Source organism: Lytechinus variegatus, chromosome 3, assembly GCF_018143015.1.
Source record: "Lytechinus variegatus isolate NC3 chromosome 3, Lvar_3.0, whole genome shotgun sequence".
Lineage (NCBI taxonomy): Eukaryota > Metazoa > Echinodermata > Echinoidea > Temnopleuroida > Toxopneustidae > Lytechinus > Lytechinus variegatus.
Window position 1 is genome coordinate 61,885,378 of NC_054742.1, and position 72,089 is coordinate 61,957,466.

Below are 72,089 nucleotides of genomic sequence, written 5' to 3' on the forward strand. Positions count from 1 at the left end.
TGCCATCAACCGAATATGAAGAGGGGGAGAGGGGGAATGGCGTATGGAGCTATATTTAAAGTCAAGTCCACCCCACAAAAATGTTGATTTTAATAAAAAGAGAAAAGTCCAACTAGCAAAATGCTGAAAATTTCATCAAAATCGGATGTAAAATAAGAAAGTTATGACAATTTAAACTTTTCCTTATTTTTCAAAAAACAGTGGTATGCACAACTCAAATGGTAAATTCGATGATGTCCCTCACTCACTATTTCCTTTGTTTTTTATTGTTTTAATTATACAATATTTCATTTTGTATAGTTTGACAATCAGGACCAACATGACTGAATCATATAGTATTAAACAATGCTCATTCCACATGTTTAAGGGAGGAATTAATCGTTGACAATGAGGAGAAAAATAGGATATTCCTTATTTTATGTATTAAAATACAAAAGAAATAGTGAGTGGATGATGTCATCAGTCTCCTCATTTGAATACCCACCAGGATGTGCATATAACTGTTTTGTGAAATTAAGCAAAACTTTAAAATGTCATAACTTTCTTATTTTACATCCGATTTTGATGAAATTTTCAGTGCTATGCTTATTGGATTTTTCTTGTTTTATTCAAATCAACTTTTTTGTTGCGGTGGACTTGTTTTTTAAGTTACGGATGAGCGAAACAGTAATAATAAAAATTGCATGATATTTTATCCCTATACCCTTTCTCTCCATTTGTTTTTTTTTTCTTGGTCGTGAGACATGGGAGGTACTAGTGCCCCCAGCCGGCCTCCCGGAAATCTATATGACATGGTCATGGCAATGGCCATGGCAATTATACGGTCGCCGAACATCGAAAATTTATCCTGCTTTTAAATCCTGATATATTATGCAATAACTGTGAAGTAAGCACCAATAACACGCGGATGTCGCACCTTATACCTGTGAAGTGAATATAGGTGGATTTCGAGAACGGATTGTGGATATAACGACTGATTCTGTTGGATTCCCATCTAACTCCGGAACAGCCTTATATGGTATTTGAGCCAGACCTTAGTCCCATCTGTACTTTTCTTGGAGAAGACTCGCCATAGCAAAACCAACTATATCGACATTGTACAGGTACTGATTCTTGTTTATATATTGCTTCTTTTTTCGCTTGTCATACGACGGTCAATTTATGAGATTTATTTGCTGCATATACTGGCCCATATATATGCTTTCTAATTAAGAACCTATATGTGTATTTAACTTTCCAAAAAGTGAGTATGACTTGGTTATTTAAGCTCGTAATAGAACATGTTGAAGCTGAACGAAAGCGACGCTCTATGAAAGTACATTGACTTACCACGCCTATAACTCGTGTATCATCTTACTAAGAACTAGCAGGGCCCTGGGAACGATTTTTTACCGGGGGCTAAAAAATTCACCCATATTTCCCCGCTCGGGCACTAGCTCAAAGTTGATGTTTGTTTGTTTCTGTGAAGGGGTATTCGTAACATTCACTTCTTAGCTATATCTCATAATCCCTGTATTTAACTAGTGCGAGCGCTAAGCGCGAGCTTTTTTTTGAGGGGGGGGGTGGGCAATTACATGTATTTTGTCCTAAAATTGAACACTCTGGGCAACGTTTTTGATCCTGAACTATGTACCTCATTGAAAAGGGACCTGTTAACGTTAAGGATTGTTTAACGTGTAGTTAGCCATGAAGACGATGCATATTTCAACAATTAAATAAAGCAAGCGCGAAGCGCGAGCTGGAAATTGTTGACATTCCGACCTAACAGTTAACATTATCAAGAATCTTTTGTAATCATGAACAGGATAGTTATATCATAAAACAATGCGAGCGCGAAGCGCGAGTGGAAAACAAAATTGGGATTCAGACCTAAAACTCGATACTCACTCTATATTCCTGTTTTGTAAATCATGAAAAGGGTGAGTAATTGGGTATCCAACATCATTAATGTAAGCGCAAAGCGCGAGCAGAAAATCTTTGATATTCTAATCTAAAACTGGATAATTTACATAGGCGGATCCAGGGTGGGGGGCCGAGGAGCCGCCCCCCTATAAGCGGAGCAAAAAAAGGGGAACGAAAAAAAAGAAAAGAAGGGAAAAAGAGAGAAGAAAACGAAAGAGAAACATAAGAGGAGGAAAACGAACGAATAAAATAAGATGAGGGGAAGACTTGGAAAATTAGGCCTAATAAAAAAAATATTTCATGTCATTATAAAAATGTCAGGTGATGTACATATCTTGCTCAATATGGAGCTTAAAATGTCAAATTTTGAAGTCAAAGACATTTAAGCACGGAAATCGAACTTTCATTATTTTTATGGTCTGAATATTAAAATTTTCTGGTCGCGCTGTGCTCTCGCAAAATTTGATTTGTCAGGTACCTATTATTTTCCTGTATTCCATAAAGTTCTCAAAATATCCCTCTTCGGTCACATTGCGCCAATATGTTATTATGTTTGATGTGTAGCCACAGATCAGTGTGTGTAGCGTGAAATGTCGCCCTCTGCGACAGATGTTGTCATATCGGCCCTTACGATGGCCGCGCACGTTAAATGAGGTTTGCCCTAAAGTTGGTGTAATAAAATTGCTATTACTGTAACTGGTTTCCCATCTCCCTTATTTCCTTAATGTCGTGGTGACAGCTGGGATTCGAACCTTGCCTGCTCCGCACACTGATGGGATTCATGCTATCCGAGCAACCAGTTGGTCGGCAAAAATGTGTCGTGATAGGTGTAACAATTTTTTACTACCTCAGTCCCACATACAGTCCTTTGAATGGCTGTTCCCTCACCGAGGTCAAGACCTCGCCCCCAGGCCCGAGAGCGAGGCCGCCCCAGCCAAGTTGGTTCTCGTACTTTTCTGTCAGACTTTTCCAACTTTTCTAGTAATGCAATTACTGAATCAAGATATGACACAATTAGTAGATCAAGAAATTACACAGTAAATCAAGAAATTAGAGTCAGACATAGTGAAAATGAAATCAGAAGATTTAATTGTGTGGCTGATGTTGAACCTGTCGCCGACGGTGTCGGTGACATGGCCAGTCATAATGGTAGCTGTGATAATGAGAATAAACCAGACAATGAATATGACGTGGAGAATGAACCAGATGATTATCATGATTATGGTGATGAGAAAGAACAAGATGGTTATGATGAAAAGAATGAGGTTGAGAATGAACCAGAAGATGATTATGAGAATGACCAAGAAGATGATTATGTTGATGAGATTGAACCAGAAGATTATGACAGTTTTTATTGTGATCAAGCTAGTCATAAGTTGAACAATTCCAGACGAAAGTCATGCCAAGATCTAGATCTACATAGCCAATCATATCCTCAGATTCGAGTTTTACATGTACACTTAAGCCAAAAGCGTGACAATCATCAAGCCGTGTACGATGAGCATGAGTCAAGAGATAATGATATCGGTAGTAGGTCTAGTAAAGAGATGTATGATAGATTTGCCTATTATGACATGAATAATGACCGCAAGTGTGATGCCCGGTGTGATGTACCTTACTATCAGTATATGTCGAGTCCTGATGAACATATCCAGGCTTCCGATAGTTATAGCATGACACCTACATCAATTCAGACTAATCTTAGGCCCGCCTTAGTTCATCGTAAGCCTAACATAAACCAAGTTGTGTGCCCACTTTGTCTTAATGCTAGTCGGCATGGTTACCACCACCATATTGGTGACTGTCCATTTTTGCCCGACCATGAAAGGCGCATGATTACTCGAGCTCGCAAGGCCGCTAGCATTCTTGGCTACACCAATTTCCAGACTTGTAGTGATACCTGTGATGAGTTGATTGTCGATCATGACCCTGGTTATGATCATGTTCCATCAGGCTGTATTCCTTGTGAAGACGTTGACTGTTCATCGTATGCTGTGGATCGTTCCTCTGTCGATCCCAAGTTACATCTTGGTTGCTTTGATGACTCGAAGTCAGAGTCAGCGATTCGGGGAGACCCTCACTGGTGCAATGGACTTTCATTAGAGTCAGATGAGGTCCAAGGTCCTCACAGTATGCCACATAGGCCTGTGGCTAGTTCATTCGTTGTGCCTAATCAGGCCCCCGTGACTCCCTTTGTGGAACTGTTCCATGGTGATCAGTGTGTCCGTGTGAGCATTGTCAGTGGGTCTGTGGAGAATTTGATTCTACTTTCTACGGTTCAAGATCTTGGGGGTGAGATAACCGCCACTTCCCACTCAGTTCAACCTCCTGACAATTCCTCTGCTTTTGCGATTTTAGGGGAGACCTGTCTCACATTCACAAGGGACAACAGACAGTTTCTCTTCGAAGGATTAGTGGTAGAGTCTTTGGATGTTGCTATACAGGCTGGAATTCCGTTCATGGAATTATATGATGTATTTATCCGCCCAGCTAAGCGCGTAGTATCGTTCGGTGATGGACCATCGTATCCGTACGGTCCTTCGGCTATCCCACTATCCGATGCGCTTGCTGCAGGCTTACCCGGCTTAGCTTCCGATGGCGTTGATCAATCTCACCTCGTTTCAACTTCAATCTCCTGTAATCGCGAACGAGTCCATCCTGCTGTTGCAGACCAGTCACCTACGAGTGAAGTCTTTGGAGACATGGAAACTTCTACTGACTCAGACAGACATCCTATAGCCACAGAGCCCGTCAGTGAGCTTATAACACCTCAACAGCCATCAGCTCCTGATCATCAATCTTTATACCATAGTAACTGTGCAGTCCATGACTCCTCAGCTGAGATTGTTTCTGTATCTCAACCAGATTATGGTCAGTCGTTGGACCCAACATTGTATGATAACAGTTGGTGCTACCTGAATGCCCTACCTTCTACTACTCCTGTGATCAAGGATTCTAATTGCCCTTCTCTCATGCAAAACGTTGTCGTGCATCATCATATGGCTCCTCATCCTTGTATCCTACGGATTGACGACCCCCCTGGTCGACCCCCAGATTCTCCTGATGATGTCCCCGGTGATGCGTCCGGTCCTACCAGTGATCCCCGGAGCTACAAGATGTTGGATCCCCAGTTTAGGTGGTCAGACACCGTTGTGTCCTTCACTTCTGCCCTCATGATGACTTCACAGAGTCAGCCGTGTCACCCCGTTGGAGAACACAGTGGACTCCCCCCAGGTCGTCCTCCAGATATTGACTTTAAATCATGCAGGACCCCTTACTAGATTACCGACTGATATGACACTTCTTCAAGAGACCCTTTCAGGAACGTCGATGGCCAAAGACTTTGTTTTAATGTTCCATAACATTCTGAGAATGACGCCTATCTATGGACTTCGATATAATCAAAGTCTCATTCATGACAGTATATGAACTGGTGTTCTTTGCTCTTCATCCTGATATGGACAGTACATACTCCAGTCTCCGTTTTTTTCCATTTCCTATTATGCTTTTGTTTCTTTTCTTTGCCTTTTATTGTGATGTGCTTTGCGCATTTTTTTATTTAGTATATATTCAGCCTTTGCTGTCATTTGTATATATAATGTACCAGTGGACCATATTATCATTGTTTTGATTATTGCTAAATAAATTGTATCCCTTTGGTTATATTGGGTTACCATGCAGTTTTTCAGGTGTCAGATTGTTCCCTTTTATGCATAAATTATTTATGACTAAAAGTAATTACATGTTTATTTTATGTTAATTTCCATCTTAGTGATGAGTTGGTTCGATATTTATGATTACTTTTAGTTTTTAAATTACATATATTTATGTCATACTGTTTTTTATTAGATGTTGAGATATTAGTATTAGGATGTATAGTGTGAGCCTGAATGCCCTTTTTATCAGCTATTTTAGGTTAGTACTATTTTGGCACTTCATAAATACATATTTTACTTTCCATATTAAAAAAAAGGGCTGCCCTAGTCCAGTAGCCTGCTCTTCGTTTGTTATGTTTTGTTGGTTTGCCTTTAATTAGACAGTGCACATTTCATAGCTGAACTGTGGTGGCTGGATAGTGCCATTGAACCTTCACCTTTTTTTACTAATGGAACAATTTGTACACGTTTATTTTTTTTAATTTACCTATCCCAGTTTTTAGGTTTTTATGTGACCCTTTGCCTATTTGTTTTACATTTTGTTTTAGCATTTGCTATTACTAGTATATGCAAAGACTGTCTTTTGCTTTGCAGGAATTGTGGGCTTCATATCCTTACATGTTCTTACAGTTGGTAAATATATGATTGGATGTTTTATGTGCTTACTATGATAGGATTGTTTGTCTTCAGTATGCAAGGCAGTGATGTTATTCATTTGCATTTATATTTCGCATGAAACACAAAAAAAATTGTAAGTTGCATTTGACATTTTTCGGTATGTATCTATTTGTGCATAGGCTCACAAGTGTCCACAATGATTGTACTTATGAATGTATTGTGTATTGCTATGCCCTTTTAGTTTTATGCATCTGCAGTGTCCACAATGATTGTGTTAATGGATGTGTTCTATGTAGTAATGCTTTTTTTAGTTGTTATCCTTAGTCATGCTTTAACTGTTTGTTTTACAGTGTGTGTTGGCAATATTGATGTTGCTACATGAATTTGACTGTTTTACAGGTTTTAGCTATTTTCGCATACATAGTGATGTTTTCACAGCTATTAGAGTTTTTCCCCTTTTTGGTTGGCTTGATATACAATAGGTCATGCTGATTGACTATTTGATGTGTGTTTTGCCTACAGGTATAAGGGTAGATGAGAGGTTGGTTATTTATTTATTTAATTGTTTTGTGTGTTTTGCCTACAGATAGAAGGGTAGATAATATGTTGGTTATTCATTTTCTCTTGTTGTACATGTTATATAATGGTTAAGGGTACATTATGCCTTTTAGTTTGTTTTATGTAGTAACCATGGTAATGGCCAATACTTTGTATTGATACTGATCTGTTAACTTACTTTGATTAATATGTGATACCTTCCAGGAATGCAGGTCTACCGGTGTGTTCTCCGGAATCCATGGTTTGACGAGATAACTACAGATATAGTTTTGTTTTACCTTTTAAAACATTGAATTGATTTTGTTGTTTAGGAAGTAATTGCCCCCCAGGCCAATTGGTTAGAGGTTGACTTAATTCCAATGGAAAGATAGAGAAAAGTGGTTGCGCCAATATGTTATTATGTTTGATGTGTAGCGTGAAATGTCGCCCTCTGCGACAGATGTTGTCATATCGGCCCTTACGATGGCCGCGCACGTTAAATGAGGTTTGCCCTAAAGTTGGTGTAATAAAATTGCTATTACTGTAACTGGTTTCCCATCTCCTTTATTTCCTTAATGTCGCTGTCAAAACGTATCAGCTAGCGCTGTACGCCAGCATTTTGATTGGTGCGTTATGTATATCTCAATATTAATTCTACAACCAACAACTTAAAATCCCCATTTCATGACAATTTATCAAAAATTTCGGCTCGCGATTTGCGATCGCATTGTTTGTTGAAAATAAATTAACTCATGCATCTTATTCATGATTACAAAAGTGCTTTGAATGTCCAGTGTCAGGCTCTTTAACAGATTTTGCGCTCTCATGCTTATTATAATGATTAAGATATCAATTTATATTATTTATTAATAAATTGTCCTTATAAGTAATAATAATTAAACATATTACCTATTTGTTAACACTTTGATTTATATCCACCTCACAATTTTATTACAAAGTGCTTGAAATGCAGACTTTTTAGCTTTAATCTATTCAAGGGCACTCACTCGTCAGCAAATATTTTTAAAAAGGCTGCAAGAGGCTAACCGGTTCATTTTTTAAATTTTATTACATCATGATAGAAATGTCCTACTTGCTTGTAACATATCAAACATTAGCGAACACTCATAATAACATTGAGAAAACAGTATGACAATGATGGTAATTCATAATTTATCGTTGTCGTGTTCTAACACCGTGTCAATAGTTTTTCGCACGGTAAGTCCATGCTTTACCATGTTCAGACCTAGGCCCGTATTCTGAAGTCGGGTTTAACCTAAACTCGGGTTCAAAGTTGTGGTTTAAATATGGACAGCCAATTGTTACATAAATCACTAACAGTAGAGATGTCATACTTCAGCTCATTTGGGTCTCAAATCATTCATAATTGTCTTGGGAGTATAAATAGATGATTGTCTTCACGATCGGTGAATCAGGAAAGAGCACAGTAAACATAAGAAACATATAACTTTATAACAATTTGACGCTTTTTGCTTCCCATAATAATTTTAGCACATAGTTAGACCATTGTCTAAGTTAAACCTGACTCCAGAATACGGGCCCTAGAATTTTTGGTAGGGGGTGTGTATTACAAAATTAGACCGAAAGAAATACAATTGTCGTGATAGGTCTTTATTAATGGTAAATAATTTGCAAACCATGGCACTGGGTGCTGCGTGTGCTATTCTACATAGGCAGCACCCCCTGGATTTCTGGTAGATGTGGCAAAATGGAGAAATGTAACCAAAATGACCTAGATTTTGCACTGAAATCTTATTTTTCCTATCCAATTTCTTAGGACCAAAAATTACCTACATTTTTGCATTTTGTAGTGAATCAGAAATATATGAAAGAGAAAAATCAATTGTAAATTCTTCATGTATTAAAAATGCGATTCGTTGGTTTATACTCCGTCATCACCTTCCAATGAAGAAATTTATAGATTCATATATTTCATCATTCTAGATCAAATTACGGTTAACCAATAAAAGAAAGCCAATCTTCAAGGAAAGTCCGATACCATGAAGAAAGCACACTCGGGACATGATGACATGGTCTTGGCCGGCCCAGTTCAATAATCAAATCAATTTCGAATGGAACAATGAAATTTTGATCTCCTGAAAAGGGGCTAATTTGTCAATGGAAAAATGATATCAATATCAAGAGATAACATCTAGAAACCAATATCATATCGAGGAAAGAAGGATTTAATTCGAAAACATTTCTTGTGAAATTATTTGATTAACGTGCATTTATAGTTTAGGTAACTGTTTTTTGTGAAATAAAGCGAAATTTTAGAATGTCATAACTTTCGTATTTTATATCCGATTTTGATGAAATTTTCAGTGTTATGCTTGTTGGATTTTTTCTCTTTTTATTCAAATCAACTTTCTGTTGGGGTAGACTTGTCCTTTAAATCTCACGCATCTCTTATGTCACATTTTCGAATCCCTGGTATACGATTCGCAAGTTCATGTGAGACCCCAAATTGCTGGTCATGCTAAATGTGATTTCATGCACAACTCCATAGGAAAAAAATCATGTGTCCTTATTTTCATTCTTACTGATTTAAATCAATGAAACTTCATGCCGTCAATGATCGATATATTCTTGCCGAGGTTTTCATTCACAATACAATAAAAAAAAGGTCGAAAACATAAATATATACACATAAGAAATTTCGGAAACAATAGAATGTATAAATATATTAGATAGCCGTGCACAGATACTAACGTCTGATTGGTCAATAGCTGGTCACATACAGGCATTGTCATTTTATTTCCATACCCAGTCTATCTTCGATGAGTGTTACAAGCCGGGTTTTTTTTGACAATGAATAAGGCTCAAAAATCATTTTTGTGAGCTTTTTTTTCATACAGCAGGCCAAACATGGAAAACTTACATTTGATTTTTCAAACATACAAAGACTATCACATGGTAAGGTTAAGATATGTCCTATTACAGATCACGATGTAAGGTAAGGTATGTCCTATTATACAGATGACTTTAAAAACTGATTTATCAATTTTATGATTAGTCAATCAATTTTTCATGTTCGTTAAGAATCCTAAAAGAAGTTTAAAACAAGTAGGACGCCTCTGGCAGTCTTACCTGCATCAGGCGATTCGATATAGCAACAGCGTTGACTTTGAAAACAACAATGATAATAAAATACTATGTCCATTGACCCAACATGACCTTTGACCAAGATAATGTGACCCAATACCTTGGTCACATTTGCTTTACGGTGGCCGTACGGTGAGGCGAAAACAGCCGTTTTATTCTTTTTTTTCAAACCACTTAAATGTAGCTGGTGCAAAAATGTTAAAACGGCTGTTTTCGACTTGCCGTACGGCCGCCGTAGAGCAGATGTGACCAAGGTATTAGATGTCCGTTTAATGAACTACATGTGTAGATCCATGAACTACGTGAACTAAAATGCCAATTCAACAAATACCCCTCAAAACGGCCAAAGTTCATTGACCTTAAATGACCTTTGATCTTGGTCATGTGACCTGAAACTCAGGCAGGATGTTCAGATATACTTGATTACCCTTTATGTCCAAGTTTCATAAACTTGGTCTATGACGACAACGCGACGCCGCCATCACCGCGGCGGTGGCGGCGCGCCACCGCCGTCGGAAAAGCGGCGCCTATAGTCTCGCTCTGCTATGCAGACGAGACAAAAAATAAAAGCAGATTAGGAGATTTAAATAAGGATTTACAGCCGAACCTAATTTCATGCATAAATTGGGAAATTAATTAACACAAAATAAATTAGAAAAATGTTGGAACAACCGAGGTCTTCCCTTTTGGGGTTGGTTGGATGGTTGTTTGTCGATCATTCCATTTTCAACAATACCAGTCTTTTCATACCACCAAAAGCGATGTAGACTTATTACCCGAAAGCACCAAGCGGGTTTATCGGTATGTAGGGTAGCCCAGTGCAGCGGCATGTGACACACGAAAACTTCTTGAAGAATGCGTATCAACATTGATATCTTTAATAGTGTTGCCATGGGAAGTGTCGATATTACCAGGGAGTTTTAAATCATAAGATTTGTAGACCTCTATACCGGTGACCATTACTAAGCGCCGAGAAAGTCATGACAGTCAAATGGCATATTACAATAGCACTGTTGCCAATTTATTTCTGGGGACGAAACAAAATTCTTAACTAAACGAAATTCTTAACAAAATCAAGTACAAGGAACGAGGTTCTACTCATAAATGGAATGTCTGTAAGTATAGGACTACAAAATGGTACATGTACTAAAAAAGGTATTTACGGTTCCAGCGTAAACATGATAAACATAACAATTTTAATGTAATGCAGTCTATTGTTTTACAAAGGATAGTTTATGAAATGAAGACAGAATTAAGCAGTATCAGCCGAGTTCTGATCATCGCAACTAAAGAAGTCAGAACCATTCATGCCGTGATCGAATTGTCCTTAGGTTTAATGTCACCCTTCTTCAAAGATTTCACATGGATTCAAAATTCGTATAAAAGGAAGTCAAAACCCCGGTCAAAATCAAAGAAACGGAAAAGTCCCAAACTTCTTGGCCAAGGTGAATACTTGTCTTGCTACGCTAGACACTTTCCCGCATCTCCAACACCGTTCCTCTCCAACTTCTTTGCTTTGCAATAGAGTTGTACAACGTACAGAGCTGTACTTATGGCCACAGCAGAAAGGGATAATCCAACAATAAGTTGGATTGCCAAGGCAGATGCATATGTCGTACAGATCATCTGAAACGGCTTCACAGCTTGCATTTCTTGTTCTTGAAATGATTTGGGTGAAGCACACTCCATATTTTCTGAATCTTCCATCCAAGGATACGGATCACGAGAATTGATAATGGTTTCACAGAGGTAACGAACTCTGCAGTCACAATGCCAAGGGTTACCTGATAATGTGATTGTGGATAGCGTTGGCATGTAGGAAAATGTTTGCTGGGGCAGTGTAGTCAGGCTATTATTATGCAAATAGATCAAGCTTATCGACGTTCCTTCAAATGCATTTGTTTGAACTGTATGAATCAGGTTACTACTAAATGCAAGGAAAGTTAAGCCAGTTAAGTTGGTAAACTCAGATCCTATCCTTCGAAGAGCGTTATCACGTAGATCGACGGTAGTCAGATACGACGTGTACAAAAACGCTCGATGTGAAATCTCAGATATTTGGTTATACCGAAGAAATATATGTCTTAGGTAAAATGCTCCCGCAAACGTCATCTCTGTCAACGCTTGAAATCTGTTTAAATTTGCATACAAACTCTGCAGGCTTGTTTCATAGAAAAGCCCCTCTATTATTTCATCAAGCCTGTTTGATGTCAAGTCCAACGTTGATAACTGTGTCACATTTCTAAAGGAATTACTCTCCATTAAATATATTTCGTTTGAAATGAGCAGAAGTTCTTCCAAAGATATCATTCCGTAAAAACAAAAATCCGGGATGATTTTGATTTTGTTGTGGCTCAAATCAAGAAGCTGCAGGCCATGCATGACTCGAAGAGCGTCACATGGCAGGTCTGATATCATGTTGCCTGCTAAACGGATCTGCTGGAGATTAGGATATCGGATGTAGTCACTGACTGGTAAAAGGTGTACTGCTTGAGATCGTTCGATGAGGGCGCCATTCATTTCAAGAATCCACAAAGATTGAAGATTATTCATCCATATTGGTGATAACTGCTGGATACGATTTTGAGACAATGAAAGATCCTCAAGGTTTGTAAGGCTCTGGAAGGTATGATCGTCAATCGACATGATTGCATTGTAACTTAAGTTTAATCTTCTTAATTCATACAATGGTTGGAATAACCCTGGAGGCAAAATAGACATATTATTGATGCTCAAATCCAAGACTCTCAGTTTCGTCAAGTTCTCGAAATCAGAGGGATTCAGATCTGAAATGAAGTTGTTGCTCAGAATCAACTCTTTTAATATTCTTAAAGATGACACAGCGTGTGGCATGGCTCTTAGACTATTCCCGCTCAGGTTGAGGCGTCTTAGTTTAGGCGCCATTATCAAGGCATTGTCTTGTAATTCACGGATGCTGCTCCGCACCATCTCCAGTTTACGTAGGTTAGTGAGGTTCGACAGAGAGAGCGCTGTCACTGATGAAATGTTTTGATCAGATATGTGGAGGGATCTAACATCACTTGGGATATTAGTTGGGGTTACATACCAGCGGACCCCGTAGACGAGGGAGCATCGTACCGTTTGTAGCCTAGAGTCACATTCACATTGGTAGGGACATGGCCAGGCAATTACCGCGTTGGTTGTTCCCATGGAAACCAAAAGAGCCATCATTGCTCCGATAAAGGTCGGGAGCGGAAGGGATTGCATCCTGTAAATAGGAGAAAAAGTGCAAGAGAGAAAGAGAGAGGAGAAAAAATGTTTTAACTTCATTAACAGTACATGCACTGTCTTGAGAGAGACAAACAGAGAAAACATGCATTTTACTTGCACTTTGAGTCAGTTGAAAAAAATGCGGATACATTCAAGCATTTTGTAACTATTTTGCCATCCAACTTAAAAATTTAACACTTAGTAAGCACATCCTTTTCCATTTTTTTTGTGCCGGCTGGATCTGAGGACATAAAACAAAAGCTTATGTCAGACATTTCCAACATTTTTCACTAAGTTTTTATCATGTAAAGTGTGTTTACATTTCATTTTTCATTTAATATTGGGTTCTCCACACTTTTCCCAAGCTTGACGATGATCAACAAAATGAAAATAAAGTATAAGCCATTTCATGTAAATCACAGCTTAGTGTAAAGCAAATATCGTCACAATGGCCTCAGTGTATTGGGGGGGGGGGGGGGGAGTGGGGGTGCAATGGCACATTTCGAAGTGTTTTGGGCAAAGAAACAAGTTAAAAAAGGTAAAAGATATCTTCAAATCAATTTTACTTGCTAAATTCCATGTCTTCATGATTAAGGTCTACTTTTATTTGCATACTATTTCAAAGTTCTGCGCAAATTGATTTTTTACTAACTTTTCAAAAGTAGTGGTGCTCACTCAAGCGGAAATATTTTTCGACAGTTATATCGTCATTTGCTTGAATAGATCTGTAACAATGATAAAATGTGGAAAAATCTTCAGGATATTACAAATGTATAATTTTACAGGACTTTTTCTAAGCGTAAACTTTTTTTGATACGCACTGTATAATGAACGATTGACGCAATAATTTAGTGCGCTGGATTAGCGCAGAAAAAATAGAAATGCTATAAGAAACTGGAATATCGGTACCCATTTTGCTCAAAAACTTATGACCAATCACAATTGAGTTTGTATTAAATGTACAGCAAAATCTTTTGGTGTTATAGAAAACACCTGTCATTTTCCGGTGTTAAATTTGTTGTGTTAATTCAATATGCACGAGTGTTTTTGCAATACATCAGTACTGACAGCACAGAAACGTTGTTAGCGTTAACAATGCGCTAATAACGATAAAGGCCCTATTACAAACCGGTATATGTGGCAGCGATTCTTAATGATACAACAAGGCATTGCTTACTCCTTGAAATAAATGCTTTGACTTCGCAGTCCGAAAAGTGTGACTGGGCTTACTGTTCTGTCAGTCTAACAACGTTTATGTGCGGCCAGTGTCGCGGCGGATACGGTACTGGGCACACAATCCACGGGCGGATCGTGTTCAGTACCAATTTCTTTTCGGCAGACATCGTTCTTGCTATCGTTCATGCGCGTACCGTATATATATGTATAATAATATATATATATATGATTCAAACTAGATCACCCCCTCCTTCATAGTTATTTTTTAACACTCTTTGATGTTATCTTCACTCTAAAAATTGGAATGTTAAATCAACATTAGAAAGGTTGGAGGAGTAACAACCTTTACCAAAATGTTACATCCAACCTTGTATAAAGCTGAATCCAACATTTTAAGTGTTGGGTAGAACCATTTAAAGTGGTAAATGCAACATTTAGAAAATGCTGTCACTCCTCCAACCTTTCAAATGTTAATTTAACATTTCTTGTTTTTAGAGTGTTCGATAGCTATGGTGTAAAGTTAAAACCCAGTGTTTTGTCCTCAGTGCCAAATGGTGTCAGTTCTAACAGTAACACCCCCAGCTTTTACACTGTAAGCATCTCAAATCTCATTAAAAGCAATAACGAATATTGACAAAAAAATATTTAAATATCGGAGTTCTTCCGCCTCAAATTGGGATAAATGAGTTAAAACGAAACGGAAATGCTTCGATTTGAAAGGCGTGACGACGAATGCTATGACAAAACCTGTTGCATTCGCTACATCACAATTATTATTTCCATTGCTATCTGTCACGTGTAGATCAAAATGGGGCCAGCTCTAAAAAAATATAAACATTCATCTCCAGGGAGCAATGAATAGATTAAGAACTTCGTGTATCTTGCTATGTCAATTTGTATCCCTTTGCATTCATTACCATGCCAACAACAATTTTGCGCTGAATGATTTGCTTTAAACCGAGCAAAATTTCTTTGGCTGTGGACTGTGTAACAATTTCGCCAACAAATTAATTGGATGCCCAATAATAGCAAAACTCGGCACTCCTCTAATTGACTTTGGAGAATGCAGGATGTACCAACATTAATGTTGATCTTCAGGGAAGGCTAAAACTCCTAACCCCTCTATTTCATGATAAGAAATAATAATTTTGTATGTTCTCACATCTTTTTTTCATAGTGGGCTACGTGTAAAATCACAAGTAACTGTTCAGTTATTGATACTAAACTAGAAATACAAATATTGTGATTTACTTTGAATTATTATTATTTCTTATTATTAACTAGAAATTATATTATTTGGGGCGAACCTCGATTAGCTTTTTCCCATTATTTAAGCTTCGTAGGAAATGTTCTTTTGTTGATATGTGATGTACCGTTCCATGTAAATTTACTTGAATACATTCAATGCAATTGTGTCAAGATAACATCACACTGGTGACACCTTGACAGTGTGATTGTTCACAATGTGTTCATATTTAGTGAACTATAAGTCTTGAGGTGTCATGTACACTGTTCATAATGCTCAATTTTAATTGTGAAATACCCTTGAAGACACTGTGTTGTATTCAGCAGCATAGTTCCACCACTCTACACACTATCAGATTTATCCCATAATCTCTGAATAACTGTTATTTAAGTTAGACTCGCTCAGAATTTGAATAGACATAATAAAGGTACATTCAAACCGTTACTGATTTTTCCAATTTTACGGATAGCGAGATTGTTGAAGTCCATCGGGGATTAAAAACGAATTCATTATTCAGGGCTCTCGACTCATACATTGTAATCCCCTTTTAAAGGGCCCCATGTGTATAAGGAGGAAACTTTTGGCGACGATTTGAAAAATTATGAACCCTGTCGTTTTCCATTTTCGTTTGCCCAAAGAAAACGATCCCGAAGCTTTATCGTCGGATTGTTTTCTTGTCTAACAATCAATCATAAATGACATCGTATTCTTATCATCGATTTACTATTCTTTCAAGACGCTCTGTTTAGCTTGGACAACTAAGTGCCTGAGAGATGTGTTCTTTTCCGAACCATCGAGACCTCAGATATAGGTTCTCGTTTCGACTTCATCAAATTACCCTCCAGCTAAACCAAGTTTCCATGACGCCAAAAACGAAGATAGAGCCCGCTGCCAATAACCTAGCAATTCTCACGGAATAATTTGTGATCGTTTCCCCCTTTTCCAAGGAAATTCAATGCCAAGAAGGTTTTTTTTTCCATGGGAAAACACTTACGGGCATTTACCTTGGATGGGATAGAGCAAAGATAAGAGAGGTACGAACGAAGTCAGGGAAAATGAGGGGAAGGGGAGGGGGTAGAAAAAAGGGGGCAGAGAGAGGCTGAAAGATATTGCATAGAGGATTTTAAAAAAAGATAAAAGAGAATGAAGCATTTGGAATGGGTAAGCTTATATGAAAACAGAAAAATCAAGGATCAAGATCAGGGACAGTTTAAGGGCAATTGAACAAGGAAGTTATGAGCATTAATTTCATAATATTGAAAAGCCATGAAGACCCTCCTATTTAATGTGACCAAGATTTGTATCTTCACAAAAGTAATACTCTCCCCTTTGTACATTGAAAATATACCCGTAACGTCTATTTTTGCTGATTCTGATGATTCAACAAACTCGTCCACGCCATATTTTATGAAAACTGTATCTCCATTGAAAATTAAAAACACACTAATCTTTGGACAGACTTGATGTAAAATACGTAGACAAATAAAAGTTGTACAAGAGCGACATCAATTTAAATTTCAGGGGTATCTAAAGTTGACGAATACTTAATTCTAGCGAGTATCAGAATCATTGCGATAGATTGATGTCTGAAAAAAAAGAGTTACTAACAGGGACCCCAGTATTTGCTTTTAATTTTGAAGCCTTATTTCAGATCAGGGAGTGACTCACGTAACATGACACCCCCCTTCTACTGGTTGTTTATCTATTTGTTTTAGGTCTATATCCGTCCACAGACTTGATTACTGTCTGAGAGCAATATTCGCCCGCCTATTTGTCTATTTTAAGAATGCACAATGTTATTTTTTGTCCCTTTATGGGTACCATACTAATGTTGTTTGAATGTGCGCAAACATAACTTACGTTCGTTTTAAATATTCAATCAAGTTACCTGATAGTCGTTTGTGATTGGCTTAAAAGGTGAATCACGTGACTAATGCAAGGATTCGCTGATCGCCTCTGATAGAGTACCCTTTACATCAGACGACCCATCGAAGAACTGTTAGGCCAATCTAGAATACGGGGATAATATAAAGAAACAAGCTCAGTTAGAGAATTTGCTGTTAGGATATAAACTTTCTTAGATAATCATATGCCTATCACATCAGCATATTTAAAATTTGCGTTAATTTCTTTTGCCATTTGAAATAAGAAAAACAAACGTAACACCAAAGTGAAAATGGAATTTAACCTTTTTTCACACTTTCTTGTATAAAGTTTTAGGGGTCACTTGCTATTCCCTTACTATTTTCTAATCAATTCAATATTCTAAAAATCTTGCTATATAGGATTGTCAAAAGTCAATCCCGTGCTAAGGAGTAGTTTACCCAATAACATTGTAACTTGATTTATAGAGACAATATCATATTGTTTTAGTACATTGACTTGTTTCACATAAATCTAATTTTACACGATACCAGTCAAAATGACCAGGATTCGAACACTCACTAAAATATGACGCCAGAGTTCCTTCTGCATGTTTACGAAAATATAAGAATGACAAAGAAAAGTCAGTCCTCTGTCAATCAAAATTGCTTTTATATATTTAACCTCATAATCAAAGTCTGAATATCCCAAGACTAACATTGTCGTCTACTCATCTTTATACTTGACCTAATTATGCCATGTCTACACTCACATCATTAACCATTTAACGCTCAATTATCAAGCAATCAATGATGCATTTTATTCCCTCTGATGATGCAAACAACAGGGCAATAGACTTTATTATTGCATCCTATTTTCATACTGGGTAGCTAGGTTTGATGTGACGGAAAGACATGTCATGTTCCATATAAGACGTACCGAATATCAAATTGATGTCAATGTGTATTATTTAAAAATTCAGAAGCATAATCATAATTGAGCATTCTAAAAAGAGTGAGTTATCATGCTGATGTAGGTCACATGGATAAAGGATATAAAGCGCGGGTTCTTTTAAAATACTCTTCTGTTAGTGTTATATATATCGTTACATGAGTCGTCAAAAATAAAAGTGTGTTACACAAATGTTAACAAAGTACATATAGAGGACCACAACAGTTGTTTTACACCGGTGTTAAATATTTATTTATTTACACTCTTTGGTGTTATGTTCAATCTCTAGGGTGTAGTTTTAACACCTCAGGGTGTGATCCTCTATTAACACCAACTGGTGTCAGTTTTAACACCACAGTTTTTACAGTGTTTTATCTAATTGTGGTATGTTTTAGGTATATCCATACATATACGATACGACGATATGTGGGTGCGTCGCAAAGAGTGTTATATTGCTTTATATTTCACATTTCACAAAAATCCAAAATGCCACACCGTCTATAAAGCTAGATATTGTATCGAAGCGTAATGATAGAATATTGATCTTTGCAGAACAAAATCAATTGAAATAAAATAGTATGATTGGGTATTAGGGTAGTTCAAAACTTAAATGAAACACACCGCAAAGATACAGAAGCTATATGAAACAACAGAATCGTTAAAGTGTGTCATCCTCTTGATGAGGTTGTGAGAAAATTTATCTTGCTTTGTCGAAATAAGAGCGTCATCTGATAATTCGACTTGGCAAGATGATGTATGTCGCCATGTTGACATAAGAAGGAATATGAATATTTCGCCACGTCGTCAACGATGGTGCTTAGAACCTTACGTCATTCCAAAGCGTGAAGAGATAGTAGTAGTAGTAGTAGCAGTAGTAGTAGAAGTAGTAGTAGTAGTAGTAGCAGTAGTCGTAGTAGCAGTATAGTAGTAGTAGTAGTAGTAGTAGTAGTAGAAATAGTAGTAGTAGTAGTAGTAGTAGTAATAGTAGTAGTAGTAGTAATAGTTTGTTTGTTTGATCATTTATTTTCCATAATCATATAAAAACAGTCCATTACAATACAAATTAAATACATGCAATAATATACATTCATAAAAGTAAAATACATATAAACAGTTTACAGAATGCCTTTCAATGAAAACAAGAAAGGATAAATACATGCTAAATTATTTGAAAATGAAAAAAAAGGGAAACTAAAGTAAGGCCATGTGGCCCTGTAAAATAAGTTCCCTTATATCTATATTTAATACAATTAACTATATGTGTTACTGAAAGACATGTTTACAAAAAAGAAACAAAAATGAAATGTGTCAGAGGAACATAGACAAAAAAAATATGGCAATAACAGTATGCACTACTTGGGGTACATGTACATGTCAGTATTTGGATAAAAAGAATATTTTCAAATGTTTTTTAAATGAGTTTTGGTTATTACAAAGAGATATATAATTTGGTAATGAATTCCAAATGACTGGAATACTACATCGAGGACTTTTTTCTTCATACATAAATAAAACTTTCCAACGATGAAAATTATATCTATTTCTTGTATTGTAATTATGAACATTAAGATTTGAAGAAAACATAGTAGAAATATTATATGGAAGTAAATTGTGAAAATACAAGTAACCTAACACTGCTGTTTGATACTGATATAAATCACTAATATTCAAAGTTTTGAGTTTTATGAAGAGAGGAGCAGAATGGGCAAGGTAATGGCTGTTGGTGCAAATTCGCAAAGCTTTTTTTTGTAATCTAAATAAGGTGTTTATTTTTAACTTACTACAATTACCCCAAACGCTGACACAATACGATAAATATGGTAATATAAGAGCATTATATAATGAAAACAAAGAATAATTTGAAAGATAGTATTTAAGCTTAAATAAAATACCTATACATCTGGATACTTTGCAAATAACATTGTTAACATGGGTATCCCATTTTAGATTACAGTCGATATAGATTCCAAGAAAATTTACAAAATTTACCCTCTTTAGAGGAATGGAGTCAATGGAAATGGTAATGCCAGTCAACGTGTTTGAAATATCAGATAAGTTATGTAAAGAAAATATCATGAAATTGGTCTTCTTTTTGTTTATGAGGAGTCTATTAGCTTTAAACCAATTACACACTTTAGTCAATTCGAAATTAAAGTTTTGTTCTAAGTTTGAAAGGTTAGGTTGCGTATAAAATATTGTTGTGTCATCTGCATACATTGTAAAATTAAAATTACCAGAGGATTTAACTATGTCATTTACATATATCAAGAAAAGCAAGGGGCCGAGAATAGACCCCTGAGGAACTCCATTATTTACCATAAAACGATCCGATGAATATTCATAAAAAACAGTATATTGATATCGGTTTTGTAAATAACTCTGAAACCATTGATGTGCTATGCCCCTTACACCATAATATTTGAGCTTATATAAAAGAATGTCATGATTCACAATATCAAAAGCTTTGGAAAGGTCCATAAACAGACCTATTCCAAAGTTGTTATTTTTTATGGCTGCAATTATTTTGTCTTGTAAATTAATCAAAGCATGTATAGTTGAATGATTTGAACGGAAACCATATTGACTATTAACAATATAATTATTATTATTCAAGTAAGAATAAAGACGTTTATGCATACACTTTTCTAATATTTTTGACAGAGAAGGTAAAATTGAAATAGGTCTGTAATTTTCAAAATTATGACAATCATCTTTTTTATAAATAGGAACAATTTTAGCAATTTTCAGTTTGTCTGGAACAATTCCAGTAGCTAAGGATTGATTAAAAATGTGTGTAACTGGTTTAACAATTGAATAAATAATCTTCTTTAAAACAACAGTGCTAATAGAGTCAAACCCACATGACTTAGTGTTTTTTAGTGTTTTACAAGTTTCAATAATTTCACTTTCATTTACTGGTGTTAAATATAACGAAACACCACTTGGAGTTGTCAGATAATCTTTGAAATCAGAAAATAAATAACTATTGTCTTGAAGTAATAAATCAATAGCCTTGGCACATGAATTAATGAAATGATTATTAAAATCATTCGCAATTTGCTGTGGATCATCAACACGTTTATCATCAAATATAAAATACTTAGGAAGAGATTTTTTTGTTTTTCTCAGTATGTTATTCAGTACAGACCATGTGCCTTTGACATCATTATGATGACTGTTCAATTCATTGGAGTAAAATGATTTTTTGGCGTTCCTCAAAATCTGATTCACTTTGTTTCTAAAGTTTTTGTATTTATTTTCATGAGATAAAGAACGATTATTCAAAAATATTTTGTAAAGCTTATTCTTTTTCCTAATATAACGTAAAATTTCAGGAGTGATCCATGGTTTGCGGATGTGATGTTTCTTATCGTTACATTTAACATAAGGTAAATGTTTGTCAAATGCATTTAGTAATTTGGATAAAAACAACTCATAAGATTCATTTACATCAGAACAACAATATATTGAAGACCAGTCTGTAACATACAATTCTGCAATCAATGAATCAATACCATCTTTCGTAATCTTGCGAGATATTTTAGAATTACATGCATCGTTTGAATTATATTCGATTTGAGAGAGATGAAAAATTGGCAAGTGGTCAGAAATATCCACACTAAAACTTCCACTATAATTTATACAATTTATAACATTGGTAAAGATATTGTCAATTAGAGAAGTAGTATTGGCAGTAATACGAGTCGGACTTTTAATGAGGGGTATGAGACCATAAGAAGAATTGATACTCAAAATTGGCAGCATCAGAATTATTAAGATGTTTTAAGATGTCGATGTTAAAATCCCCAGCAATATACAAATTGCAGTGTTCACATTTAAGTTTACATAACATGTATTCATAAAATTTAAAGAACTCGTCAACATTACCACTTGGTTTTCTATATAAAACTCCAACTGTAGTTTCGATGTTATAAAGATTTAAGACATCAATAAATAAATATTCATAATCATTAACCTCATTCTCATAAACAATATTTCTTATTCGGTATTTTAACTTATTTGATACAAAAAACCTACACCTCCTCTTCGACCAAAGATCCTGTTGGAATTCAAAAATGTATAGCCTTCCAGCTCAAAATGTAAAAGTGGTATATCAGTAATCCACGTTTCAGAAACCGCAATGATTGAAAAAGATATATGAATTGTTGATTTAAATTCTGAGATTTTTTCAAAGTTTTTCTGAAGACTACGAGCATTTATATGCAGTATACTCAGCCCAAGATGTTTATGAACCTTCATATTAAACTCATTTGGTGTGTAAGTAGAAGTACTTGTGTTTACAATATTAAACATATTTAAGTCTGGATCAATATCTATTAACGGATTCATATAAAAAAATGCAAGAATTCATGTTTTCCAATGAGTATGTTTAAATGAAGTTGCAGATATATGTTCATGAATACTGACTGGTGAAGATAAATACATAATTGATCATGTTCCTCTGACATACATTCAAATATACAAAAACGGAATGAAAAAGGGTACATACTATCAAGAAAAAAAAAGGACAGAAAAACAGGTTATTAAAAAAGTACATTAAAAAGTGAGACTCTGAAAGCATTATTAGCTTTGTAAAAGTTCCGTAGGAAGGGTGAAATCAAGTATCATCCATCCAGGAAAAGGTTAAAATTAGTTTACCATGTTCTTCCTCATGTCATCTCTGTTCTCTGGTATTATAATCATAATTATAATCATTTAAGTTGATCTTTGCTATGAATGACCTTAGTGCCCACTCCTTTGTCTTTGAACAGGGCGATTATACGGCCATCTGAGCTCCACGCACTCTCTACAACAGGGCAAGATTTAGCATGATTTAGTAATTCCTGATTTCGAGATGTGAGGTCCTCTACTATCGACTTATTATGTCCTTTTAGTCTGCGCCTATTTCTAAGTATCTCCTGTCTTTTCCTGTATGTCTTAAACTTTACTATTACTACTACTACTACTACTAATAGTAGTAGTAGTAGTAGTAGTAGTAGTAATAGTATAGTAGTAGTAGTAGCAACAGCAGTAGTAATAGTAGTAGTAGTAGCAGCAGCAGTAATAGTAGTAGTAGTAGTAGTAGAAATAGTCGTAGTAGTAGTAGTAGTAGTAGAAATAGTAGTAATAGTAGCAATAGTAGTAGAAGTAGTAGCAGTATTTATTTCTGTATTAAAAGCATAATTATATAGGCCTACAATAAAATCCGGTGGATAGCCCACATTCAGCGTAGCTGGCACAGTCACGCTGGTCTTCCGTGGGGTCCAAACACATTTTACATTTTACAAGTTAGACACAATAAAACCAGATTAAAATAACAGATAGACAGGAGATTAATGAAAATAGTGACAAACGAATGAATCAAAAATACAAATATCAACAGAAAACATATATTTAGATAAAACAACGCAAAAAGAAAAAAAAAATGAAGGGGTGCAAACCTAACAGGAAAAGGGGGAGGAGGTACAGGAGTCCATGTGCTACGGATCAACAATCTTAGATTTGAACATGTTAATACTAGGGGTCTAGGGGATGATTTAATGTGAAGAGGAAGGGAATGATAAGCCATGGCGCTTTTATACTTGTTACTGAACAGAAATATTTGTCAGTAACCGGAAATCATTGTTATTACAGATACTGGCTGTCAGTACACACAGTATATCCCATCCTTAACTAATGCAACATGAATAAATATTAACCCCTAATCTATTTTATCAAGCAGATGGTGACTGATGATTACGCCGATATGAACTTTATCTACTTCATTATGCATTAACTGGAATAGTAATGTTACATACCTTTAGGGATCGAGGAGATACATAAGTGCCTTTCTTTATGACGATAATACTCTGTATATCTTTCAAGTCATTATACAATGGTTTACTTTAAGGTATTGTTTAGCTTTGTGAGCAGCCGATTTAAAAAAATTCTCAAACCAAGATGAAACATGTGTACAAGTGCATGTATTGGAACTAATAAACCCTGAAAACAACCATTATTGAGAATGAAAAGCTAAAACTACAAGGCAAACCCCGATTTAGTAAATAGGCGTCTTATAGACGCCTAAATAGTACACATAAGTGTATGGGATGAAATTAACATGGTGTTTCCGGTCACTTTATATTTCAATTTTTGAAGCACTAAATTATTATTTTCGAACGAAAATTTTCTGGGCTTTATTTTTGTAACATATCACAGACACAGGTGACAAGACATAGTGTGACCTTCTAGCTCAGATTTTTAAAAAGTCAAACCAATGTTAACCAATCACTTTAAGATGAATAATCACGTCTGTCTAAACGTTCTTTACTGAAAGCAAATCATCATGATTCATGCTACAACTCATTACCTTTCATGTATCATTTTGTTTGAGTGTTTTCATAACCATGGTGGAATCCTAACATGCTATCATGGAGGTAAAAAGATGGAGTGACAACGAAATTCAAATTAATTCATGTGACTTCCGATTTCTAAAGAAGTACAAAACTATACCCAGGTGAACTGTAGCCTTTGGTGGCGACCTATCAATACGAATTAGAATTATTCATTGCAAACTTAAGGCATATCTTGTTTTACATAAGCTGTTGGTATGAAATCATACATGAATAATTTGTCTCCCTTTTTGCCATGGAGACTTACCAAAGAACAAGCTTGATATCGCCTGATCATGCTGATGGTGGTTTTGAACTTGGTTCAAATTGAATTAGTTAGTTTTCACTCCACCACATTTCAAACCACCTTGGTTTAACCTCAGACTTAGACCATGGGTCAACTTAAACCAGTGTTCAGATTATCAACAGATTGTAAGCTGACTGGGAAATTTTTTGATAGTAGTAAGTTTGCGCTCAGCGACGTGGAATGAATCCTACAACGAAGCACATCGGAATAGCCGCGCAGTTTGGGCCGACTCAACGTTTCACGAAAAATCGCAAATTTGTCGTTTGTCCCCAGTCACGGACGAAGCTACTGTTTCGATTTATCGACCTTCGACAAAGACTTCGTTGTTCTAAAGGGCAATAGGTTTTCTAAGTCCCAGAAAACGTCTGCATAGCTCTTGCGAAAACTCCCTATTACATGACGAATAAAATGTTAGGGCTATTTGAGAGAGGAAGAAAGAGAGAAAGAGGTAGGGAGACAGGGGGGGGGGGGGGAAAGAGAGAGATGAATTTGGGAAATATAGCATGAACTTTATCCGTATAACTGCCAAAATCTATGCTCGTTAATCTAGAAGCATTCTGGCATGGTGGGAAATTAATTCATACATCAATCTTGATTACATGTTCAACATCAAAGACTCCTCTATGTAATCATAACTCCCGTCTTTGAGGGATGATTAAAACGACAATATCGGATGACGGTATTGATTTTGAAACACGAGCTGTAACGCTGCTTTAAAAGAAAATACAAAATGAGACAACGGTATGATATTGAGCTTTGGTCAATCTCCCGTGGTACTCTACCGGTATTAACGAAGAATTGCCTTGTAAGAAAGCAAGTGGACAGCATTTGAAGCTTGCAATTACAATGATAGTCCCGTTCAGACATAGCTTGAATTTACTATTTTCCCCCCCCAGATAATGTTTGTTATTTTCGAGAGGATTGTCTTGAATTAACACTAACAAGGCTAACTAGGATCATTATATACAATAATTTCTTCTGTTACATTATACCTACAAAATTAATGGTACAAAATACCAATCAATCAGAATTAATAGTCTCATTTACTTTTAAAAAAGGTTACTTAGAGTTAAGAACACATAAATATAACATCAAAATTCCAAAAATCCCAAGAAAGTTATAGCCTGTAAGATTCCGGCTTCGGAAATTGTTTATGATAAATAATAAATTTAACTTTTTTCTGACAAAAAAAGAGATGTTAATGTTTAGCATGTGGCCTTATGGGTGAAAGTAATGTCCCTCACAAGCCAATTTGCACACTAAGAAATAAAGATTCAAAATTGAACCCCGAAAGGTTGATGCAAAATCAGCACCCTATGGGTTCAAAAATTGAACCCCTGATTGGGGTTCAAAAATTGAACCCTTGGTTGGGGTTCATTTTTGCACCCTGCGGGTTCAAAACTGCACCCCTAAATTTTAAATTGAACCCCTAGGGGTGCAGTTTTGAACCCGCAGGGTGCAAAAATGAACCCCAACCAGGGGTTCAGTTTTTGAACCCCTAGGGTGCTGATTTTGCATCAGCCTTTCGGGGTTCAATTTTGAACCTTTATTTCTTAGTGTGTGTATAGTTATCCTTCGCATGGTCAGAATGTCATTTGAACTCAAAGGCCCGCATTCAGAAGTTAAGTTAAACTCAGGTTTAAAGTTGTGGTTTAAGTATGGATAGCAAATTGTTACATAAATCACTAACAGTAGAGATATCTTATTTCAGCTCATTTAGCTCTCAAATCATTCATAATTGTCTAGGAAGTATAAAAAGATGATTGTCTTCACCAACGATGAATCAGGAAAGAGCACATCAGTTAACATAAAAAAACAACCATACAACTTAATAAAAATATTGACACTTTTGGCTTCCCATAATTTTAGCACAGAGTTAGACCATGGTCTAAGATAAACCTGACTTCCGAATACGGGCCTTTAAATATGTATGGTGATTTTTAAGATAAGCACTAATTTTGATTTCTTGATTATTCATATAGGCGAATTGTGCTTTTCATTAGATCCACTGGAAACGACAATGTCGCCCATGAGCGATTTAAAATTTGGCCAAGTGCATTGCAATAACAACAAAGTAGAAATACACACACATCGAAGAAAAAAAATCACACAAACACACCCTCATGCAGACATACCTTATACTTGCACCCAATCACACACCCACACACACACACATACAGCAAAGATCCTATATCTTGCCGAGTTTTTTTTAAATCTCAGTGTATCATGGTGTATTACTTTCCCGCTGGATTATTTGTTCCAATATTTTATAGGAAAAAGGTTTTTAATGAGGAGGTTTACGGTCTGTAAACAAAATGAATTTTCTGTGTTTTTATTATGAATTTTAAGAGGATAACTGAACGACATTGCAAGTGGGCGTCTGAGAGTGATACGGTTTCACTCTGAAGTGTCATTAATTCAATTTAGATGTTATAAGTGATATAAGCCCTGGGCAATTATGATGGATTTCTGACAGTGCATTTGTATTTTTTTTAAAAGTTGATGCCGTGGTTTAAGGTCGTTGAATATACCCGGACTAGTAACGAGGTTCATGGTATTTGCGGTCAGCCACTTCGGGCCTTCTTACCGTGCAAGTATCACTCGGGTGTGTCGGGGGGGGGGGGGGTGGCATAACGCTATATTTCCATTTATCTCTGTCACGTATTCTAAAGACATGAAATACATGACATGATTCAACTATGGCTATGCCTTCAAGCTTTCATTCCGTTCTGTATACAAAAAAAACGTATATACACAGTTGTCATGTCGATTATGTAGCGGATTTGAAATGGACAACACAATTTTGTTAATATTCCTCACGATATTTTCATTGTCATCAGTACCGTGAAAAACAAACCCAATTAATATGCTCATATGAGCTTCAAATACTTATAATCATAATAATCAATAAGGTTTTAACATTGATTTGAAATGAAAAAAAATCTGATTCGTAACAATTTGACTCGATATAATGGGAAATTTCTGTTTATGTAACACCCGTAGGAACTCGGCAGTACAGCGTTTTGCTGGTAAACGCCAAGCTGGTATATATAGCCAATTACCGAGGAAACATCCTTTTCTTTTTTTTTAATAGATTCATGAGTCTTAAAACTTTCATGTGTGAAACAAACCCTTTAATAACTACTTTTTAGAATCATATGTTTTTTTGACAAAAGAGTATTTTGGACAAAACATAATTGATATGATCAATTTACGATTAGCAATTAACATGAACTGCAATGTATAAGAAAGCAAATGAAAATTGAAAGTAGGAGAACTTTGGAAAAAGAAGTAGCTTTGATTTGAATCCATAATATTCATTTTAGGATCTCAACGGATATTAAACTAAACTCTACATAATTAATCTAAGTCCAGTGCTCGGTTGGTAACTTTTCCCAGCCGTTATGAGTCTATTTAAATTCACGAAAGTTAGAGTGTAAACAAAAAGTATATATGTATATATATATATATATATATATATATATATTGAGATATCGATTCACTGTATTGAAATTTGTTACGAGGAATTGTCAGACATTTCAATCGCACTTTAATTTTTGTGTTCGCATTATGAAATGAATGCCTTTTCCCTCAGGAAACAATTATCGCCTCATTAATTTCTTATGTTGTGAGAATTAATGCCCATCTATAACTTAAATATGACTATTACCATGATCGCATTCAAGAGCTCCTGCGAATTGTATCGAGTGAAAAGGAGTATGCTCGATCGAGTAGTTCATGACCAATTAGTTTTGCACGCGTGTATGCTTATCCCGTCATGTTGATATTTCATGGATTTTGAAGTTCTTGAAATCTAGGAAAAACAGCTATACAAGGAAGCACTTACAGGATTGAAGTTACAACGAAACGGATTTTAATTAGATTCTCATATTAGTAAAAAAATGAATTCCTACGATTCCAATATAATGAAAAAAGAAAGAGGGCAAAGGATAGGAGAGAGATGGGGGTAAAAATAAAGGCAAGTCATGGAGGGGGGGGGGGGTGAAGCAATAGGACGGTACAACTCACTGTTTCACCGTTCGTTGTAGACTGTTCTTAGTGCACTCATATTTTCAACCAATTGAAATGTTCATTGATAATGAAATTACCAACTACTGATTATAAAAAAATCCATCCAAGAAAAGATTTATAGGTTGATTAAATACACATTTAGAGATTTATAGTCAAACGCACGCATTCGCCTATACCATGTTTTTTTTCGCCTATACCATGTTTTTTTTCGCAGTCATAATTTGATTTCATCTTATCAATAAATAAATAAAAAACAAACAATTGTAGAAAATCACCATTTAAAAAAAATGTATTTCTAGTAATTATAAATATTCAATATCGGATGGAGCCGCTAAGGGGTTTGTATATTTAAACTATATGCATTACCTATACTGCACTCAATTTCATATCCCCCTCTAAATTTATTGTTTCAAACTACTCTAAAACAGACAATTTCTTCTTATATCTATTGTTTCAAACTACTCTAAAACAGACAATTTCTTAATTAGATTATAATCGTAAACTGTTTAAAATGAAGCTTTCTTAAGGAAACAGACTAAAATTGACCGATGCAATGAAATATCCTTAATACACCAAGGAAACAGACTCAAACTGACCAATGGCATGAAAAAAACCTTAATACACAAGGAAACAGACTCAAACTGACCAATGGCATGTAAAAACCTTAATACACCAAGGAAACAGACTCAAACTGACCAATGGCATGTAAAAACCTTAATACACCAAGGAAACAGACTCAAACTGACCAATGGCATGTAAAAACCTTAATGCACCAAGGAAACAGACTCAAACTGACCAATGGCATGTAAAAACCTAATACACCAAGGAAACAGACTCAAACTGACCAATGGCATGTAAAAACCTTAATGCACCAAGGAAACCGACTCAAACTGACCAATGGCATGTAAAAACCTTAATACACCAAGGAAACCAACTCAAACTGACCAATGACATGGAAAAACCTTAATGCACCAAGGACAGACTCAAACTGACCAATGGCATGTAAAAACCTTAATACACCAAGGAAACCGACTCAAACTGACCAATGACATGTAAAAACCTTAATACACCAAGGAAACAGACTCAAACTGACCAATGGCATGTAAAAACCTTAATGCACCAAGGAAACAGACTCAAACTGACCAATGGCATGTAAAAACCTAATACACCAAGGAAACCGACTCAAACTGACCAATGGCATGTAAAAACCTGATACACCAAGGAAACAGACTCAAACTGACCAATGGCATGTAATAATATATAAAAGTTTTGATCGGTTTTGCGTCGATTTCGTCGCTGTGACTGAGATATTTTGAAATCTCTCTTTTTTCAATAGCTGTCGGGGAAAATACACGGAATGCAAAGCTACACAATTTTCCCTCTCATTTGATAAAAGATGACAAATCGAAGTAGCAAAGGTTGAGGATGCCGCCGAGACAAATAACGGCCTTTTCAAGGTCTACTTAGATTAAAGAGAGGCGGGAATGGTTGGGCATGTATAACAATTCGATATCAATAAACAACAAGGACTTGCTTATTTCATCGATTCGGATTCTGTGCAGGCAAAAGGCTGGAAAAATATTCAAGATTACGAATTGACTGTACCGGTCGCGTCTGAGTGAGATGCTAATTGAGATGATACAATGTGAGGGCGAGTGGGTATAAATTGAGCGAACGTTGGATTGTTTTGATTAAAATGTGACTAAAAACAAATTGAGTAATTGGTTAATATAAAATGATGTTGGAAGAGGCTAGGTATATGATATAGACTTCTTTTTGGATCTGCTACGTCGGTAAATCAGTCTTTATGTGCATAGTACTCTTAACTAGGAACAAAAACGGTACAGGACTATAAATATAGAACACTAGATCAGAAACTCTTTAATATCTTCATAATATCATCATAAAGTTTAAGAAAAAAAGGTGAAAACATCATTCTAAGTTAAATCGCCTCAAAGTAACTCATCAGATTTCTATTTCAAATTGTATTATTGTTATTTTGTTGGTAAATTTCTTTTATGTTACTAAACAGAGAATGCATTGAACGTGTTGATGTCATAACGGTGAACGACTTAATTTTGAATATATACATTCTAATATGTGGACATTTTAAACACTAACAATTCGTGTTATCTGCGTGGATTTTATATTGGTATTCAATCGAGTAATCTACCAGAAAGAAAATGTACAAACTAAACTCTTACCTAGAGATTTTTGCTACTTAAATATGTTAAACATATCATTTTCCAAAAGTGTCTCTCAAACCCAAGAATTAGAATTTTTTTCAAAAATCCACATGTATTTAACGTTGAAAAAACACCATAAAATCATGAAAACTAACCTCTGTCATTTCTGTCTACACTTTATTCTCTTCGAACCCCCAAAAAAGAAAATATCTTAATGTTAACTTTATTTTTCTTAAGAAATCGGTGTAATGTTTCTGAGAAAAAAGACCGAAATACTTGTAGACAGAGTAAATATAAGACATCTTAGTGGGGTGCTCCGGGCTGAAATATGTATTATCTCAATACATTAAGTAAACTTCACAGAGCAAAATGCTAAAAATTTCAACAAAATATTACAGCAAATAGCAAAGATATCAAATTTCAAAGTTTAGCAATACATTGTGAAAACAATTTATGCACATCGTCATGAATATTCATTAGGTGGGCTGATGATGTCACATCCCACTTTCCTTTTTCTTATGTTATTACATGAAATCATTATCATTTCATTTCATTAATACATGTGTGTGAATGATGTCTCCCTTATAATGAAATAAGTTGCAGTATTGAATACCTATAATGCACTAAATCAGTTGTCAATCCAATTATTTTGGTTCTTGAAGGAAAAATGAATAAGCCCAATTTGATAGATAAAATACAAAATAACAAGCGGGAATATGACATGCTGAGAACTGTTTCACCGGAATAATGCAAATCTTTTAAATTCCTAACTCTGTTATATTCTTTGTCCGATTTTGATCAGATTTTCGGTGTTTTGTTTTTGTTATGATTTTTCTTTACCTGCTCAATTCATATTATTTCAGCCTGGAGTACTCTTTAATATTTCCATTATTTCTTATCCACTTTTCCTTGCTTTTCACTCTCTCTTTTTACTTATCTCTCCACTCTAAAATTGGACTCAGAATGGCTTCAAACTGGGAGACAATTCTTTATCAAAGCAACTCATGCCGATTATAGAATCAGTTGTAAACCCCTTTACAATACAGATTCGACTCTCATCAGGCGTCTATACCGAGTCAAATATGGCACCCTCAAAATGTACAAGAGTGCCGACAATATTTTACTCTCCTTATCTCCCTTTCCTTTCCTATCACCACAAACCCGATAATGAGATGATTATAACCTGGCATAAAGAATGCGACTTGTGACGTCATGACATTAACAAGCTGCTTGTTTTTGTGATTGGTAAGAGGGTGTCTTTGATAGGGTGATGACACATCCCTGGATTTTACTATAATATAAAAACGACCCAACTCCACATATGACAAAAATTGAGTAAAACTTGGGAAAGCGTTGTTCATATACAATATGTACGAGCATATTTATCTGGTGTGTAATTTACGTATATATCTCGGAATTCCACTTCTACAGGAATGAGTAAAGAAAATTACCAAAATTCTATTTGGACAGATTTTTCCCTTTGATTTACTCAACATTTTTAACCGATAATCCAATTTCAATTGTAGATTCTTAATCACTTTTCAACATTATGTATTTTATAACATAAATATTTTGTTACTTTGGGGAATGGATAGCCTATAATATATCTTTCTGTAAAATGCTAATTTCAACCTTCTGGCCGTGTATGATGCAATGGTTGTTGGACGTAATATAACCATGAATTGAATTGGATTGAATAGTTATGGTTCTTTGGTTGATTACATATTCATAAATTCAATTGAAATACCGATACCGCAGACCCAGTCGAATTATGCATGATCTTATTTATAGCCGTTCATTGTGTTTGCTTGTCTGCTCCTATCCACGTTGAGGCTTGATTTTATTTTTCCCGCAATGTTCCGTTTTATTAGCATTAAAAAGTCAAATCGACAATTTAATAGCAGACCTAATGAAAATGGGCATGTGGAATGACTACTTTGAATATCACTCTGCAGTGCATGGATAAGTATGAATTTAATTTGACAAGGCTTTGTACCTCAATTTGCACTTGTCATTATTGTTTAAGTGTAGAGATTCTTATTCAGACTTGCAACAAATATTTTAATAACTCATAAGAATCAGGTTTAATCATCACATTCGAATCTAAGATTCCCAAAATATTCAACTAACCAGTATATTATTTTTATGACGTAATTGACTGTGAAGCGAAAACAGGTTTTCTTACCTGTTATTATTTGAATTATTCCAATAACATCGCTAGAAGGATCTTCAAATTCTTAGTCTTTCACTTGTAAATCCTCGCGGTTGAAATGTCTGTGAAGAGAAAGAGAATAAAACAATCATCAAAGCCACCAAAGAATAAATGAAATGTCAATAACTTTTTTTCTTCTTTCTTCTATAAGGAAGTCAGTGTAGTTTTCGAACTGCTTTATAATATTTATAATTCACAACACATGATATATTCAATTTTATTCTCAATATTTTTTTTTCATTGATTGTCTGTCGCTCAGTTCATAGATTGAAGAAGCAAATAATATACAAAAATGACAATATTTCTAATATCGACAAAACATAAATTTTGGCACATGGGTTCCTAATTAGGAGCAGCTGCTCCTTTGAAAAAAAAAATTATCACCCAAAATGATTAAAAAGTGGGTAAATACACATGTGTTCTGTCAAAACACAATCTTAATTGTTGATCGATAATGCACATGTTAGGCAAAGCATGAAATAATTGCCATGCACAAGTACACAGAGGGTGAAGTAGATTCGCCTTGAGCATTCTGTCACATGGCTACTGAAGCCTGCCAAAATTGATCGCCCTACGTTAGAGACATAGCATGGTTTATCCAACAGAGGTGATTTGCAAACAAAATATCTTCTTTTATTGCTTTCGTAGCCATATATTTAAATTTAAATATATACATCTCAAGATTTTTTGGGGAAAAAATTGTTTCTCCAGAAGTTTGATTCCTTATTTCTTTAATCTAAATCATAAACCTTTCTTTTTGGGTAAACAGAGAAAAGATTTGATAAACATCGAAAAGATCATTCTAAACATTGTAACCAGGCCCGTAGCCAAGATTTCTTACGGGGGGGGGGGGGTCTTAGTTATAAAAAGTGGAATTTTTCAGCATTTGACAATATTTGGAGCATTGGACAATAGGAGGTAGGAATATTTCATCCGCATGTTCTCTGATCAGCAGCTGAAAGTTACTCTCCTAAAGACTGAAATACATCTGAATTTTATTGTTGGATAAGGTATCTCATGAACATGTATTCACACCTGAAAATTAAGGATTCTAAGCATTTTTAAAATCTTGATCAAGATTCGTCCTAAACAACAAATGTGAGCGCGAGCAGAATTTTTTTTAAATATATACTGACCTGAAAAGTGCCCTGTTTCGGCCTTGAAAATTCGAAATTCTCGGCGATGATTGTAAACATGATTTATTTAGGATGGGTATATAACCAATCATTTTATGCAAGCACGAGGTAAAATTTTTCGCGATTTAAATCTAAGAAACGGACATTCTACGCCCTTTTGTATTTTTTTATGGTCATCTAATAAATTAAAGTGTATGCAAGTGCTAACCGCGAGCTAAAGAAACTTGATATTCCGATTTGAAAAATAAACAGGATATGTGCCAATTAAACAATTATTGAGAACTTAAATGTTTAGACCACAATCGGGACATTATTTACTTTTTTTTCTAATTTATTAAAAAGATGGGTATCTTGCTTGAAAGCGCGAAGCGAAAGCCGATTTTTTTGATATACTGAAAACTCGACATTTTACCCGAATTTTAAATACAAAGAACCAACTGTGTTATAATAATCAATTAAATTAATCACCCCTCCCTTCTTCCCTTCACTCCTCTTTATTTTATTTTTAAAAAATCTTTTTCGTTCTTTCACCCTTTCGTTTTTTTTTCTTTGTTTGTGCTGTTTCCAAACGGTGGGGTTCCACGCGACCACCCCCCCTCCCCGTCTGCTAGCCTGGTAACTATATCGATATGAATCCGTTGTCATAAATTCACCCGCTCACATAGAAATCTAAACTAGGGGCAAAAAAGAATATACGATTAACCTTGTAGTAAATGTTTAAAGACAATTCAATCTTAATTAGATATGAAAACATTGGATTATATACAAGCTAGACATCTTGGCCTATCTTCGAAATCAATGAAAAGCTTTTCACATAAATTCTCACTTCAAACTCCATAGCATGTCAGAACATAGTCTTGATAAACAATCTGCGCCAAACGTTGATCTGGTAAACATGGAAACACATTCTAAAAAAGATGTGGAACCGGGATGTGGAACTAGTTTGAAAACAAAACTTGTTTGATCTATCCTTGGGTTCAGTGAAGTCCGTTATTCCACAGAAATCATCCTCTCCACGTCAATATCCAAACTAGGAACGTAATTTGGGTAAACAATCAATAATTCATGATCCATTTAGTGTTGTTTGTCGCCTTGAACGTTGTGCATGAGTCGTCACCATGACCACTGTCCAATGTTTACACAATTTCGACGGGGGTAACTGAGTTTGTGAGCAAGAAGGGAAGTATCATGACCGTATGTATGTATACACGCTAGCAGACCGTTTTATGGCGATGACATACAGCCAGGCACTGCGTCTATCTGGAACACTGATATGCGAAATGCTTTCCTCGGGTTTTTCATGTTCGCGCGTGTACGTAAGTTCGTTCACTTTAAGAGAGCGGTTTATGATTGTTACGTCACGGCTGTGTAGGCCAATAAGAAGCTTGTTATAGAATAATCAGGGTTACGAGGGAAAGATATAAGTGGATAAAGAACCAAAGGCTGGCCGAATGTCTGACACATGATTCTACTTCTGCAAAGAAATACCCCTGCACCCAAACGTGCTGTGGATTCATTTCCATAGTCCTTGTAATCATGATGATAAACGCTCAAGAAAAATCTTCTTTCTTAGGAATTAAATCAAGAGTGCAATGAAATTATCTTATGTCTATCAACAAGGGCAGGCTGCGACCAATGATTATTTTGATGAGAAAGCTTTCGCCAAATTGGATTCTATTAACTGTGTACATGGCATGGATTTTGAGGTTGCGTGACCTATAACGTTATTGTCCCGGATCAGACATTCGATATAAGTAATCGCTGATTGACAAGTACCTGGAAAGATACATGATTGGTCAGCTCTCCAAAGAGGGGTAGAGAGCGGTACAATCTCCAAAAGCATGAGTAGACACTGGTGTGCATGGTGACATAACCCTATCGATCAGCTAAAAGTTGAAATGCGGCGGGTGGGCGAGGGCTGGGGTCAGGGTTAATCGGCATATTTATATTAAAGTATTTAAAATACTTAAAATTGTAATCTGCCACAGTCACCTGTAATGCTTATATGACCCTCTCCATGAATAACTACTATTATAATCATATATATTGGATTTTATTGCAATCAAGTCTAGAACCGCGCCTGTTACCGAGCCCATGTTAGGGTTGTTTTTCAGGAAAGATTCAATCCACCAAGCTTTAGAGATAATATCAATTCCCCACACGTACCACAGCCAAAACACCGTCTGCATATACAAGTATATTGACGACCTTGGACGAGTCCATAAGCTCAAACCTACATATACGCGTTGCCAATACCGCAAACAAACATAAGATAGCATTCATACGAACGTTAACACTCCAAAGACAGATAGTCTGCATTCTTAAAATAGTTGGGCAAAAAATGCCCAACTTTTAAGCAACCCTGAGCAACATACCATCCAAACGACCATTAAAATCTGCCCAAATTGGGTAATAAAAACTAATAATTGAAAATAAAATGTGTTCAAATGGATAATAATTGCCCAGAATATATTTTAACCAACATAAATTACCCAACACAGTGGACAGTATGTTGCCCAACGTGTTAAAGTGTGTGTAATTGGAAACAATGCTATACGTTTGGTCTATCTGGAGACGGTAGGACTGTGTCATTACCATGTATTAGTAGAAGAAAAAAGAAAAGTAGATGGGGTGAAAGAAATCCACGGTTAACACGAGATACTTATTTTTTACTGAAACATCGATAAACAGACTTTACTTCTTGAATAGCAATAGATAAATGATTGACTAATCGATCGTATTTTAAATCCGATTACTTTTACACCATTAGTATACACGGAAATGTGTCACTGAGTTTTATATTTTGAAATTTCATAATTCGTATCATGAATTGAATATCGATAAGAACATATCTACCGTCTGATGAATGCATTCAAAATAAATCTATGATAGCAGTGGGTGATGGTTAATGTCCAAGTCAAACTTTTATTTACTTTGTTTAACTCAAATACTATATGTTAAATAAACTTTTATTTATTCCAATACAAAACACAGTTTTTGGTTAGTCATATAGCCGATATGGGTCTTGTTTGAAAGATATCCAAGGGGGCCACTACCATTACAATGTGGTCAGACACAATGCTTGTTCAGAAGACCGCTGAAAAAATGAGCTTTAATGATTTCTTTCAAAAGTGCTAATGACTTCTGAGTCATAAGAATTCTACAAAACCTTCCTTTTCATTGATATTTGCTTAAACTACTATTCATATGCTTTTCATTAAAAAATATTGCCTTTGTTTAAACTTGTAGACTATTATGCGCATGTAGTAAATATGGTATATCCCTCTGCGGGTAACATTACCTGTAGACTAACGTGGGAGCGGAGAGATAAGAATCTTCACTTTCTCTTGATATGTATCTGTGATTCTCCAGAGAGTTTTATTCCTGAAATATGATTTCATTTTCTCCACCTCTCGAAGCATATGTGTACATAGAAATTCGATATTGGGTTTCGAGTTACATTTGTGGATTGACTAATAACACAATTGGAAGTAATATGAACGAGCTCTTCAACTGAACGGACATTGAACCGTGTTATACCTATATTTAACCATTTTATTACTATCAATCCAGCAAAATACGATAAGGGAGAACCAGAACCGAATGACGGTATGAACATAATGTACATGATATATGACACTTTAAATGTCGATTTCATGCATTAAGGCTTGCGCAAAATCAATACATATACAATCGCTCCATTTTACCCATTTTTATTGAAATTTTAGTCTTATAAAAATATGTCTTACAGAGAATGAAATTTGGTTCTTAATGCGAAATTCGTTTTTTTTTTAATAACTCCACGACGTATTATATCAAGCATATTTCAAAACAAAAATTTATCACATTTATAATTTTGAAGAACAAAATTAAAACTACATAATTATATAGAAACAGTATATAAAAATCAATGTTATTTTGAACGCCCATTCGCTACCATCGACAAAAGTATTTAGAGAAGAACACACACTCAGTGAGGTAATGAACATGTTATGAATACAGACAAAATGATGTATCTTATATTAATCAAAATATTTGATTGCAACACAGCGAGGTTGCTACTGTATCATTCTTAAAGCTGAAAAAATAACTGATAAAAATGAGGACAATCAGAGAATTCATCCCCTACTATACAACTGTCGACATCCCTTCACATATCCCAAGTATATTTTCTGTAACAGGAAATATATTGAAGTGTGTTTCAAGGGAAGGATTTATCATCATTTTTTGGCTTCTGCTTGTACATTATCTAATAAATCAAGTCCTTTTTTGAAGCACTGGTGGAGCTTGGAGGTTATTGAGCCCCTAAAATTACCACGACCAAAATTATTTTTAAAAATAGAGCGAAAAAACAAACAAAAAGAAGTGAAAATGGCTGAAATATGATCCAAATTTCTGAATATAATGACAAAATCTATCACAAAATCAGTTTTTATATTAAAAATGTCAAAATTTTGGCTTGCTCGATTCGCTCGCTCGCAGCTTTTTAGAAATTTTGCCCCATACGCCATATTTTGCCCCCTTATATTCTTATTTTTTTTGCTCGTTATACTGTTTTGAAATCAGATTTAGATATGAATACCTCATTTAGAAGGTGTGCTAAACATTTCTAACATGAAAACTGATGAATATGTACATCAATAGAATCATTCAAAAGACATCTAAAACCATAAATTTAGAGAGATGTGTGTGCATAGAGCAGTATTAATTTATTATACGCTATGCATCAGTTTATATTTATTATTAATATCATCATTGTTACTATTATCATTATTATTGTTGTTGTTATTATCATCATTCTTTTGTTCTTGTTTTTGTTGCTACTAATAAGTTAATCAAATATTTCAACAGACCTCCTTTTAGTTTAACCATAGAGCTATCTATGGTTTAACATTAATTGTGAACGAAATTGTGAATTAGATTCAACTTAACTTTCCTGTCAACCTCTTTTCGACGACAAATGCATTTTCCCTGAAGTTATTCAACGGATTCATCCCGTTCTGTGAAAAAATGCTCTTAATGTGATTTTTGAAGCATTCTTGATCGGAAAACCCGCCTTCTTCTCGAGGAAAGATATTATAATTTTCATTTTCTAGTTTTGTAGACAAGTGGTGCATAAAAGGGGAAGGCATCAGCTGTGCTTTCCTGGAGCTATTCTAGTGTCATCTATCCGATTTAGATGGGTTAAACAGTCTCACAGATGGTGAGATAGGTTACAACCCGATACCAAGAGAAAAGTGCAAAAACCTGACAGAAAATGGATAGAACATGGCTCCAGCAATCTTGTTTTTTGCATCTCCATAATTGACGCGCACTTTCTAGCCGACGATGCCACCACCTTTGTATAGGTTCATTATCCATGAGATATAAGAAAGAAGAAGGAAAGCGTCGCAAGGGATGATAACTATGAAAGGACATGATAATACAAGGGGTCGGATATGACCATAATAGGGGTGGTTGTGGGCATAATAAACAAAACGTAAAGGAACATTTTTCATCAATTACAAGTGTAAATTGATGAAGTGATGAAATTGATGTGATCCACCCAGTTGGATCATAAATTCATATAACCTCGAAATTAATACAAAAGACAGAAGGGAGGAGGTTGGATGGGTTGAAACATGATCAATACTTGATCTTCATGCCCTTTGATAAAATATAGATGATTTTTTATGCAACATTAGCCAATAGAACGCCCTCACATTCTTGCAGTATATTTAGACATACGTGAAGATCTATTGAAAGGCTGAGATAGGGGAAAGAATATTTCCATTAATCCAACTTACATGTATTCTGTAATCGCCTTTCCTCTATCAACAATCTTAATTAACTTATCATGGGCATAATAATTATGATGGAAGACTTCAACGGATTTATGCTTCAGGTCATGTCTCGGGTTCGAACCACCATTCACCTCATACAAATATTTTGTTTTGTTTTGATTCAAGAAGTCTTTATTGATAAATCAGTAAAACTTAGCGCGGCATAGACTGATACGTTACATAATTTATTTCAGATTAAAACAAAAAGCATGCTTACATAATGAATCATAAAGATGCATAAATACGTAAAGAGTTACCTATCTCGTATCAACTAAATGAAAATAGAATCAATGCGATCAGAGCGAAAGACTATAATGTAAAGATCACCCTCCCCCCCAACTCTTCCTTGGACATCCCCCATATCGTCTTCCCTTCCCCAGGCCAAAAAGCACTGCTTGATTCCTTTCCTTAGTCACCTTCCCTCTCACAATCTACAAACTCTGCACGCTTTGATCTGTCTCGTACCTTAAGCACTGTCTCGTATCTTTAAGCACTGTACACTTGATGCCTTTTTATGCCTCAGCATCACTAGAAAATAAACCTGTCCAATTTTCTGTGATAGTTTACTCGTAAACATCTTTGTTCAGAAAAATTATTTCTTTTTTCTTAAAGTCTATCTTCATGTATTAAAGGTCGATGTCTTGTGTTTCTACTATTCTTAAGAATCATATACTTTATTAAGATTACTATGTGTGTCGGGTACAGGATGAAGGTTTGTAATTTTTCAATTTGTTTTGATACTGTTTTTGCTTCATTTTGTAAATCGATTTTATCTAGATTTTAATTTACCGATTGAGGGCGTATTGCCTTTTGTCCAGTCATGGGAAGCGTGTCGCTTGTCCGTAGTTAAATTTCTTTAATTTCGTGATACGAGCCAAAGACGTAAGTTTTATTTTGTTTATTTTGAAGTTTATTAGTTATATTATCAGATAAGCCGAGTGGCATGCTGAAACATGGTTCTTAAGTGATGAAATTAATGTGTCCAAGTTATGTAGGCCGAGTGAATTTGTTCAAATGAAAACGCCGCATACGTGTACATGCATGCATTATACGTAACAGAAAGCATACGTCGTAGTTTTGTGTGAAAGGCAAGCAACTTGAATTTGGCGCCTTCGGGCACGTGATGTATGCATTGTCATAAGCCATTTAAACATAAAGAAGTAAACAGAAACGCATTTAAAGTCGTAGTGGATTTCCTTTATTATGAAAACTGTTTTACAAAAGGGTGAATTTTAGGGTGCATTAATCAATACATGACATTTACAGTATGCTTATACTTGATATGACCTTGAAACATGTCAAGGTCATTAATTCTTGGTTATTGAATAATTTAAGTTGTAATGCAAGTCGACGTTATTTGCCTGTTTGGAAATCTGTAGATATCTATATTTGTCATGACATGTTGTCAATTCAGTTTATATAATCATTGTTTATTCTGTTATTAAATTGCAGATTGAAAAATGCAGTCTCATTGTGCACACATCAACACACTAGGCTCGGTCTGATTCTTGGGTTTTGTTTTAGTTTTGACGTATTACACGCCACCATGTGATTCAATATTATTGAGCATCACCTTTATGTAGATTATCCTTCCACTCCAAAGTAGACACCTTTTAGAACTGTATTTAGAGAGAGGAGAGGACGCATGTTTTGACACTCTATCCATACATTAGTCTTTATATGACATGAACAAGTGTATAACGATATTTTTCTTTTTCTTCAATGCAAAATGAACATAAATCATCTGTTGTCATTTAAGATAAATATAAATATTTTTTTGTGTATGATTTGTGTTGATCTCTCAATAGGGACCCGACCCGATTATCGATCACTGCGTCACTAGGTCAAATCGGGTCACGTGGCCATTGCGAGGAAGGTTGCAGTTATCAGCCGAACATTTCTAGGTAATTATTCGATTTTTTTTGCTGTGTTGTGAGCAAAAGTTCAACTTTTCCTTAATTTGTGTGTATTATTATGTAATATTTTAAACTGAGACTTTTTAAGTCTGCTGTTCAGCGTGCATTTTTGTGATCTTTTTTTATTAAATGTTTAAAAATGTCATTTTTGTACCTTCCCTCAGGCCTATTAAATTCCTGGGGTATTCTTTTTTCCATTCTCATGCTTAAGAGAACATATTATATTCATTTTGATGTGATGTCTTGTAAGGAAATAAAATCTACATTTGAATTAAAATATCTAAATTTAAACAATATTTAGGTTGCTAACGATAATGATAACTTTATATTTTGTAGTAATCTTTATTATTCATTCAGTTTAAATGAAGTTCATTTACATAATATAGAAAATATCATACAAAATAAAATAAAAAGAAATAATCGCAGCTGTGAATACACAAATCAAATGACATTACCAACAATTGGAAAATAAACATAGCTGATAAACTGTATCAGGACAGAGACATAATCCAAAATTATACCCCCCAAAAAAAATTCAACGTCTACTGTAACAGTAGTCGTTGAAAATGTTATTTTCGCATATTATGCAGCTAAAGCAATAGCGATATCGTTCAACTAATTTGTAATTCGATACTATAATAATTACAGCATTTGTGGTGATTCAGACTGCTATTTGTTCCCCCTTTGTCTTTAAATGGTTTTTAATTTCCTTCTTCATTCAAAAAATATATATCAAAGAATCACATACATGATATACATTATTTCAGAGATACTTTCACAAAAAGTACATGTATTAGAACATGAATATAAGGATAATGAAGAGCTTAAACTATTCAGAATGAGTAAATTTGATATCAGATAGAAACAAGAAAATTTGATTTGTTCGCCAATGTACTTAACTTAAACATTATTCAAATATAGATATATATTTTTTTAATATGGGAGAAAGCCATTAAACCAAAGTGCCCTATCCAACCCGAGACCACTCAATACTTCATTAAAATAAATCCTCTTTACATTCAAAACGATCGATATTCGATTTCTCGAAAATTCAAATAATGTAATCAATACAGTACGTCTTATATAATAGTATTTGTGAGTGAAATTGTCAAAGTCGGGGCGAACCCATATTTATCAAACATCATGAGTCTACTTTTCCTTATCATAGGGGCAGATCTATATCCTCCTTTTTTATTAATGTCAGATGCTTGCTTCTTTCTTTCATTAATATTTCAAAGGAGATGTAATGTAATTTCAAGGAAACCATGCATGTTTCATGTAATTGAAGAACGTTGTTTACTTGGTCGTTTGATGTATTTCGAGACACCATACGTTGTGCTTACGGCGCTCCTATTCATCTTGGTTTTATTGCGGGAAATAATATCCTCAGTTGTCATAGTTCCCAGCAATGATTCATGACGAGAATACACATCTTACATTTTTAAAAAATCATGAAGAAAAAGCGAAAATACGAAAGAGAGTTGGGCAATGAGTTAACAGTTTTCTTATCTTAATTTGCTCATTACTCTGTACACTTTGGTGCAAAATCGCGTGGCAAATATAATCTGTTCATCTATTTCTATAATTCTATGTAGCTTTTGTTAAGTTCTATGAACATTTCGATTTCTGATGTTACCAGTTTAATTTCAAAATTATTTTCAATACGATTTTATAAACACCCTGTTTTACTGGTTCTTTTAGGTGAAACAAATGGATATATCACTATGGGCGAGCAAGATGAATTTCCAAATAGTTACAAGACCTATTATACCTTTCTTTGAATGCTCTCATTTCTATACCTTGTTCTATTAAATATTGAATTTTAAATTGTCTTCATTTCGTCACCACTTCAAAAATCATTTAAAGTATTTGCTACCTGTGTCTTGTGTGACCACCCATCAATTCAATAATAAACAAAAATCAAAGATTATTTCAATGTTTGCATTTTCTCTAGAAAAAAATACAATTTTGATTTTTTTTAGATGACGTCTGGTTATTGGCAAATACATTTCAGCAGGGAAATCGATTTCTGTTTTCATTTTGTACAGTGGGATATTGAAATGAGAATGAATTCAGAGCTTAGAGTCAAGTGGTACACATAACTCATTAAATTGTCAAGAAAATTTTGACTTACATGTTACCAGACCTAATGAAGATTGACAATGGGAAAATGTGATTTTATTTTATTTAAGCGTGGCATCAAGCCATAGATCAATACTTGGCTTTGAAAATGGTTGAGAGAAATTGCTAAGATTTCCCCGACATTTGGTTGATGTCAGATGGATCGAGATGAAGAGAAATTTCAATCGATTTATCTTAGCATTCATTCACATGCAGTAGACATATACGTACTGCATTATATTGATAAAGAAGATAGTTTTCTGCTGGAAGTCGATTAAATGATAAATTTCGCAAGACGATTAACACAAAACAAAACTCGGCAGATTTTCGTGTATATATACAATTGCAGTCTTCTCTATAGAGAAAACAAAAGAAGACTGCAATTTTTGCGGCGAGAGTTCTGCAAATATTAATGTCGACAGTGGCGTAAAGATGGGGGGGGGGGGGCTTTGCCTTCCCTCAAAATATTTCAAGGAAAAAAGAGAAAAAGGTGAGATATGATGTTACGAATATATCAAAATCACAAATTTGATTTCTAACAAACAAAAAATGTCGATTTTTCTTTGCTCGCTCGCAACTTAAAAGAATTAAAATTTGCCTGATACGCCATATCTGGCCCCCTCAAAATGTTTGGCTCATTATGCCAATGAATCTTGACACACTATTATAGGCGATTTCTGAATCGCGAAAATATAAAAAAATATTTCATATTTTACCTTTTTAACGTGTGTGTGAGCGCCAGTATTATTTTGTCCCTTATTTTTAAACTTCGGAAAACGGAATCTTATTATAGTTCGTGCTCAACTGTGCACTGTTAGAAATTTATCCTTAAACTAAAAGAAGTTCCTGCAGCAGAGTCTCGAGAACACCTGTAATCTTACCAGGATTGCGTAATCTTACAGGAAATTGGTATTTGGTGTGTGTGCTTACTTAAATTTTTTTATTCTAATAAAACACTTTTCCCCTTTTTCTAACACCTGTTCTGTTAAATTGCAGAAAAATTCCTGTTTCATGAATTTAAAGAATGATTCTGGTATTGCTTTCTGCAAAATCTTCTTTTATTTTTCTGTAAAATCAGGTTTTTTTTTAACAGTGTGGCAAAAATTATTAGCGCATTATTGTAGTTAATCAGCATACTAGGCCTAATAAATTCTTTTTTGCCTTTGAATGTTCTATATTGTATATAAAGTTCTTGCTCTCACGTCAAGTAATTTGTCGTTTATTCTCCTATGCCCCTTTCTCTATTTTTCTTTCATTTTCTTTATATCTTTGAAAATTCATGTCTTTTATATATTCTTTTACCTGATCGTATTCCATCATTTTCTATTTCTCTCCTTTTTGCACCGTCTATGTACGTTCTTATTAGATTACTATTATATCACGAGTTGAGACACGAGTTGTAATGTAAGGAAAACCTTGATATTTTAAGTAACCCGGAAGATGAAAGATGAAAGATTATATGAACAGCGTGCAAGTAATATCAAATAGCAGGAATCGAATATTTCATAATGTAGGCCCTATAGAATGTAGACACGCATTTTCACTGAGTATGATGGCTTTACAATTTCAGCGATCTTGATATTAACGGCTGGGTCCTTGAAGTTATTTTCATAGAGATAGGAAAAGGGATGAAGTAATTCTTTACTCTGCTCCCATGAAAGGCCTATTGGAGAACAAGGCTATTGCTTTTTGGAAACCAACATGATGAATAGAACGTAATGCTGAGGTTCTCTCAACATATTATGTATACTGTTCAAACACATTAGTCAAAGTGGGAAAGAACTCCATTACCGCGTTCCATTACCGCGCCATTTTATGTTATACCTTACTTTATTCTTACATGCTATTCAATGCATGCTAATGGAATGAAAAGATGTAATTACATGAGTTGTGAAAACAATGAATGATAGATTATTTGACTTAGCACCGTGTTATGAGGCATTGAATTTACGGCAACGATGCTTCACTGACCAGGGGTGTCCTTCAGAGGGACCTCCTACTTACAATAGTCCAAAAAATACAACAAATTTCCCAAAATTATAATACTGAAAATGACACTTTTGTATGTTGAGTAGTATCTTTAAGCCAAGATCAATGTTTTTATACACTCTATAAACAAATCAGTAAAAAATGAAAATATGACTAGTTACAGGGCAGCTGGTGCAACTGTTATTCTAGTCATATTTGACTATTTTCTAGTCATATTTTACGAGAACAGAGTTATTTCTGACTAGAATATATGTCAGAAATGTGAATATCAGTGATTGCCATATCAGTTGCTCCCAGCTGACTACTGGTCTAGTCAATTTGACTGATTTGTTTTAAGAGTGTATTGCTTTGTTTTTCAGGTCGTATTCAGTCCCAAACAGTGAGCCTCATACGACTATTGCTATGGAGGAAAAGCGTTCCATATTTTTCTCATCAGTTTATCATGGTCTGATAATCCAATGATAGGTTATCACAAGACACGAATACTTGTTTAGATGTCATTTCTAATAGAATTAACTTGATAATCTATTGAAAGGCGCCTCCGGCCTTGCAGCTTACCACAAATAATTCATTCCCCATATCAAATGAGGTTAAGAAGGTTTATGAGGTAAGAATGGCCGTGTTGCCTTCATAACATTCACAAGACATGTATTATCGCTCTCCTATGGCGTACACCTAATGATATGTTATTACAGAGATTATGAATTTATAAGTTGATAAGTAGGTGATAAAAGTGCATTGGACGTGGATTAATCGGGTATCGAGGTGGTCTGATACATTTTGCCTCTATGAATTAGCCCTCTCAAATTGGATTGGTATGAAAAAAAATGTTGGCGGTAAGGATAAGGAGGCCTAAGAGCAGTAACGGATGGATGATAGCATGTATACCTTGATTATCAAAGGTGCCGCGATCGTGAGGCAGGTGTGTCCCGTTATTGAGTGACCGGGTTCGAATCTACGTCAACATACAGCAAAACTTTCCACTGTGTCATCCAGACAGAACCTTCTTCAACTTGTTGCTTAATACTGTCCAGCATTTCCCTTTTCTGGAAGAGGAGGGTGGCAGTGTTCGTCCCATTTTGTTCTTGTCGCTCCGTTATTTTTTGCAATGTTTCCTTCTACATATTATCAGCTACACGTTCGCAAAAAAAGAAAGAGAGAAATTGCAATACACGTTTCTCTTCATGGTTTTCCTACACACCTTTATACATAATCGATTAAGAAATACATTACATAATTTACCCCTCCCCCTCTCTCTTCTCCCCCCCCCCACACGTCACCTTCTTCTCCGTCAACCCCAACTCTCTTTATCCGCATACCTCCGTCAGTTATTGACAACGTCCTCCCCTCTCTTCTTCCTCTATCTCTCTTTTCTCTCCTATCTCTTCTCCTCTTTTCCATTCTCCATCATCGTCTCTCCAACGCTCATCATACAACAGTTCAGTATATTTGTAATGTAAGTAACCGTCTTATATATATCGACAAATAACTGCTTGACTTTAAAGGAACTCGTATAACCATCAAATAAAAGAAAGTCAGAAAAATCTTGCCTTGAATGCTCTCAGCCGAAATGAATGGAGTAAATTCATTCATTGATTGATTAATCAGTCATTCCATTCATTCATTCATTTATTCATTCATTTGATTTTTCTCTGTTAACCTATTGTCCCAGCCAAACGTAGTCTCAAAAGCTTTTAAAAAAGAATAATTTCTTACCTTCAGCGGAGTGTACCATAACAAAATTTGATTTGAATAAAGATATGAAAAAAATAATCCAGCTAAACGTTGAAAATTTCTTCCAAACGGGATGTAAGTTATGTAAGTTACGCTCAGTAGCAGTATGATGTGCAAATTCTGGTCGGTATATGCAACTCATGGAACCGATGATGTCACCCACTCTATTACCCACTGCTATTATTTTAACATTTCGTGGTTTACTCAAGAATGTCCTAATTTTCAAATCTATACAAAATAATAAATTGTATAATAAATGCAATAAAAACAAAAGAAAAGGTGAGATACTGCCATAATCGACGCTTTCATTTGCATATCATTGAGTTATGCAGAGGGCAATATCCCAGGTAGAGTGTTGTGTAAAAGAAATTAAGCAATGATCAATTCTAAATGGTCTTAAACTTAATGAAGAGAAAACAGAAGTTTTACACATAACATCTCGATTTCGTAGAGAATTACAACTTCCTCTGATTAAGATAAATGACGTTTCTATTGCTTCTAGTGTCTCGGCCAGAAATCTGGGTGTTATGTTTGATCAGCATAATGGCATTGGACAAATTTGTCTCGGGGAAAGTGTAAATCTGCCTCGTTTGCCCTATATAAATTTGGAAAGATTCGTTCTCGTTTGGAACAAATAAACTTGTTCAAACAACAAATAAACTTGTTCAGGCTCTCGTCACATTTGCTTTGTAACATGGCTGATACTCAGCTAACTAAGCTCCAAGTAGTTCATAACTCTGCTGCAAGGTTAATAACCCGAACTAAGAAGTATTCTCACATAACCCCTGTCCTGAAACAGTTTAATTAATACACTGGCTTCCGATCAAATCACGCATAAACATTTAGCTACTGTCACTTACCTATCAATGTCTTAATTCATTGGCCCCTGAATATCTCAGTGAGAAATTAATAAGATATGTCCCTTCACGTAATCTAAGATCTTCACAGAGATACCTGCTTAAGTGTCCAGTTGTTCAGACCAAGTTCTATGGAGAGAGATCATTTTGATATGCTGCCCCTAAACTTTGGAATACGGTCTCTTCTTCCATTAAGGAGGCATACAATCTCTGCATTCAAAAGTCGCCTAAAAACTTATATGTTTAGGCGGTTTTTTTTTATTTATATGTGTGTGTATTTGAGTTTTGTCAGACGTGTATCAATCAGATATGATTATTTACGTCTGGGACCGACCTTTAACGTCACCATCCGAAAGACGTGACCAGGGCTAGAACTTCTGCATCAATGTGTAACTTCCCCACATAGCTTGGAGTACAGGCGCACGCCACAACGCCCATTGAGACTGTCTACATAATAGCTCTATTCCACTCTTCTTTCTTTATATAATTTTATATTAAGCGCATAGAGACTTCCATGGGCAGTGATATGCGCTATACAAGCAACGTCATATTATTATTACTATTATTTTTATTATCATCATTATTATTATTGTTATTATTACTTTTATAAGTGTTTTGTGACAAAGGCGACATTTTAAAGTGTGATAACTTCTCATTTTTATATACGTCAGATTTTGATGCCATTTTGGATTTTGTTGGATTTTTTATATTTATTCTGATCAACTTTGTCCTAAGGTACACCTGGCCATTTATTATCTCCTATACACGCTAAATCACATGGATTTAAAATAAATTTAGGTGGACTGTAGTTATAGGCACCAATAGAAGTCTAGATTTAGTTCTAATCCTAAAGATTCGTTTTTAAATCTAAAAAAAATGAAATTTAAATCCCTCGAGATTTAAAAATATTTTTGCAGGATTCAAACTAAATCCATTATTCGATTGGCCCCTAACTATACAGTCAATGTGGATTTATCTTAAATCCTTGTAATTTATAATGTAGTCTATTGACAAGCATTGTGAATTGGGTTTTGTCATTCTTATTTTCTACTCCATTCAGGGACTGAAATGAGAATCCGCCGGCAGAATGGCTCTGTGAATAGGCCCAGGTGGGTGTTTCATAAAGCTGCTCGTAAGTTAAGAGCGACTTTAAGAACGACTGGTGATCCCTTCTTGCGGTAAGTGGTATATTGAATTGGCGATGGTTTAGCGCGTAAGAAAGGTTCACCTGTCGTTCTTAAAGTCGCTCTTATCTTACGAACAGCTTTATGAAACGGCCCCCAGGTCTGAGCGATTTGTCTCTTTTACCTTTATCGCTCGCTTTCTTATCAACACGTCATACCACTCACGGGGACTTGTCTGAAGACGACTTCCATTCAAACTTTCGTCAGGTTTGTTGGGAAATCTTCAGCATTTATTCTTTTCCATTGCCAATTTCTCAAAATCTTTAATGTGCCTCATTTTTTTTCGAAGTGAAATTGAATACTGTGAGCACCCCTTGAAAATATACATATTCATGTGACTGGAAATACATCCTCTGCGTTTTATCTTCATTATCATTCAAAAATATATATTTTATCAGGTATTCAATCATTAGTCCTCATTGGATCCGCGTATTTCTACTAATATAGGATTTATCTCAGAGGCTTATCGTTTTCCCATTAGCTGTTGTACGCTTTCTTTCGTGATATTAAGACCGCAGTCTCCAAACTTGCTTATGGGAGATTACAAAGGGAACCTATGAATATTCCAATGAAATATCTCTCCGAAGGATGTCGGGGAAAATACCTTCCTAAAAGATTGTGTTAGTTGTATGGCTGCAGTTAAGTGTGCCAAAGCAATATAATGTATTGTATACATGTAGTGGAATTGAAACGATATGCAGTGTGTAACATTAAAATATTTGTTGTGCTAATAATACACTTACATTATCAGATTAATTCACATTCGGTTAAGTAAAAAAATTAAAAAAATCAATATAAAATAACTGGCGGAGCTGGGTGTACAGGCCAGGGCAACTATATGCCCCCATCTTGGTCCATATTGATAATAATAACAATAAATTAGTCTTATATAGCGTTTTTCATCAATTCCATAATTCATCAAAGCGCTTTACAATGTTGAACATTCGAAATATTACAAACAAAACTGAAATTAGAAATCATTTAACTAAAAATAAAAAATAAAATTCAAGGACACTGTAAACGGGGCTATGTTGAATATGCTTTCTCCATTATCATCATATTAATCGCCGTGGTACACCGTAGGCTTAGGCTACATCCTGTCTAGATTTTGGAGTAATAATATGATAATAATAATATGATAAATTTGTATAGCGCAGCCACTATGGTTACTCTTGTTTCCCTACATCGATGTGTCCTCAATAATGTTTTGAAAGAAGTTACAGATTGGGCCAATCTAGTAAAGACCAAATTTCTAATAAAATTTTGATAATATCTATGAGAGTTGGGTAATATGAACGGGGATAAGAAAATCGAACTAATTTCTAAAATGATCCGAAGATCTTGTCAAGAAAACATATTTTCTTGAGAAAATTATTATTCAATTTTTTTTCATTCATTAAATATATTTTCGGTTCTAAGGAGGCTTCATGATAACGTTCAAGTGTTTTAGTCAATTTGACTAGTATCGTGTCAATTTGGACTAGGATGGTACCCGTATAAATCATTTTATTAGGCTCTGGCCAGCTATAGACTTGGCGGCGTCTTTTTTAACAATTTCATCAATATTGGAGTCAATTTAAAATAAAGTCGTTTTGGTGACCATTATGATTCTAGGTCTTGTCAAATATCGTCAAGCAGTATAGAATGGACTATCCAACTATTGAGACTAGCATCATCACACTCGAGATGGATGTTACATCAACCTAATAAGGGTAGCAGATTTGTTTTTATTATTCTTTTTTTTTGTATCTATTATTTGGTGTCAATCCTTGTGAACATCACAAAAAAGCATGGAAAATCCAAAGGAGGGGAAGAAGAAAACGAAGAAGATGAGGAGGAAGAAGAATTGGTAAGACTCAATTCCGTAGATTAGTTTTTTTTTATAGTATTCTAGGTTCTCACATGGTACAATATAGTTCTAGCATAGTCAGTTGGAATAGAGTTGTATTTTGTATCCTATAAGGAGTTTATATAGGGACCCGGTATTCTATTCATATCACATGCATTCTATTAGGAATATTATACTTCTATTTGCTCATAAATCTTTTATGAATAATGCAATACTGGCACTGTGAATTTTTATTGGATATTGCACTGTGTTGACATTTAGACTGTGCTTAAATCACCATTGTAAACTTCTTTGTGCCCTTCTCATATTCTGTTTAAAGTTTTACTTTTCAATCGCGTCGAGAAAAAATACAGGAAGAATGCTACAAAATAAACGGAAAACGCCATCTTTCATTACCAAACTAAGGTTATTAATCACACATCGCTTGCCACTTTTTGTCGCCTTCCACTGTCAATTTCAATTCATTTTATAAGAGGAAGGAAACCCCCCGAGGCACTTTATTTAAACACCATCTATACATCGAAATCTAGTAGGAATTGAGGAAAGTGCAATGGTGTTTTGATGAACCGACCACTTAAGAGAGAGGGGTGGGATGGTGAAAGGTGGTCCAGTGAAGCCTACCAAGCATTGATTAATGCTATAGGGTCTTAAGTGGCACCCATGATAGTGGTTGTCAAGTCATGCACCCCACACACCGCCCTATCCTGAAAGAGCGGGTTTATCAAATAAATCTTCCTGGGACGATCATGCTCTCATATATATCATTCTATATGGACTCAGCTGCACTTTTGAGTGACAACCGAAAATCTATGTTGCTGGCATGATGCAACATCCATACCAATGAAATCAACTCCAAACCGACCGACGGTATTTCAATGGAAATATAACGTAATAGCCTGGATCGATATGGAGTAGGTATCGTCTGTGTGACTGTAACGTAAAGATGAATTTGGGAAATATGGACCTTTCGTTCATTGCACTATTGTCATAAGAACCTAACAAGAAGTACATTGATCATTACTCTCTGGCATGATGGTGTAAAAGCAAACATTCATTTTGCAGCTTTTACGCTCACACTACAAAACGATTTAACCCTAAAATGATAGATGGATGGATGGATTGATAGATAGATACGACGACGACGACGACGACGACTACTACTACTACTACTACTACTACTACTACTACTACTACTACTACTACTACTGCTGCTACTAATACTACCTACTACTACTACTACTGCTTCTGCTGCTGCTGCTGCTACTACTACTACCTACTACTACTGCTATTGCTACTACTGCTAGTACTACTATTACTACTACTACTACTACTACTACTACTACTAATTATAATAATTATAATCACAACAATGATAATAATCTCATAATCTCATAATGTTGTATAAAAATATAAATCCCCTTTACTTTCTTTAAATGACATCCGAAACCTCCGAATATTTGGCAAGAAAAATCGGTACCATTCTTTTATTCCATTAAAATAGCGATCGCTATTCCGAATAATGAGTAATTGTTAAAGGACAATTCCACCCAAACAAAAAGTTAATTTGAAAAAAAAAATCCAACAAGCATAATACTGAACATGTAATCAAAATCGGATGTAGAATAAAAAAGTAATGATATTTTTAATTTTTTCTTAATTTCACAAAACAGTTATAAATGCACGTCCTGGTCGGTATGGTATGTACATGAGGGGACTGATGACGTCAGTCACTATTTCTTTTGTTTTTATTATATGAAATATTCTATTTTTTTCCTCATTGGAAGATGGAACAAGTTTTCTTCCTCCATGAACATGGGGAGTTTCATTTGTTTCAACATTTTATGGTTCAGTGAAGCTGGTCTTTATTGTTAAATCTGTAAAAAACTAAATATTGTATCATTCAAATAATAAAACAAAATAATGAGGGACATCATCGACTCTCTCATTTGCATGTTGCTGAGTTGTGCATTTTGTGAAAAATAAGCGAAACTTTCAGATGTCATAACTTTCTTATTTTACATCCGATTTTGATGAAATTTTCAGCGTTATTCTTGTTAATTTTTTTAATTGATTTATATCAACATTTTTCTCGGGTGGACTTGACCTTTAAGACTTAGCTTGGATGATTAAAAAAAAGGGTGAAGTAGGGCCGAGCCAATACAGCGTAAAATCAGACTAAAAGATCACATAGCAATTCTGTTACAGGTCATAAAAATATGAAGCTCCCCTTCGTATAGAGTCAGCAACATGGCAACACAATCAGCGCCAATATTTTGAGATCGAATCTAAATTTGTTATTCCTAGCCTTCGGGTATTCGTCGATTAATTCTTCTGACTTTCCTTTTCTCTTGATTTCTGTCAAGCTTTCGTTTCATGTTGGTTGGCATAAACAGACCGCCCGTGGCGCCCGTCAGTATAATGGTATCGGGGCGCGTGTTGCTCCTCCAAATGACATTCATGATAGGCAGAGAAATTTTCATTTCATGGACTCCAAGTCCTTGATGAAATACAGAGGGCTTGAGGCGTTCATGTGCATGGTAGAGGAAAAATAGACTATGACTGCTAGCAATAGAGTCACAATCAATTTCCAGGCTTCGGTTTTTCAGAGGAGAAAGATTGAATCAATTGCTGCATGACACCGTGTCCGTATAGGAGTTTTTAATGAAGACAGTTAAAATCATATTAAACAATAATTTTTTTTCGACTGCGATTGAAAATAAAAGAATTTTTCGCGATTGAAATTTCCTTTTAAAAATAAACTTGAAAAATTAGTCGCTTCATTTTCTTTTGATTCTCTTTTTTAATTCAATATGAAGTCGAGACAAGTGATTGTTATGTGAATAGCAGTGAAAAAAAAACGATGCTTCTAGCACAATTGAATTTGTTTACAAATTCTCCCAACCCATTATGCTATTCTAATCAAATTCCAATGCTCAATAAATGATAATGTAAATAAACGTATAAAATTATCTTAGCAAATTAAGAAACCTACAACAGTTTTACTGTCAGCTCCACTATAAAGTCGCCACTTGCACCCAAACAAGAAATTTGTTCATGCCCAAGAAAATCCAGATACCCTGTGATCTTAAATGAAGAGATCATTCTCGACACAGATAGCTGTCTTTGATCTACTTGTCAACCTTTAATAATCAACTAACAGGCATACTGATCAACTTCAAGTCTTCTAATTTCTTCTAATCATTCCTGAATGCCAGTGATGTCAACGTTTTTTTTCCCATGCTGTGTTTCAGATTTGATTATCAATTCTTAGTGTTATTAAGCGTATGCCTCGAGGAATTGGAACTGATATTGCGTGACATCTAATTTAGAAGATAAATGATTTATTTTGAGATAATCCTTGTTGGGAAAGAGAGACGTGCATGGGCAAATGGGATGGGTTATAATTGGGAGGAAAAGAAAGAGAGGGGTAATTAGGGTAATGGGAACGAGAAAGGGAACGATGTTCGGAGAGTTAATAAGTTTAAACACTGAAAAAAAATAAGACGGACAGAAAGAAGAGGGGGTTCCAATTGATTATAAACACAATAGTTTTGAGGGGTGCACCACTGTTTTGTGCACAAACAATACTGCCCCTTGAAAAGGCATCGTACCCAGTCAGGTTAGATCCGCCACGGGGGGGGGGGGGGGGTCAGAAATAGACAAACAGGATCAAAGAGATGGACCAAAATATAGAGTGAAAGGAATATAGGTTCACAGAAAATAAGGAGATAGGAATCCAAGAGGGGTGCGAGAGGAATGAGAGGGAAATCCACAATTATTTGAAAGAGGTACATTGTTTAATACTGTTAAAGGGGGAAAAAGGGAAAGAGAGAATGAAAATGGTTAAATATTATATATGTGGAAGAGAACAAAACATTAAGAGAGACCAGCCAGTAGGAAGATTGAGGGGGGGGGGAGGGGGAAGGAGAGAGAATGCTTTAGGGAGATATAAGTATACCGTAATCACTGTTTGACGTCTTTCAAGTAAGCTTGGCCCAAATCAATGGAATGAGATATGACCACTGGAGGGGAAAATTCAAATTTTCGGTTATAGCTTCAAATTACTCCCAGGCGTTTGAATGAGAAAGAAACAACAATTGACAACATCGATTTAATTCTATGAAACATGACGGGAGGGGACAGGAGAAAGGAGCTCTTCGAATCAAATCCCACGCGTCATACAAAAACAAAATATAGAATGAGACAACACATCTAGTATGCCTAGATAACAAGGTCAAACATTTGGAGGGAAAATCTGCTAATCCGACGCAGACAAATGATGTTTTTATGATGTTATTTCAAGGACTGATGTTGAAATGTCACTTTGGACTTAACCACTCCTATTATACAGGGGCCATTACTTCAAAACATTGTAGTCAGCAATTTTCACCAACAGTATGTTCTTAAACGTCGAGTCTCTCTACTACTCATCATCTCTACTCGCCGACGCAAGCCAGCATCTCCTCATCAGCTCTACTACTCAAGCTGTTCTCACTCAACATTCCTTCTGGTTTACAGTCCTTTTCAGGACTATTCTCAAGAAAGAATACTCTATTCTCAAATCTCCACTTTCTCGCCTATCCACTTCCTTCTCTTCTTCTATCCACTGCTTCTATAACACTCCACATGGTGTACCGTAAACCACATCAGCAATTGTACATGCCACCATGCAAACCTTCAAACAACATCAGTATGTTCTTAGTCAATAAAGGACATCGCACACCTTACGATTGGTCTCCCACTCGATTTTGGAATAAAACGTGTAGAATTTGATGCTAATATTGAGACATGGAATAATTAAATTGTAATGTTAAAAATCATCGTACCAATATCTTTATTCAAATCTGTGACCACACTGTCCTTAATAGAATAAAGTGAATTTAATCTCTAATCGTAATGATGTCACATCAGTCGTACGAGTTGAAAATAATTCAATCAAATTAAATATGAAAAAAATTGGTTTATTAAAAATGTCTCGATTAAAACATGCGCACAATTCAAAATGACGAAATAAATATTGAAAATAAAAATCATATATTGAATATTATAAATATAAAGCACACAGGTTATAACTACTACATTAAGGCACATCTTACATGTATGAATGGAAAGTGTTAGGACAGGTTAATTGGGGAAGGATAGAGATGTACATAGGGAGGGAAACAGACAAAGAAAAGGTAAGTAAAGGAAAGTGAAAATTAAAAAGAAGATGTAGATAGGAAGTATACAGAGAGTGTTGGGCCAAAAAAAAATTAAAAAGTAGTGGCAAAGATTTAACCAAAACAAAAAAAAATACCTTCAATTTGGCCTTTCCTCCAAAATAAAGGCCGACAGTCACTCCAAATTGCTATATTATCATTTTGTCAGTTAATTTGAACCACAAATGAAAATGTATCTTTCATTAACATTTTCAGAAAATGAGCAACACCCCAAAAAAATCATGGACCAGTCGTAAGGTGTGGGGTGGCCTTGAGATGCCCGAGTTTCAGTGGCTTATAACAGACGATAGTTCATATCCACTGACGATCCTCTTGATGTGACGCTTACAAGGATGAGGGATAAAAAACTCAGTACAATGAACTATAATAAAAAACGACTAATGGCGCCATAACATCTTCAGAAGCTTCCTCCTTGGCTCTTTTCTGAAGAGTGGGAATTTCCGAGACCCTTTCTTGCATACGATCGTGTTCTGATTTCGTCTCAGCCTCTATTTCACCATTCTTCATTTTGTTCTCTCCATCTCAAACTCTATTCCACCATCTCTCCTTTGTGCATGTCATCCTTTCTTTTCTACATTTTGTTCTTTCATCCTTCTCAAACTGTTCCACCATCATTGTGCATGCCATCTTTTCCATTCTTCATTTTGTTCTTCTCTCCATCTCAAACTCTATTCCACCATCTCTCCTTTGTGCATGTCATCTTTTCCATTCTTCATTTTGTTCTTCTCTCCATCCCAAACTCTATTCCACCATCTCTCCTTTGTGCATGTCGTCCTTTTTTATTCTATCACTATGTGTTTCTCTTCGTCTCACTATCATCCAATTGCATGCAAGAGAATAGATATGAGTTTGAACGAGTTTCATACTTCAGGGCCCTGTCTTACAAATAGTTACAATTGATCCAATCAATCGTATCTCTATGGAAATCCATTAGTGTCATAATTTCTTCTACAGGAAGTTGGAAAAATGCCCTTTGTAAACAAAAGAGAACACATCAAATTGTCAAGAAAGCAATGAATTTATGGATATACATTCATATTTAGACATTCTTTTGAACAAACATGCATTTTACATGTTGACTTTGCTGGCTTTCCATAGTTGCGATTGATCGGATCAATTGCAATTCTTTGTAAGACGGGTTCCAGTTATACCAAACAAGCAGAGTCCATATCAAACAATTCTACTATACTATATTTACATTGTTCTGTTTGGAGTCAGTTGTGACTCCTGGAAACCAAGAGTACAGATCACCTCTGACCACATGGTGGTCAGTTGGTCTTCCCTCATCTCTTTTCGTCCAATTCGTTGATTTGCATGCCAATCCACTCGCATTGGACATTCATCAACCAATCTAAAATCAATCTAGTCGAAAACAAATGGCTCTTCTGATTTTCCAATTGGCAAGTGAATGCATTTTTTATTTCGATTCTAGTGCCTATTTCGATATTCATATTACACTCAAAACAGAGATGATGTTTGATATGAGTATCTATTATGCAGTTGTGTGTCAAAAGATTTTTTTTATTTGATTATTGAGGTGATTTTTTTATCATAGACTACTCGCTTCAATCGGAATTAACAAAAAATCTTCTTTACCCTTGCACGTGCCTATAATAGCTACATGATATTGCGCATTAATTCCGCAAACTTATACAAACAATATAAACTCAATCAAAATGTAGGATTCTACTACTTTATTCTATATTTAAAAAAAAGCAGAGATGTGGAATAACATTACCCAAATTCAAAATTAGAAATTCCCCTTGGTATATATTCAAAATATGATGTAAAATCTGAATATCTTATCATAAATCTGAATTAGATGTAAAATACTGACTAAATGACATTCACAATCCCAAATGAACTCAATTTACAAAATAGATGTGAAATGGTTGTTTAAATGGAATTCCCGTGTCTTAAGTAGATGTAGAAGTACTGACAAATTTGTTATTCAGGATTTCAAGTAAATTGTGCAATAAGTGACTATTACGTCGTAAATGTGAAATAACAGACTATTTCAGATATGATATGCACTTACTGCAGATGTTCACGTATCTAACTTAGATGTGGACTAACTGACTATTTTAGATACTATATGATATGCTTTCAATGAACAATTCATATTAATGTATCTAACTTAGATGTGGAATAACTGACTCTTTTAGTTACTAATTATGATAGCTTTCAATGAACAACTCATATTAATGTATCTAACTTAGATGTGGAATAACTTATTCTTTTTGATTCATATTCACGTATCTAACTTAGATGTGGACTAACTGACTATCTTAGATAATATATGATATGCTTTCAATGAACAATTAATATTAATGTATCTAACTTAAATGTGGAATAACTGATTATTTTAGATACTACAGTGCGTATCAAAAAAAGTTTACACTTTGGAAAAATCCTGTAAAATTATACATTTGTAATATCCTGAAGATTTTTCCACATTTTAACATTGATACAGATCCATTTAAGCAAATAACGATATAACTATCGAAAAATATTTCCGCTTGAGTGAGCACCACTTTTGAAAAATTAGTGAAAAACGATTTGCGCAGAACTTTGAAATAGCTATGGCTATGCGAATAAAAGTAAATCTTTATCATGAAGAACACGTAGAATTTAGCAAGTAAAATTGATTTGAAGATATCTTTGATCTCTTTTAACTTGTTTCCTTGCCCAATACACTTCGAAGAGTACATTGCGGCCCGCCCCACACACCAAGGCCATCAAGACGATATTTGATTACACTGAGCTGTGATTTACATAAAATGAATTAGGCTTGATTTTCATTTTTTAAATTCATTGTCAAGCTTGAGAAACAAGTATTAAATGAAAAATTAAATGTCAACCCACTTGAAATAATAAAAAGTGCTGGAGATATTTGATGTAAACTTTTGTTCAGATTCAGTTATGTCCTCAGATCCAGCTGGCACAAAAATGGTAAAAGTTGTGCTTACTAAGTGTTGAAATTTCAATTTGGGTGGCAAATTTGTTTTATCTTAATTGACTAAAAGTGCAAGGGAAATGTAGGAAAAATGTATCGATTATATGTAAAAAAAATTACCCACATGTTGTATATTTTTAAATTCCCAGAGCTTTTTCAAAGTGTAAACTTTGTTTTGATACGCACTGTATATGATATGCTTTCAATGAAAAATTCATATTTATGTATCTAACTTAGATGTGGAATAGCTGACTATTTTCGATTCATATTCACGTATCTAACTTAGATGTGGACTAACTGACTATTTTAGATACTATGATGTGTTTCAATGAACAATTCATATTAATGTATCTAACTTAGATGTGGAATAACTGACTCTTTTAGTTACTAAATATGATATTCACTTACTCAAGAATTAATTTTTCGCGTATCTAATTAAGATGTAAACTACTGACTATTTTCGATATTATGATATGCACTTACTGAATAAATCATATTCCTGTATCTAAGTTAGATCGGGAATAGCTGAATATTTTCGATTCATATTTACGTATCTAACTTAGATGTGGACTGACTATTTTAGATACTTTATGATATGCTTTCAATGAACAATCCATATTCCTGTATCTTATTTAGATGTGGAATAAGTGACTCTTTTATAATTATGATATGCATTTACTCAATAATTCATATTTACGTATCTAACTTAGATGTGAACTTACTGACTATTTTCGATATCATAATATAACAATAATAATAATATAGGGTATTTATATTGCGCACATATCCACCATGTTAGGTGCTCAAGTCTCTCCTATATTACCCGGCTAAGCTAGGCGTTCATAGCGCACACAGCTTTTTAAGGAAGTACTTCCTACCGGTACCCATTTACCTCTCCTGGGTTGAGTGCAGCACATTGTGGATCAGTTTCTTGCTGAAGGAAATTACGCCATGGCTGGGATTCGAACCCACGACCCTCTGTTTCAAAGTCCGAAGACTAATCCACTGGGACACAAAGCTCCACAATATAATATGCACTTCCTGAATAAATCATATTCACGTATCTAACTTAGATGTGGAATAACTGACTATTTTCAATTAATATTTACGTATCTAACTTAGATATGGGCTAACTATTTTAGATACTACATGATATGCACCTATTGAATAAATCATTTTCACGTATCTACTTTAGCTGGGGAACAACTGACTATTTTCGATTCGTATTTACGTTTCTAACTTAGATACGGGCTAACTATTTTAGATATTATATGATATGCTTTCGAAGAACAATCCATATTCATGTATCTAACTTAGAGGTGGAATAACTGACTGTTTTAGTTAGTATAATTATGATATGAACTTACTCAATACTTCATATTCACGTATCTAACTTAGATGTGAACTTACTGACTATTTTCGATATTATAGTATGCACTTACTGAATAAATCATATTCACATAACTTAGATGGGGAATAACTGACTATTGTAGATTATGATATGAAGTCAATGACTAAATTATATTCTACTGTAGATATTATGATATGAAATAACTGACTAAATTTTATTTTTTTCTTTCACCCTTAACAGGTGCATTTATTTTCCAACAAAAATCTCACATTCGGTTACAAAGCCATATGACATTCTACAAATACAGTTTCAACGTTTCAGGCAAATTGTACATTTTATTTTTCGTTTTCCCTTTTTCACAAGAGCATTATTGTTATCAATTCGTATTTTAAGTTCGTTCAAAAAAGTAAACCACAATCTTTTCTTCCTTTGATCTGTTCCCTTTTCGTTCCTCAGAATCAACATCTTGTATATGCTCCAGAAAGCAATAGACATGATATCATCAATACTTTTTTCTTGATAATTTTTCAACAAAGTATTAATGTCAAAGCAAAGTTCTACGTTATAAACATTCTTAACCATCATAAACAGATTATCAAAAAAAGGAATGTTCATTTTGCATTTCAACAAAACATGAAGTAAGTCTTCTGTGCAATTACAAGCTTCACACTTGTCTGAATTGCTAAGCTGCCATAAAAACAACATCCTTCTAGTAGGGATCAAGTTATACAGCATTTTGAAATTAAACTGTTTCAATTTGTTTTCTTTTGTATTTTCTAGATTTCTTTGAAAGATATTTTTCCAATTTATGTAATCATCAGTTAAGTTTGTCCAGTATGATGGACCAACACTACTTCTTTCATATGTTAATAGGATATGATAAAACAATTTACTGGAACAAAACTTAATTTCTTTCTCTTTTTGACGTACTGGTATTTTTGGAATTTCTAACAAACTGGTTTCCTTTATATTATTCATCCAAACTTTCGGTACTGCCTTTTGTAATTTGGAATAATCAAATAGGACTCTCGCCTTTGTTTTTTCAGCATGAAAGTTTTCTTTCAATTTTGAAAGGGATATAAATTTACCTTCAATACAAATATCTTTCAAAAAAATTATATTACTTGAGTACCAATCTTTGTAGAAAAGTGGCTGATTATCATGAACGATATATTTGTTGTACCATAAAATCTGATTATTTGAATGAATATCGTCCTTTTTGATATTTCCTTTAAAATATGACCACGCTTTTATAATTTCTAAATAAAACCATGGCAATTTGTTAACAAGACATTTTTCTATCATGTATTGATCAATAGTACAATTTAGAAGGAGTTTGAGACCTCCAAGTGTTTGAAAGTATATTAATGCAAAATCCTTCCAATATCCATGTGTGTCATCAACTATTCTAGCCAACCATTTCAATCTAAAACTCTGTATCAGTTTCTGAATATCAATCATTCGTACGCCACCATCCTCGTAATCTCTGACAATCATTGCTCTTTTCACTTTGTCAACTTTTGATTTCCACAAAAATTGATAAATTATCTTTTCTAATTTCTTAACAACATAACTGGGTACTGAGCAAAACATTATCAGGTGAACTATTTGACTAACAAGTAATGTCTTAATTATGAGGACTCTACCGACAATTGTAAGATTTCTCCTCCTCCAATTATCTACGATTCTCTGTATCTTTTGTAGCTTTGTTTCCCAATTCAGTTTGACAACCAAGTCTAAATCATTATCTATGTGAACTCCCAAGTATTTAATACAGCCATTTGTCCAATGTAACCCAAAATTTTCAAAGTTCCAATAATTCTTTGTGGAGCCTAACCATTTCAGTATTGTTTTATCTTTATTAACCACTGGGCCAGCAACATTTCCAAATTGATCTAATTCTTCCAAAATGTATTTCATGGAAGACTTTTCTCTGAAAAACACAGACGTATCGTCTGCATATTGCAAGATTTTTAATTCTTTTGTCTCACTGTTGTTTCCAAACAAAAAACCTTTAATTTTATCATTTTTTCTAATTCTGTCTGCTAAAATTTCTACCACTAAAATAAACAACATGGCCGACAGAGGGCAGCCTTGTCTAATGCCTCTACAAATCTGAAATGTTTTTGTTCTCCAACCATTAATTAGTACTGAACTCTCTACTTTTTCATACATCAGTTTAATCCAACAACGAAAGTCTTCACCGAAATTGAAATTGAGCAAACAATATTCAATAAAATCAAATTCAACGGTATCGAATGCCTTTCGAAAATCAACCAGCATTAATGCCCCTTCTAAGTTTTGCTTTTTCATGTATTCAAAAACATCTTGTGTGAGTCTGATATTAAAACCACTCATTCTGTTTTTGATATAACCAACCTGATTTTCATGTACAATTTTTGGAATCACTTTATGTAACCTATTTGCCAAGGCAGAGGCCATTATTTTATAGTCATAATTCAGCAGAGTTATCGGCCTCCAGTTATTTAAGTCTTCCAACTCTCCCTTTTTGTGAATTAACGTAATAACTCCTAAACGTTGAGTTTTTGACATGATTTTATTACTGAAATTTTCATTTAGTGCATTAACAAACATAAACTCAATATCATTCCAGAATTCTTGGTAGAACTCTATGGATAAACCGTCTCCTCCCGGAGCCTTATTTCTGCTCATTTTAAAAGCAGCTTTTCGACATTCTGAATAAGTTAACAGTCCTTCACAATTTTGTTTCTCTTTTTCATCTAACTTATTTACTAAAGAACTTTTAAAATATCTTTCTACCTCTTCTTTCTGTACCATTTTACTAGCATATAACTTTTCATAAAAGGAAACAACCTCATTTAGTAGCTCAATTCTTTTCGTGATAATCCTGTTACCTTTTCGTAGTCTAGTAATATTTTTTTTCTGAGCATTTTTCTTTTCTAAGCCCATAAAATATTTTGTATTCCTTTCACCTTTCTCCAACCATTTGACTCGAGAACGTATACTTGCTCCTTTACATTCTCTTTTATACAAATTATCTAATTCACCCTGAATTCCAAGATACTCTTTTTTAGTCTCATCATCAACATAATTTTGTTCATCCAGTTTCTTAGTTAAGTTTACCATACTTTCTTCTAACCTTTTCTTTAATTTGTTATATTTACGTTTTTTTCCAACACAGTATGTTTGCGTAAATTCACGACATTTAATCTTTGTAAGTTCCCATCTTTCACAGAAACTAAGATTCATCCTTTCGATGTTTTTAATAATGTGTCTTACTTGATTTTTATAACAGTCATCTTTAAGGATGTTTGTATTTAATTTCCAATATCCTGGACCTTTCTCTAGCTTACCTGTCAAAACCTTTAAAAAGATGGCATTATGATCACAACGTACAGATGGACGTATGTCACACATCATTATTTTTGACTTAAAGTTCTCATTTACCATCCAATAATCAAGGCGGGATGCCACATCTAAAGACACGTTTCTCCATGTAAACTGTTGTTTTTTAGGATTTAAATACCTCCATATATCGCATAAATCGAGACGCTTAATAAAAATCTTTAAATTTCGTGGCGTCTTATAATAAGCGTTCGGGATTCTTTTCACGTCTTTGTTTGGACAAAGAGTAGAGTTAAAATCGCCCCCTATTATCACATCGTGATGTGGAAGTCTATTTGATTCTATCCATACATATAATTTTTTAAAGAATCTATCTCTGTGTTTCTTTTCTGTTGGTGCATAAATATTTACAATGCATACATTACAATTGTTTATTTTAGCATTCAACATAATCATCCGTCCTTCTTGACCCTGAATAATATTGTTGACAACAATTGGTAAATCGTTTGATATAAGAAAGGCAACTCCTCTAGCGTGGTTTGACCCATTACAACAAAAAAATTGACCCCTCCATTCGTTTCGAATAATTTTCAAAATATCATCTGTCCAATAAGTTTCTTGTAGTAACAGTATATCCGTTTTTTGTTGCTTGCTCCATGAAAGGATGATGTCTCTTTTCTCTTTGTTTCTGATACCTCTAACATTCAAACTAACCAAGTTGCAGCATTTGTTTTTTATTCCGGTCATATATCTATTTACACTATATACACTTTGCACTGATTAGAAGCAGGCAGTAAATACTGTCTATTTCTTTTTTGCAGCTTTGCTTTTGTTTTTTTGTTTACGTTTAGCACTGGCGAACTTCTTCCCATCTTCAGGGAGTTTCGGTGAATCTGCCGACATATCAGAGTACTCTTCTTCAACTTCAAGTGTGTTGGCGTCTTCACTATCACTCCCGACCTTTCGTTTGAGGACGCGTACGCTTATTTAGAACGGTAGTTCATTTTGGGAGAGACTTTTGGGCCGGTCGTCATGGTCGTAAAACTCCGTCCTGTAATGCAAATTGTGTGACATGGGATTTTTTTTTCGTTTCGCATCTGGAACGGAAACATTCAATTTGCGTTTCGTGTGCAAAATTCTGGTTGCTACTATGGTAACAGCGATATATCTGATTTAGGACGACTTTCCAAATCAAAATTTGCTTCCTCCCAGAGCTCGAGAGGCCGCCCGGGGGACCCACTTCCATTGAATGGTGGATACCAGGCGCGACCATACGTAAAAAGGGAAAGAGTGGGTATACGTATAGGCCTATGTAGCGTTATGAGGGTGTGAGAAACAATAATTAAAATACTGAAAAGGGATATATTTCCACTACTTGTAGGGTGTCACAACTTGTTGAGAGATGCATTTTCATAATCTGGAAAAGACCTTCCCTTGTTTAGGGTACTTTTCGAAACCCCATGGTCGCGCCTGGTACCCACTCATCAATGGAAGTGTACCCCCCGGCAAACCCCCCATTTCCGCGGAAAAGTAAAACATACTGCCCATTACATTGTGTGCTAGAGGCATATCGTTTATGTAAGAGGTGCAGGCAAAAGAAAAAAACTCCGCAAATTTAGACGGTTTATGGCCTGTTGCATGATGTGTACATGTCAACGCATGGGAAATGATTCGGCCTGAGAGGTGATCTGAATCATGGAATCAATTGCCAGTGATCCACAAATAATGCACATTAAATGCAATATCGATTCGATGGACTGTAATGATCTATATCTAAACCTTTATTCGGTAAGTTTTTACTTACTCAATATGTACTCGATTTGTTTGAAAAACCACTTTCTTATCCATGTCATAATCTACATTTCGCATGTCTCCAGCCAGCTGGAGTCATAGCCATGATACAGGTACAGTCCCGCCGCGAGCTTCGGCAGGCAAATGGCATGGCATGGCATGCTGGTATCGTATGAAAGAGCTTTGCACACGAAAAGCAAGATCTATAGGGCCTGTAACACAAAGCTTGGCAATGATTTTAAAACAGTTTTCTACGTTTGATTGTATTGACTGTAATGTATAATCAATCTAGAAATTCGAGTCTATGATTAATCGTCAACTTTTGAGTTACCCGACTCTAATCTCGCGTTGTAGAGATTTGCGAAAGGTGCCTACTCTCTGAGTCACCATCACTCTCCGAATCTCTCTGAGAAGCATTTTCGCGATCGCTCGCCCGTTCCGCTGAAATAAACTGCGTGATCTTTGCTTGCGATTTTGGTGCTTCTTTCCTGTTACGTAATGATCTGTTGCTCTGGAAATGATCAGAAATTAAATCGCGAGCTGAGTCATCTGCATTGGAATCCATCGACGTGTCGCGCGTCTTCTGTATAGGTTGTGCTCGTGGCTTCCCGTCGCACCTGTCAGACATTTGGGTTTCACGCATACTTGGAATCTCATCGCCACCGGTTTGTTGCTTGCATTCATATGCTTTATGACCAGCCTTCGAACACTTTCTGCACACCACTTCTTTTGTGCACGTTGATGCATGATGCCCCTGAGCTAAACATTTTGAGCACAGGGTGGGGCTCTTGACTTGGCCCTCATGGTAGATTCGGGCTTTGAAGTTTTCCATATTCAAGACTCTCGGGAGGGGCTTCATTGGGGGTGTGATGAACAACATTCTATCTCCTGTGTAACAGTCGGTCAGAAGGCCATTCACTCTTAGTTTCATTCTCTGTACTTTGCTTTTGACTTTACATTTTTGTTTCTCAATTTCATTTACGATCACATCATCTTTCACTGACAATGGGATGTCTTTCACAATTACTTTTACTGATGTGGTGGAATCATGGTGGATCAAGAAAGGGTTTGTGTCATATATGGGGGCTGACACACCTCTAATGCTAAGTCCTGTAGAAATAAGAGCAATCCTATCGGTTCTGTCATCAAAATAGATCCTCCAGAGTCCCCCAATCCTCTGTAGACCTTTTAAGTTCTTAGTAGAACCTAGGTGTTTATGAAGGGCTATATACAATTCTTCATGTAAAAGCGGCTTTCCGTCTATGGGTACATCTCTGTTCTTTAGAAATACGGGCTTGATCACACTACCACCATCATTCACACCTATGATACCGGAGTCTCGGGCCGCTGATTTCGCGGCGCCTGCATACGTGGCGCCAGGCTCGAGAGGTGGAGTCGAGCTCCCGCTTTGATACATGTTTCTCTTGAAAACTGCTTGTCGATATTCGGGCAAAATTGTTCTGTTCGATAATATTCTATTAACTTAGTAATACTGTCTCTCAAAAAATTTCACTCACCACTTTCTAACTGTTCAAAAATAGCAAATCAGATTCCAGTTCTTGGGAAGACGTGTCTCAATCGTGATCTTGACGAGCGCCCTCCTTGAATTGACTAAATTTTATTCAATGACTGAATTATATTCTACTATAGATTTTATGATATGAAATCAAGGACTAAATTATATTCGCATATCTAAATTAGATGTGAAAGAACTACAACTAGTGAGCATTCTATCACTCACGATACCAATTTTTAACGACCAAGATGAAAAAGGCGGAAACAATATTAAGAGAGAAGGGTGAAACAAGATATTATATTCTGCATACTATGTAAGAAAGCGATCACAGTATTGGATTTTCTTAATAAAAATTCTGAAACTTTTGCTCGCTTGCTTTGCTCGTTCGCAACTTATTTTTTTTTTTTTACCTGCATGATACGCCATCTGGCCCGCTCAAATTTTTCTGCTCATTACGCCACTGGCTACTGATAATGGTATTTGTTTGGCTGATGATTGATTGATTTATTTATTTATTTATTTTATTTATTATTATTATTATTTTTTTTTTGGGGGGGGGGGTATTATACGAATTGCTGCATGAATCCTCACTTAATACATGAGAATTATTTCAATAGCTAACATTTGGTATATTACTAAGGAGTCTAGTATGGAGTCTGGTAAAGAGACTGTACTGTACTGATGCGACAGTACCGTACCTTGATTTTGCATGAAGTGAAAAGAGAATTAATGCGCACACTCTGCCTCCATCCCCGGGAATTTTTCGGGTACGTCTATTGAATCATAACAATTTTGTATAAGTGCTTCGGCAAAATTAACCTTAACGTCACTTATAAATAAATCATACTGTCACAGCAAATGGACCATATTGAGGTTTCATAAAGGGAGAGAACAAACTAAGCAAAGACTGAAGAAAATAAAGAAAGCTCTCCATTACGGTGCGTAATTCCTTTCAACCTGAATATTTCATGCTTTTTATAATCTGACTAAATCTATACTAATGCATTGCTGCTTCTCCACATTTGTTAATGCAAGTAAAAAAAAGGGACTTCGACATGGGAATTTAAACCAAGAGATAAGTTCTGATCTTCTAATACCTGGGGGCAAAGTGACACTAAAATCTGATCGGCAAAGTAGCAATGAATTCCATTTAATGACAAAATGAGTCAGTGCTGGGAGTGGATTTAGATCTATCGAAATTGACAACCTAAAGCTTTTAAGAGATTAGAAACATTGCGAATAGCAGGTGATTATAAGGGTAATATACGATTTTTGACAATCTAAATGAATAACAAAAGTTGTAATATTTTTGTCAAGATGAATAATAGATATAGATATAATAGAAATAATGATGGACCGGGCGGTGTAGCAATATTTCAGCAAGCCTGAAACGAATAAATCATCATCTACAGTGTGCTAATTACTATTAAAATTACATATGTATTAGAGATAACTTATATTACAGAAAAGCATTGTTTTTATCGATTTCAAATCATATATACCATGAAAAGAACGCATACATTCGTAATTCCGAAGCTTTGTTAATCCGAAAACGAAATGAGGTTCGTAATTCCAAAGGTTCGTCAGTCCGAAAACGTAATGATTAACGAACCATATTTCGTTTTCGGCCTAACGAACCTTCGGAACAACGAACCTTATTTCGATTTCGGATTAACGAACCTTCGGAACAACGAACCTTATTTCGTTTTCGGACTAACGAACCTTCAGAACATCGAACCTTATTTCGTTTTCGGATTATCGAACCTTCGGAATAACGCCACAATTGTTCGGATTAACGAAACCTTTTACGTTTTCGGATTAACGAACATCGAGGTATAGGCAATTTACGTGTTTCGGAATTACGAACCTTCGGAATAAAGAACCTTCGGAATTACGAACCTTTGGAATTATGAAGTGTAACCGAAAATGAAATCATTTATTGGAAATTTCATCCGTTAGTCCTATCTTCAGTTCTAATATAATCCGATCAGCAATTCGTTCTCATTACTCATAACGTATTGATACAAACGTAAAATAAATAAATGGTATAAAATTACTTATATTTTTGTTGGTTCCGAGTTTAGATCGAGTTTAGATTTTTAAAATGCAAATATGCTGTGCTTACCTTAATTAACGGAGGCATCATCAATCTCAATCTATAAGGTAATATCAATACGCTCGTTAAGAAACTGATTCGAAAACCTGCAAATACAGAACATAATGAAGGGAATTAATATGAGTGGATATAGCAATAGTGGTAATTATGATAATGATGACAACAAAGAAGGTAATAAACATTTTAACTATTATTTTACTTTTATTATTATTGTTTTCAGAGAACATTGTAAAACTTCGAAATTCAATATCTTTAATCGGATTTTTATGAAATATTCAGCGTTGTGCTCGTTGAATTTTGCTCTATTAATTTAACATTATTTCAACTTGGGTACCCCTTTAAGAATGTATGTATAACTGGTGAGTGCTTCATAAAGCTTTTCGTAAGTTCACTTTAAGAACGACTGGTGAACCTTTCTTGTGGTAAATGATATTCACCATTAAATGTTAATTTGGTGATTATTTAGCGCGTAAAAAATGATCACCAGTCGTTTTTAAAGTTGCTCTTAAGCTCTTAATTTACTAACAACTTTGTGAAACCGTTCCCTGATTTGACCACACGCTATCCACCATTTAGAAAACAACATCCACCGACGAAATAAAGCCATGTCCATGCGTTTTACATGTACAAGTTGCAGATTCAAGACACACATTCGTTGGATAAATGAATCTCAGACCAAGATCTGGGGAATAATTTCCCCATTGTGATTGGTTTAGAATGATCGTGATTCAGAACAATAGTATGAGTAGAGCTGACAGGACAGCCTAACCTGATGAAAATGCTCTAAAATGGCGGAATTTAAAGAAATTAAGAAAAGCGATACGGATGGCATTCCACTTTCTATCGGAATTGGGTCAGGTGTTCTTGATGACATACGTCTTGAATGTCATGCGTCCTATCCATCATGCTTTCCATTTTCAATACGACTGCAGCGATTTGAACAAAATTTCTGCCGTTTAGTATTACATCCAGACTTAAATCTCCAAAGTCACATCGTTTAGATACTGCAGCTCATTTTCAAACAACTCCCTGAAAATATAATAACCTCACAGTCAATGACAACTGGAAATATCGGAATTTAATTTCACCTGCATGTCAACCAGGTGATTTATCTAACATCATGTACATATCTTACAGCCAATCAAAATCAATGTTTCTATAGAATTTATGTTTTAGAGCAATTTTATCATAATTGCAAAGTCTTTATTTAACAGCTTTTACCAAGTTTCCACTCTTTATGAGTTGACAAAGTGTTTCCCTTCACAGTGGCGTACAGATGGGCGGGGGCTTAGGGGGCTCTTGCCCCCTCCCCCACATTTTTTTCATGACCAAGAAAATAAAAGAAAGAATAGGAAATAGAGAAGGTTGATAAATAATATTATTTTCTGAATACTATGTCAAAATCTATCACAAAATTTGATTTTTGTAATGAAAAAAAATTGCTCGTTCGCTTTGCTCGATCTCATTTTTTGAAAATAAATTTTACGCGATACGCCGTATCTAGCCCCCTTAATATTTTGCTCATTGCGCCACTGTTTCTTTGCCTTTCCTTCTTTGAAAGAATACATTCATGAGTGTGTGAGTATGATGGGCGGGAATCCCAGGGGGACGGGGGGGGGGGGCGAGTCCCCCTACCTAAAATAGTAGGGGGACACAATATCAAATGTCCCCCCTACTATATGTAAAGAAATACATCATTCAAACTTGACATCTACAGGGCCTACTAAATGCTATTGCACCCTTTGATTCTAAATTCAACAGGGAACTGTTATAATTAATCAAAACATTAAT

General features: G+C 35.1%; 1 protein-coding gene and 1 long non-coding RNA gene across 2 annotated transcripts; one reads left to right on the forward strand and one right to left on the reverse strand.

Annotated features, from left to right (window-relative positions):
* Positions 1-10,222: 10,222 nt before the first annotated feature.
* LOC121411578 (carboxypeptidase N subunit 2-like) lies at positions 10,223-35,997 on the reverse strand. The gene is made up of 4 exons (XM_041604373.1): positions 35,377-35,997; positions 33,388-33,476; positions 17,381-17,501; positions 10,223-13,068 (listed from the first exon to the last, which is right to left on the reverse strand). Exon 4 carries the CDS (start codon positions 13,065-13,067, stop codon positions 11,301-11,303), a length of 1,767 nt encoding a protein of 588 aa, XP_041460307.1. The 5' UTR covers position 13,068; positions 17,381-17,501; positions 33,388-33,476; positions 35,377-35,997; the 3' UTR covers positions 10,223-11,300.
* A 5,171-nt stretch (positions 35,998-41,168) lies between these two features.
* Positions 41,169-51,011, forward strand: LOC121412256. The gene is made up of 4 exons (XR_005969582.1): positions 41,169-41,254; positions 42,181-42,276; positions 50,050-50,098; positions 50,274-51,011. It is a non-coding gene; the product is annotated as an uncharacterized LOC121412256 (long non-coding RNA).
* The last annotated feature ends 21,078 nt before the right edge of the window (positions 51,012-72,089 follow it).

Coding starts and splice junctions, on each gene's coding strand:
- LOC121411578 (XM_041604373.1), bottom strand. CDS start 13,067: ATGCAATCCCTTCCGCTCCCGACCTTTATCGGAGCAATGATGGCTCTT.